Source organism: Lycium barbarum, chromosome 10 (assembly GCF_019175385.1).
Source record: "Lycium barbarum isolate Lr01 chromosome 10, ASM1917538v2, whole genome shotgun sequence".
NCBI classification, from domain to species: Eukaryota; Viridiplantae; Streptophyta; class Magnoliopsida; order Solanales; family Solanaceae; genus Lycium; species Lycium barbarum.
In genome coordinates, this window is record NC_083346.1 from 39,183,621 (window position 1) to 39,255,709 (window position 72,089).

A 72,089-nucleotide genomic window follows, 5' to 3' on the forward strand; every position below is an offset into this window, starting at 1 on the left:
CCTATCATACAATAATGTTATAACTGCCACGATATTCTAAACTATATTTTGAACCATAAATATTACTTTGGAAATATCTTTGTGAAAAGAACTCCGTACTAACTAATCGCTCGACTATTTTGACTAATAAATTGACTTATGATTTTGACAAGTTTCAAAGAATATTTTGACATACAAATTGCATTGTTTGCTCACGACTCCGCTCGTGCCCTTATTATGATTTCGTTCGCCGGTTCCCGGGCCAGTTATGATTCGTGCGTACTATGATGAATTCGGCCGTATGCTGTGTTACGGTTCCCGAGATCTCGCCATAGGGCCGGGTTCCATTTGGAGTTATGCTGTGATATGGCTGGTGATATGTATGATGATATGTGTGTTCGGGGATGTACGGAGATTTGAATCTTCTGGTGTTATGCTGTGTGTGGCACCAGCGTCGGTGTGGTGACCACGTTCTTGAGCGTTGCATGATTTTGTTTGCATTACGTATATATGATTTTGACCCAAGATTTTGACATATCGTTTAGTACTTCTCATTTATATCTTGTTTGCTTTCAGTTGTGGTCTATATTTCTGTACTCTATGCTTTACATACTCAGTACATCTTTCGTACTGACCCCCTTTCTTCGGGGGATGCGTTTCATGCCCGCAGGTACAGACACTGGTGATCCACCACTGTAGGCTCCACTTTCTGCTATTTCGGAGTACTCTCTTTTGATCCGGAGTCCACTTTTGGTACATACATCTTTTGCTATGTATATATTTTTGTATATCTGACTATTTGGGTACGGCGGGGCCCTGTCCCGTCATATGATTCTGTCGGTCTGTTTAGAGGTCTGTGGACATGTCTGTGGGTTAGGATCTTTCTGTATGGATATGTGTATATGTTGTTTGGGCGATCCCATACGCCGAGGCGGCCGGTCCGCATATGTTTATACGTTGCTTTGTTAGCCCTGTGTGGCCTTTGTTGGTGTTTGCTGTGTACGGGGTTATTCTGGATAGTCCGAAAAACAAAGGAAACTCTGCCGAAATTTTTCTGAAAATTATCTAAATTTAGAATTTAGCCTTGTCGGCTTCTGCTACATACTTGAATGCATTTGATAGCTGGGTTTGGGTGCCCACATCGGGCGCTAGTCACGGCCTACGGGGTTGGGTCGTGACACTTGCTTTAAACCATTTACTACTAGTTTTGGGTTAACTTAACAAGCACAAATCAACAATATAATTCACAATCATCGAGTCCAAATGTTCATCATTGCCTATGTATAGCATCTAAACCCAAATAAGATAAGTTTGAGTATATCCGACCCAATCCAATCACCACAATAGATTCATTATAATCCAATCATCACAACAACTCAATCAAGTCATAATGCAATGCGGTGCAATAATGGTATGAATGCAATGCCATACAATGCAAATGAGGTGTACACATGTACTCCAGACGGAAATATCGACGTCTCGGTAGCACAACCCAGCGTGACTCGCGAAGTCCAAGTGCCACCCATCCCGGATCTTTGGCCAACAGACAGATGGGACCCTGACTAATTGCTCACAGGGGGAGTCTCACCGGCACCACCCTGGGGGACCCGCAGAGTCCATGCACTAACAACGATTCCGGGATAACATCGGAATCGGCCATGCAACAACGATGCCCGAATATAACCATCGGACATCGGCCTCCTCACGGTCACTCAAATAAAAGAGTCTGTCAAATATTAGTTTAATAAATCAGCGATTCCGGAATTGAACCTCGGACATCGGCCTCCTCACAATCACTCAAGTAAAAGGGTTCATCAAATACAAGTTTCATAAAATCGACGATTCCGGGATAGGTCTTCGGACATCGGCCTTTTCATAATCATTCAAGTAAAAGAGTTTATCCAATATCAGTTTCGCTCAATCAACGATAACGGATCCTCACCGGGTATCGGCCACGCATAATAAATATGAGAAAATGAGTACAGTGCATATGTCAATTATCAACAATCAAGTTCAATATCACAAGTACCTCAACGGGGTACGCCAACAACGTATCACATCACATTACCAACAGTGGGTATGCCAACATATATCAATAAGTCATGTACCAACAGTGGGTACGCCAACATATATCTATAACTCAAGTACCAACGGTGGGTATGCCAACAATATATCCAAGTACAAATACCAATAGTGGTATGTCAATTCTATCCAAATCAAGGCAACAAAATCGAATTCGATATCTACCAACTACACATGGCATCAAGCCAACACAATTGCACAATCAAGCACACATAACGGGTGGCTAGTCCCAACACACATCAAGTCAATCATTTGACATATGGTATTACCGTTTTCCCTAAATCAGCATATTTGTTTAGGATAAGAATCTCACCCTGCACTCGAGTCATTCGTCACCATTTAACTAAGACATCGTTCACTACCATGGTACATTTTATCTTCCCACCCAGTGTTTAGATTCAATACAATAATTTCATCGATAAGTATAATTAGATTCCGTCCACTACTCCCAAGTTACATAAATCCACCGATAATCAACAAGCCATATCAATACCTAAGGAGTCTACAGGCCACAAGCCCGAACAAACAAGTCCCACATAACAATACCATCCTAAAGTTCCATCCCAGATCTCCAATTTCCTACACATGCATTCTCCGTTTCTTCTACACAACAATACGGAAAACTAACCGGAGTCTACCAAAAGGAAACTGTAACCTACCTCATGGCCGAGCGAGTGCCACGAACATCCATTGATTCCTTCAAATCGATCGCTACATCATAATTCGCGTGAAATAGTTTGGAAACAACCATGTTTCCGAAGATTAATGCTTTCCACTTGAATCCTCCATAAGGGATTTGGATTAATAGGGAGGTTTGGGGGTCTTAACCCACCTCTAGTTTTCTTCTATATCAATTCCCATTTTCAAGCTTATAGTTGGGAAGAACCCATTTTCAAGATCCATATAAGAATCTATTTCCAAAGGGCAAGGAGTGTAGAGATCTAGGTTATCAACTCATTTCTTTGGTGAAGAACATGGGAGGTGGCTTAGAAGGAATTTTAGGGAGAAAATGTTGCTACCTCATCACTCTTCCAATTCTAGATAACTTGAAACCCACTTGATGATTCTCTAGGTGAGTATGTTTAGGAGTAATTTCTTAGGTAGAAGGAGGGTTGGATGGTGTTAGAAGGACTTATTTGGACTAAAAATCTCATTTTTGAGCTTTCTCACCGAGCAGGGCGGCTGGAACTTAGGGTTATGAAAAATGGAACAATTCCCAAAATGATCCCTTAAATATGGAAATTCACCGTGCGAAACCGCCCTAGCGGTAAGGGTACCGCTATAGCGGTACCGCCAGGGTGGCCAATATGTCGCTATGGCGGCTACACAGTCATAGGCGGTTACCACTACGACGGTTAGTATACCGCCACAGCGTCACCGCTGTAGCGTTAATGCGACCGCCACTCTATCTGTTTGCCCACACTTCTATTGCTTACGCGATGCGCACGACGATCTTGGTTTGGCTTGAAAGGTTTTCTGGACGCGAATAGGTGGAGGCACTGTTAAGGGTCATAGTTGTCATCTTCCCTCGAAATTCACATTAACGACGAAACGGGTCGTTAATTAAATTCATATTAATTCGACTTAAATAATTAATCAAATTATATCAGTCCAAAATATTTTTATTTTGACTAATATATCTTGAGTTTAATATAATTCGAATTTCTTGCGAATTTAATTTTTTATAAGATTTCATCGTCCAGACAACAACTTCATATTCAAATGTTTATTCACATTTAGAAATATGTTCAATAAATACTTATCTTAATTAAGGTGTTACTCCCTCCGTCTCAAATTATTTGCCGTGTTTATTAAAAATAATTGTGTCAAATTATTTGTCGTTTTAGGGATTCAAGGCACATTTAATTAATTTTTCCCCCTATTTTACCCATAATAGAATTTTATCATTAATGGAGATGACACATAAATAGAGTAAACATTTAATGGAGAGAGATTATAACTTAAATATAAATAAGGGTAAAGTTAATCAAATACCCTTCGTAATTAATACTCCATCCGTCCTAAAATAAGTGTCATCTTACCAAAAATCCATTATTTTTGCGCGAATTACCCTTCATTTGGGGTGGTCTTTAATTTTTTCCCTTCGCCTAATACCCCGAGGTTATGGGTTCGAACTCCAGCTCGGTAAAAAAAATAAAATTGCAAGGCAGATGTTTGGATTAAATTTTGCCTTAAGGCAAAAATTCTTCCTGATTTTTTTAAAATTTTTTAGAGCGGCGGTTCGAACCCGAAACCAAGGAATTTTTAGCGAAGGGCAAAAGTTAAAGACCACCAATTTCAGGGGCAAAACGTAAAGACCATTCCCAGCGAAGGGCAATCCTGCAAATTGCCCCCAAAAATCACGCCCATTAAGAAATCAATAAATATCATGTGAAGTTTACTAAACTACCCCTATTTATTAGATATTTCTTTAGAATTAAACAATATTAAAGAGGACTACTTCTTTAATTCTAAGAGCATAGTTTCAAATACATGTTAATTTTTGTCTTGAATTCCTAAGGTGACACTTATATTAGGACAAATTCTGTTTACTAAAATGACACTTCTTTTAGGACAGAAGGAATATTTCTTAAGGAGCGTGTAAATCAAAAAAACGACCAATAATATGAGACTGAGGGAATACTTAAGTAGGCGTTTGGCCATGACAATCAAATATTTTTCACTTTATTTGGGATTTTGAAGTTGTAGTTGAAGATGGAGTTGCGTTTGGTTATTGTTTATGCAAAGAATATTTGATTGTTTGATATAATTCGAATTTCTTGCGAATTTAAATTTTTATAAGATTTCATCGTCCAGACAACATATTCAAATGTTTATTCACATTCAGAAATATGTTCAATAAATACTTATCTTAATTAAGGTGTTACTCCCTCCGTCTCAAATTATTTGCCGTGTTTATTAAAAATAATTGTGTCAAATTATTTGTCGTTTTAGGGATTCAAGGCACATTTAATTAATTTTCCCCCCTATTTTACCCATAATAGAATTTTATCATTAATGGAGATGACACATAAATAGAGTAAACATTTAATGGAGAGAGATTATAACTTAAATATAAATAAGGGTAAAGTTAATCAAATACCCTTCGTAATTAATACTCCATCCGTCCTAAAATAAGTGTCATCTTACCAAAAATCTATTTCTTTGCGCGAAGTACCCTTCATTTGGGGTGGTCTTTAATTTTTGCCTTCGCCTAATACCCCGAGGTTATGTGTTCGAACACCAGCTCGGTAAAAAAATAATAATTTGCAAGGCAGATGTTTGGATTAAATTTTGCCTTAAGGCAAAAATTCTTCCTTGTGATTTTTTTAAAATTTTTTTAGAGCGACGGTTCGAACCCGAAACCAAGGAATTTTTAGCGAAGGGCAAAAGTTAAAGACCACCAATTTCAGGGGCAAAAAGTAAAGACCATTCCCAGCGAAGGGCAATCCTGCAAATTGCCCTAAAAAATCACGCCCATTAAGAAATCAATAAATACCATGTGAAGTTTACTAAACTACCCCTATTTATTAGATATTTCTTTAGAATTAAACAATATTAAAGAGGACTACTTCTTTAATTCTAAGAGCGTAGTTTCAAATACATGCTAATTTTTGTCTTGAATTCCTAAGGTGACACTTATATTATGACAAATTCTGTTTGCTAAAATGACACTTCTTTTAGGACAGAAGGAATATTTCTTAAGGAGCGTGTAAATAAAAAAAGCGACCAATAATATGAGACTGAGGGAATACTTAAGTAGGCGTTTGGTCATGAAAATCAAATATTTTTCACTTTATTTGGGATTTTAAAGTTGTAGTTGAAGATGGAGTTGCGTTTGATTATTGTTTATGCAAAGAATATTTGATTGTTTGAAAAAGTGAAAATAGATTTTTAGGCGCTTTTCAAATTCCATTTAAAATTTCCATAGCCAAGAAAACGTTTTCCCTAAAAAAGTGAAAAATTCTTATGGCCAAACAGGTACTAATAATTTAGGCCAAATTTAATGAGTATTTGACCTTAAACTATTGGACAAGCGGACAATTAATGTAAATGGAACTAGAGTGGTAGAAAGAACCTCCAAGACATCTAGGAAAACGGCGTCGTGCAGGTCCCAATTAAAAGCCCCTTTGTTTTCTCAGTTGTTTACACTGCTTTTAAGGTTCCCCAAAATCCCAGTATCCAACAACTGTACTGTCCTTTCCCTTTGAATTTGAAAATCAAGAAAAGAGATGGAAGATGAAGAGGAAAAAATACCCATTGAAATGGAACAAGAACATGTAGAAAAGACTTCTTCTGATGATTGTTTCATTAATGATGATGATGATGATGATGATGATGATCAACATTCTCTTCCTGAGGTTAAACATTACCCCACCTATTTCCCGTCTCATTTTTTGTTGGACGAGTGATACTTTTTGGTTATTTATGTGCTGATTTGGATTGTAGGAACCATTAACTGAGAAGGAAATTGAGGAGCTCGTTTCTGAGCTAATAGAAGTTGAGAGTAAGGTTTGTAATTTCATTCCTTTTTTTTTTTGGGTTAAAAATTGAATTTTGTGGGTTCGAGAAGGAGCCTTGGCGTAACTGGTAAAGTTGCTACCATGTGATCGAGAGGTCAAGAGTTTGAGCCGTTGAAACAGTCTCTTGCAGAAATGTAGGATATGATTGCGTACAATAAACCTGTGGGGTCCGGCCCTCTTTCGGACCACGCTCGTAGCGGGAGCTTAGTGCTCCGGGCTGTCCCTTTTTGTGGGTCGAAAGGGAGCCTTGGAGCAACGGTAAAGTTATCTCTGTGTGACCTATAGGTCAGGGGTTCGAGCCGCAGAAATAGCCATTAATGCTTGCATTAGGTTAAGCTGTGTACATCGCACCCCTTGTGGTGCGGCCCGTCCCCGTACCCTGTTATCGCGTGATACTTTGTACACCAGGCTGCTGCTTTTTTTAATTTGAATTTTTTGGGTCAAAGGGAAGCCTTGAGCATCGGTAAAGTTGTCTCCTCTCCGTGTGGCTTATTGGTCACGAGTTCGATATGTGGAAGAAGCCATTAATGCTCACATAAGGATAGGCTGCGGCCCTTCCCTGCATTTTGCTAATGCGGGATGCTTTGTGCATCGGGCTGCCCCTTTTTTTGAATTTTGTGGGTGCGGTTGTCTTTTAGCTTTTGAGTTATGACTGTTACAGGCTGCAGAGGCTCAAGAGGCTTTAGAAGAAGAGTCATTATCTAAAGTGGAGGCTGATGTTAGGGAAGAGTTGGCACAATCTCTTACAGGAGATGAGGTACATTTTGGGTTTCCCTCGTTTTTTGGACCCCTTTGGCCATAAAAATTATTCACTTTTTTTTTTTTTCTGGAATAATTTTTCACTTTATTTGAAAATCAGTGTTTGGCCATGAAATTCCAAATCCAACTGAAGTTGTATTCCATATTTGGAAAACAGCTTATAACCTCTTTTCCGACTCACTTTTCACTTTTCAAGTTGTATTTAAGTACATTTAAGCATGAACATTATTCCAAATATTTGTTGCAAAAAGTATAACAAACCACAACTCCATTTTCAACTCCAACTCCAACTCCATAAATTTCAAATAAAGTAAAAAATATTTATAATCTATGGCCAAACACCTACATTTTTTTTTTGATATTTTTTTTGATTTTTCTCAAGTGTATAAAACTATTAACCCCCATATTGTTTCCTTTGGAATTTGGTCATTTCAGTTGGAAAATGCCGTAGCTGATGAAATGGCAACCTTCAAAGAAAATTGGGAAGGTGCTCTCGATGACCTGGAGACTGAGAGTGCTCATTTGTGGGTATGCTTTATTCTTTATCTGTCAAATGGGTTTGTTGATTTTATCATTACAAATTAAATCAGCCCTGAGAGACGACTGGAAACACAAAAGGAGGAGCTTTACCTGCTTTGTTATGTGGAAGCTCTGAATGAACAAAAAAGGGATATCTTTTTGTTGCTAGTTTTTGATAAAAGGATGCTTGAGGATGTTTAGTTTACACTAGTTATGTATTGGGCAATGTACTTAGGGTCAAAGTACATGAAAACAAGGAGGATAGCATTTGCTTTTAGTTAAATTGATAGGGAGACGTTGCAACAGTTTTCTTGTAATAACAATAATAATAGTAGTAGCAGTAGTAGTAGAGTTAGGGGTAGAGAGGTCGAGGGGTAGGGGTAGGGGTGGAGAGGTGAGGTACCTCGTACCTCCCACTAGCATAGCACAAGTTACTTTGCCCACAATGCTTAGGCAATTAGGAAGAATTCACCTAGTACCTCTTCTATTAAATTTGAATCTGCCTGCATAGGTGTCGACTAACTTTGCCCACAATGCTTAGGTAAATAGGAAGAATTCACCTAATGCTATTTACTAAATTCACCTTCCAAGAGACCCGGGATTAGTCGGGGCTCAAAGAGACCCGGACACCCGGTGCTTAATCAAAAAAAAATAAAAATTCACCTTCCAAGGTGGGGGTAAGGTCTGCGTACACTTTACCCTCCCCAGACCTCACGTTGTGGGATCCAACTGGGTATGTTGTTGTTGTTGTTGTTGTTGTTGTTGTTGCTATTTACTAAATTCAAATCTCTGTCCGTCCGTTAGACCACCCCTTTTGGAGGCAGTCGATTAATTTCTCAACCAACCGGAAATGGCACTTGGTATATTATTTATGAATTTCATGCTGAAATTAAACATGGTTAATGCTGGGAGGTTTAGGAGATGCAACTGGTTTGGGTAGATTTACTGTAGGCTGTAGCCCCAGGTTTTGGTTTTGCACATTGATTTGGAAGGTTTCCAAAATTAGATAACAGTAGCTTGAAACATATTTATGTAAAAGGCAAAAGAGACTAATTCTTACAGGAATAACTCTTGACGAAACTGCTTCATAAGGCATATGAAATTTTTTGAGAAGCACAAGGCATATAAAACTGGTTAAGTTATTTCAAATTTTTTCCACATATAAAAGAACTGGTGAAGACAGTAGATGAGAACATATGAACCTACCAGAAGAGAGCGTTTTTTTTTGGAAACTGGTAACTGTCCCACCGGAAGAGAGTATTTCCAATCATTGTTTATGTGTTGAATATTTGCATTAGTTTGATTGTCAATCTCCACAATTAATTGGTCAGTAAAAGGTCCTTTATCAATTGCAGTTTTCTTGCTATTTATGTGACACGATAACACCCAACTGACCTTACATTTAATTTTCCACGCATCTTTTGCTTAGCTATAAGCTGAAAAAGCACAGAAGCTAGAGTTAATTACTTAATGATGTTTGATGGGCCTTTTTAGAATTTCAGATTACCGAGTAGACACTATTTAGCTCATCATTCACTGATCGGAAGGGCCAAAGCTAAGATATGAAATGTACGGACTTTGTTGTACCCTGTGTTGGAATCTCAAGCTACCCAGTACACTGGTTTTGCTCATCACACATGGATTCACTTCCATGCTACCTATATTACTCTAACTTTTCATGTCCGCTGTCCCATATGCTGTTGACTATTAAGCTGTGGTGCACCTTCATTTGGCTTTATCATATTGGAAAAGAAATAACCATTAAGGATGAAGTTATGCATAGTAATGACAAATAGTGTCGCACAAAGTGATCCCAAAGAAAAGCAATTGTTCTCTGAATCTCAATTTTGAGGAATTTTATTAGTATTGACATTATTGTATGTTGGATGCTCACATTAGTTTTTTAATTGCACTTCTATTATAATAGTACTAAATTCATATATGTAATTGTGCGCTTCACTTCTTGCTTTCCGCTTCAAGCTCTATGGACCTTGTCGCTTTTTTGTACTTTTCGCTTGTAAAACCACTGGTTTTGGTCGAGATACAGGCCCTTCGAAAGGAAAATAAAAGAGAAGAGACTGAATTGTTGATAAATTTTACCTTATCAAAAAAAAAAAAAAAAAAGGACTGATTTATTGATAGAGAAAAAACATGCAATTTTATGCTGGCCCATCGTGGGATTGCTTTTGCATTGGGTGTCCAGGTTACTCCTTTTGACTGTTTCTGTTTTCTTTGTCCATGTTAATAGACTGTGTAGCTCCTCTCTGCTATCTTTTTCCTATTGCGGAGGATTTTTAAATTTAATTGCTCTTGCTTATAGTATCTTCAAGCAACTTGCTTAACCAAAAATGTCATTCAACATTCACTTGGTAGGTATGTTCTCCATAAATTAACTGGAGCCTCTTTGAACTGTTATGTTGATCATAACTCCACTTTGTTTTTCTTTTTTACTATGTGATTTAATTTCTTACTGTTATGTTGTGTTCTTGTTAGTATGCTTGATGTTTGTAGCTCTAATTTCTTACTTAATTATTTTACATGCTGATATGATTAGGAACAACTGGATGGTGCTGGAATTGAACTCCCAAATCTCTTTAAGTGGATAGAGAGTCAGGCTCCTCATGGTTGCTGCACTGAAGCATGGAAAAACAGGACTCAGTGGGTTGGCTCTGAGTTGACAAATGACGTCACTGGAGCAATTGCTGATGCTGAGAAGTATCTTCAAATCCACAGACCTGTAAGAAGGCAAGTGACTCCACCTATCTCTCTCCAGTTACTAACTCAGTGGTAATCAAGTTGTGTTCTCTGACTTTGGCCACTGGCTTTATTATGGGGCAGGCGACATGGAAAAGTCTTGGAGGAGGGTGCCAGTGGTTTCTTGGCAAAAAAACTTGCTGGAGATGAAGGCTGTGAGGCTCAGGGAGGGAGCAACGATGTAGATTGGGGCTCTTTCAGCAAATTATGCTCTGATAACCCATCTTCATCTATGGGTACTATTTCATTTGGCAGCAAAGATTGGGCCTCTGTTTACCTCGCTAGTACACCACAGCAAGCTGCTGAACTGGGACTAAAATTTCCTGGAGTTGACGAGGTGAATCAATTTTATGTATTTTTTTTATGATCTTGGGAGACATACCCTTATTGCATGTTTTTTCATTTTAATTCACCGATAACATTCTTTCATTTAATTTAGCCTTGCACGCCTCAGTTGCAACTGCTATATCTCAGTGAGGTTGCATCTGAAACTTGACCTTCACTCTTCCTTACCCTCTCGCAGTGATTATTTTAATACCACTCTATCTCACGTAAGCCATCTCAGAAACACGACTTACATTCTTCCATTCCCTCGCTGCCTAATATCTTACAAGCTCCATTACAGACAGTGGCCCTGTCCACTTAATACCACATGGCCGAAGGAACATTGACCACATTCCCTTGCCAATGAGCAATGTAAGAAAATTGTGTCTCCTGAGCACAGAGGAATTTGAGCGTGAATAGATGGGACTCATTGATCTCCTGCAGCCAAAAGAAGCGAGGGAGAAAGGAAAATAAATGTTTGGAATAATTTGGGCAGTTAGAGTGAGAAATTTAAAGTTCTCCAAAATCGTTGGTGTAGGGAGGATTTGACGCAGATTTCCCATCTAGGGGTGTATACAAGCTGAGCCGAGTAAGAAAAAACCAAGAAAAAGATTTAGCTGGCTTGAGCTTGACTGTGCCAATTCTTGTAAGGTTTGAGCTTGACTTGGTGCTATATTTGAGCAACTCATGCTCAAGACACAAAAAACAGAACACCATCATTGTTACCAAGGTATATCAATTTCTTCAATCAACCATGGTATAACAAAGACCTAAACTAAATATCCTCCGATCAGCTACTCAAAAAAGAAAAGTCTCAATATAGATAGCGACACTTCTCTAATTCAAAGAGCTACCTTCTAAGAGGTTTCAGAGATGGAGAAGAAAGTGAGATAATGCTAGGAGGGGACTTAGCATCAACAAAGAAAGCATTTAGTGAGTGGAGCCATGAGAAGCTAGTGCGTGGAGTTGTCATGACGTGCAAAGGGAGGAGGAGATAATGGTACTCTGAGAAAAAAATGTTAACGTGATTTTTTTTTTCGTTTTGCCTAATCCTAAGTGGGCAGAGTTATTATATATCTATACTGGTGCCAAGCTAGCCTAGATACTATCTTTATTAAAAGAAAAGGATGCAATGAAGCAGTGAGTGAGACTAGGAAGTTGAGTAGAAATGGGGTGACTATTATTGTAAGAGGTGAGGAGTTTTAAGATGAACCGATGAAACAGATGATGCCTGAAGTTTGGAGTGTGTTGAGTGTATAGAACTAACCAAGTGCTTTATATTTTCTTATTTATGGAATTCCTTATATTTTATGTATTGGGATAGTGATCGAGGGGTTCTTGATTGTGATATAGAAGAAAGATTGTAATTGAACAAAAATTTAAAGTCAAATTGGCCTATATGTCATTCAACTTCAAGCTGGGTATTTTGAGGCTCGAGATTGTTGTATCCATATTCTAGCAGTTCAAGCTTGAAACCTTATGTGTCGAGCAAGCTTGAGCAGCCCGCGATCCGACTTTCGCGATTTACACCCCTAAATTATGAAGTATGAACAGATTCCTTGAAGGGATAGTGGAGAGTTTGTTAATATTAAAATGATTTAAGACATGATATGTAAAAGAACAATAAAGGAAGGAAATGACTTGAACGTTATTTTTAAAAGAGCACAAATTGGAAAAAACCTTGTTGAGCGATCTTTACCTCACCAACTTATTGAGCGATCTCTAGTAATGAAAAATATAACAAAGTAATTGTAGGCTTGTCATTAAATTAACAAAAAGTTACTGAAAGTTAAAAGTTAGCTAGACCCGCCTTTTTCTAAGAGTTCAATTAAGTTCAGAAATTTTCAAAATGAATATACTTTCTTGGAAGGAATTTGTAATAGATATATAAATGGCAAAAAAGATATGTATGAAGGAACCATCTCTAGTGTAGAGAACGGTGGTAGAAGGTATCAGTGAGTTCCCATAACAGTGGTTTTACACTAGGGATCATCCTGTTCTTTTTTGTACTAGTTATGGTTGAGCTAACTAAAACTATATATTATGACATTTCATGGTATATGGTCCTTGCTGATAATATTGTGCTAATTGACGAAGCTAGCAAGGCTGCTGGCATTTAGCTCCTATTTGTTTACCCTAGTTATGGATGAGTTAACTAATAATATACAAGATGAGGTTCCATTGTATGCTATTTTCAAACAATATTCTGCTAATAAGCACCTAAGGGTGTGACTAGTGGTCAATGAAGTGGGTTGAGAACCATGAGGTCCTAGGTTCAAATCCAATAGAGACAAAAACACTAGGTGATTAATGTTAACATTGTCAAAAAAAAAAAAAAACACTAGGTGATTTCTTTTCATCTGTCTTAGCCTTGGTGGATAGAGTTACATGGTACCTGTTGTTGGCGGGAGGTGGCAGGTATACTGTGGAATTAGTTGAGGTGCGTGCAAGCTGGCATGGACACCATGGTTATTAAAAAAATGAAAAAAATATTGTGCTAATTAGCAAAAATAGCAAGATTGTTAACCAACAACTTGAACTATGGAGATGTACTCCAGAGAGTAAAGGTTTTAGAATAGGTAGAAGTAAGACTAATTATCTTGATAAGGAAAGTGATTTGAGGTGAGACTAGGTTGGAATTGGGGTGCCTAATGCAAACAATTCAGATCTCTAGGCTTGATGTTCTAAGAGAATGTGATAAATGAAGATGTTACAGAAGCAAAATAAGATGGTCGCAAAGTGGCCTTTGAAGGTGATTTGGAAGAGTATAGTCCCAACAAAAGAGGCATGTTTTGGTTGGCTAGTGTCCCATGAAGCATGTCTAACTCATGAAAACCTGGTGAGAAGAGGCTGGATCATGTATAAGAGATGCTATTTATGTGAGAAACTCTGTGAATCTGTGGATCACAGTTTTGTTCATTGTTAGTTTACTTGGCAGGTGTTGGTCCATGCTTACTGCTACCTTTGACATTTTCTGGACAAGTCCGATGAAGTTCAAGAAATGTTAATGTTGGGAAACTGCATCTCCAGAAGCGTACCAAAAAAGGATCTGGAGAGCTATTCCTCTTACCATAGCCTGGACTATATGGAAAGAAAGAAATAAGGGGTGTTTTGAAGGCAAAAAAGGAGCACATTCAGTTGGTGAAATATAGCTGTTTGCATTATTTATATTATCGGGCAGATGGAAATGTTATATTGAATATACGGACCATGCCGGACATGCTTGAGTGCTTAGATTTGTAATGTTGTTTAGCCAGCGTTATCTTTGTACTTCCACTGATACTGTTTTTTCCTAATAAAAGTTTAACTCATAAAAAAATGGAGAAATGCTACCCGAGTGCTATGTGATAACGGATAAGACCAACAAAAGCTAATACGTGGATGATCCTACTGAGCAGATGCGTCATCCTGTAACTCTGTACTTGCATCGTGAAATGCAGGGCCCCGGGCAATAAAAAGGGGACGTCAGCACATTGAATGTACTGGTATGTAAAACAACTGAATGAAATAAACATGGTACATGAAATATCAGGATGAGAGCTGAAACTGAAATTGAAACCTGATCATGAACATGAATACATATCAATATATATATATATATATATATATATATATATATAACATAAGTAAAAACATTTTAAGTGGGGAGCACATAAATATAACTGACAACATGAATCACCACGTGGTACGTGGAGTCTGGTACCTGACCCGACCAGCAGAGCTCTCATACCTTGCCAGGGGTATAAGATATAAACATGGCATGAAAGGATCCAATTAATAAAGCATGAAGGAATCGTCCTAAACATGGGCAGAGCGATCCTTATCCTACGGTGGCTAGTGTAGTTTCAGGCATAAAGCCTTCTCGGTAATCTATGCAACTCCCAAAAACATGAACATAATATAGGTGGCATTTGAGCCCATGGTTTTTCATAAAACGTGACTTGCATTATACATGGTTGTAGTTACATAATATACTGCATGAAAAACGTGTAAACATGTAGAGTGTTTATGAAATAAACATAGTAATTAATAACTTGCATGTAAGAACCCATGGAATACAAAGGATGGGTTTCTCATGGATTACGGACAGATTCTCAATAATCAAAATGGAATATCAAGAACGCAATAACGAACTACGTATAGAAACATGGTACATCATGATATATAGACTTAGGGCTATCATGAACATGTCTAAAACCCTAGTTTTGGTGAACTCTTGTATAATCATGGAGGAACGTGGCGTGGGGAAGAACAAAGATGTTTCCACACGTCGATAGAAGCCCTACATACCTTGTTTGCTCCCAAGACTTGAGAAAGTTTGAATCTTTGAAGAAGAATTCCCAAAATCTTGAGTCTTGAACCTTGAGGTGGGTTTTCTTGAAAACCCTAGGTTAAGAACATTGAATTCATGCTTAATAATCGATAACGTATGTTAGAATTCACTTGAGATGATTAGAACGGACTTACCTTAGTGTTCTTGGTGATGGAGGAGAAGAACAGGTCGTTCTAGGGTTTAGGGACTTGTAAAAATAAAAATTAGAACTGAAATCAGGTATTTATAGGTTCTGGTGCGGATTGAGTTTTACGGACCAAACTACGGTCCGTAAAAATCGGACCGTAATTAACAATGTCAATCTCCAGAATGTCCAGTAAAACACCTCCTTAATTACGGTCACCGGTGCGGGCCGTAATTCATTTTACGGTCCGCAATTGTGGTCGTAATTTTCCATGTCAAATTTCCAGAATCCAAAGTGGATTTGATGCCTTTTTACGAACCGGGATACGGTCCGTAATCTGTTTTACAGTCTGTAACTTTGGACGTAAAACTTGGTCTCCTGAACTGCAGCAAAATTTCAACTCCAACATTCTCCATCTGATTTTCTAAGTCTAGGATCATGGTCATAGCTTAAATTAAAGGCACGAGGTGTTACAATTATAACAGTTCTGTGTTTCCTGCATGCCATTGTTTACTTCAGAGGTCTTTATTTAGTTCGTTTTTATTTAATTCATCTGGGAAACTACTTAAAAAGTTTCATTGGGCTGATATGCAATCCAATCGCAGGTTGAGGAGATTGATGATATTGAAGACAGTTCTGTTGATCCATTTGTTGCAGATGCCATTGCAAATGAAAGAGAGCTAAAACTTTCTGAAGAGCAGAAGAGGAAGTTTAAGAAGGTCTGTGGATGGTATATTCTAGTTCTTTTATTTGACATTGATACTGCATTTCTTGAAAATATGGAGCCGGGTGAGATGTTCATTGCACTTTTTTTTTCCCCTCAACACATTCTTTTCTTTTTCTTTTAAAGAGCACAATGTTTGTTTGTGTCTTATTTCAATTTTTCTGCTGATGAAAGGTAACTTCTGGTGTTGTTTCTGCGCTGTTGATTCAAAGTTTGACAGTTTTTCTTCTTCTATGTCTTCCAGGTTAAAGAGGAAGATGATCTAAAAACTGATCTGAAGCTTCAGAGACGTTTAAAACAGAGAAGACACAGGAACAGACAGACGTTGGTAATTAGCATGCGTTAAAGTATCTTTTTAAGAGTAATAAGTTCCGAAAAGTGGGGGGACCATTGCATTTGAGGGTGAACTATTATGAGCTAAAAATATGACCTCTGGAAAAACACTACTTCTATGGAGGAATCAGAGGGACTTTACATTGCGGCCCAATTTGGGGCTGTGATCGGCCTAGCTTGGTTCACCTAGACAGCCTACCCATGTTCACAACAAAAATCCGATAGTCTCCTTTGTACCCAGAGTTCCAATCATGTTATCAGCGAATCAATCACCACGACACAAATGATATGTACCAATATCACCAACCACAAATCAATGGCACTAACAATTAATTTTCAATAGTCAACCTACACGAGACTCATAAAATCAGTTCTACAATCTTCAAGACTGACTAGCGGAGTATAACTCCAGGAATATGTTCAAAACATCATAATGAAAAGGTCTAACCAAACAATAAAAAGATACTGCCCATGCGTAGCAAGTGCGGGGCTTACTCTGATGAACTCTCTACTAGCGGTCACACGTTTGGGGTAGTAGCACCCATGTCAGCTAGCGAATCTGTAAATAATGAGAAGAGGTTAGTCACGCCGGCTGATGAGTGGATAACTCAACCATAGCCGTTTTATCAGGGACTAGTATATGCATACACATACAACATGAAATCAAAGTAACATGGGTTAAAAAGTCAACATTACATATTAATTAACACAAGTAATACTTGCTGTTTCATTAAAATAGTTTTACATCTCAAGTTACAAGCCAAGACTAGAATCGATATCAAACCGTCACTATAGTCGTCAATGTGGCTGTCTAGTTAAGTCTTAGGGCTCATTTGGTACGAGGGATAAGGATAAAAAAATCCCGGGATTATAAAAAAATCGCGGTATAACTAATCCCGGGATTGTAGTGTTATTTTATCCCTGTGGGGGAGTGGAATAACTAATCCCAGGATAAGTTATCCTGGGATAACTTGTTTCCAACCAAACGACCCCTTAGTGACTTATCCTGGGATAACTTGTTTCCAACCAAACGACCCCTTAGTGTATATGACACTTGTTGGTACTTGCTAGTTCTTTTCCTCTTAAAGTTAAAACTGGACACACAACATTGTATCATCACTATCGAGGTGCACTAGGCCTAACATTCCCTTTGTTACATAATGGTATTTGGGTAATGTTGCTACCATTATATCTATCTCAATATACGCACATGATACAAACACATACATCAATCACTTGGTCATAGCATAATAACGTCGAATAACCATAAATCATTTTCATGTGAATATTCAACAGTTCTACATTATAACTGAACTCATGTTATTATTATTTTTTTTTGTTAATTAACATATCATTAGTATTACTAGTTACAATGCAATAATTGACTTTAATGCAGGAAAACAATCTCCAAAGCATGTAAGTTTTCAAAAAAAGCAAGCTAAAGAAGAGCCACCTCTCACATTACTAGCTTCCTTGCCCATGGGCTAACCATTTGCTTGTTCAACAATTTTGAATCAATCAATATCAATTTTAAGTGTTATTTATTTGAAAATTATCGGAACTATCAGTTTCAAAAAGTAAAATAAAATATCGTAACTATTTTCTTGGGACAAGCTATAGTCAAATTCCCAATTGTTTCACCTTATATTCAATTAGGGCTAACTACCCAAGGTTATTACAATTGGCATTAATCCACCAATTGCTATTCACACATCCTTACCTCCTTCAAGAATTTCCATGAATTCTCCTAATTTCATCAACTCCAATTGTCAATGATTCAAATTCTAACTCATTATCATTGACTCAATCCATAATTTAGTTTACTCATATCAATTGAATAATGAAACCACTAGTTTTGGATTAGGATTTACCTCTTTTTTTTTTTTTTTTTTTTTTTGAAGTTGGTAATGACTTGTATTCACAGTAAAATTCAGCTCCAATTGAAGCTGAATTGAAATCTTTACAGCAAAAGTATAAGGAGCACCCAACAAAAACTTACACTTACACTTGTCCTATTAAATCTACTAGGTCTCCTATCTCCCCCCACAAATTTTGTTTACACCAAAATAGAAGAGATTTAGACAATTCATCCTAACTTTCTGGATAGAGCTACTAGAGCCCTAAAAAATTCTAGCTTTCCTTTCCTTACATATTGTCCACCAAACACAAGCTGGGATGATCTGCCTCCAGTCTTCTTCTCCACCTCTCTTCCCTACACTCTTCCAGCATTTGAGATGCTCCACAGTAGTATTAGGCATAGTCCAATTGATACCAAGGATACAAAAGAACGTGTTCCACAGATTTGTAGTTGTCTTGCAGTGTAAGAAAAGGTGTTTATTGGTTTAACCATCTTGACCGCATAAGGAACATCTTGAACAAATCTGAAAAACTCTTCTTTGTAATTTCTCCTTGCAACCAACCAAACAAAACAAGAGACCTTGAAAGGGATTTTTACTTTCCAAATGAGCTTCCACGGCCAAATCTCCATCAAGGTTGTTCTATAGTTCAGGTTCCAGTAAACAGACTTAACAGAGAAAAGTCTTGCTATTGAGCTTCTTCCCAAAGGTTGAAATTTGAAGAAGAGAGAATTTCCAATGGTGGAATCCCCTTTCCAAATCCTAAAGGTTCCCATTGTCGATGTGATGGTTCGGATTATAAAAGGCATGCATGGGGATAACTCTTAGTTCTCTCTCTCTATCTCTTTCTTTTGATAACCGAGAAATCACCGAGGGCCAGTGACGCAGGGTCCGAAACTCGGGGGAAATTGGGCATCTACCTGTATCCACATAAACACTAGGCTTTTGTTTGCGGTGAGATGTGAGCCCTTGACTTGCGCCTAATCTATACATCACGAGCTGTGCTCTTACCAATAAACCAAAGGCTTGGGGGCTAGCGTTTTCTCTCTTAAAAGTAAGGCTGAAGAATGAGAAGGTAAGAGTTCTGAAGAGTAGCTAGCGTTATACGCCCTTCAAAATTGGAAAAGAAAAAAGGTTGAAAGTTAACCTGAACTTTGTGTTACTCATTTTAGTTTGTACAGAAATGTACCTAAGTGGGTGTGCTATCCTAAATTGCATTGTTGTGATTACATATGACTACGGTACAAAAGAACTATTGAGGTTCACTCGTTCACTCTGTACCTTAAGCCTTCTCCTTCAGGCAGTGATATTGATGAAGGTAACAAACTGCTATGCAAAATCTTCAATCAAATTGGAAAAATAGTTGATTACATAAGCTTGGCTGTTTGATTTTCTTTGATCCATTCATAGTTTTTTGCTTTTCCTCTTTTATATTCTACTTCATTTGGTACACTTCTTATGTTCAACCAGGAGGAGATACAGAAAGAAACAACAGATGACATCAATGGTTCCTTGTCTCAAGATGATGAGGATGCACCAAAAAGCAATGAAGTCAAATTGGTTATCGATGCCACTTCGAAATGGCTACATGAAATTGATGATGAGGCCAAAGGGTTGAAACGTTTTCACAACTCTGAAGAAATGGAGCCGCAGAGTAAAAAGTCTCGGATCACTACACTAGATAGTGATGAGGAGGATCATCGGATCACTACACTAGATAGTGATGAGGAGGATCATCCTGGGGAAAGGTTGTCTCCTGCATGCAGTTTGAGTGAGACAGGAGATCAGTCAAATCCACAAAAGGATGGAGATAATGTGCTTCCGGTTAGTTCCCTTCTTGTGTGCAATGAGAAGCAAAATTTTCGCTGCACTGCTTGTGATAAAGTGGCAGTTGAAGTACGCGCACATCCTCTTTTGAAAGTTATAGTTTGCCTGGACTGCAAAACTTCAATGAAAGCAAAGATGCAGGTAAAATTTAACCATTCTTGCTAAGTTATATTGAAGATAGTTTCAAAGTTATGTTTAAATGTGTTAAGAGATTGCTGTAGTGTTGGCTGTTTGTAATCATGGCTATGCACGCCTTTTCTTATTATTTTAAACTAATGTTCTTTGACTTTAAATTCTGTCCAATAACAAGATGTAATGATTCACAGTGGTCTGTTTTCTCTCACTCTATTTCTTGTTAACATTGTACAGGATGTTGATTGCTCAGAATGCTACTGCAGATGGTGTGGGCGTTGCAGTGATCTGTTAAGTTGTAAATCATGCAAAAGGTTATTTTGTAGTGTGTGTATAAGGAGGAACCTTGGTGAAGAAATTTTGTTGGGAATTAAAACATCTGGTTGGCAATGCTGCTGTTGCTCCCCAAGTATCCTGCATCCATTGGTTTCAGTGTTGGAGAAGATCATGGAATCTCAAGGTTTGGTAGATTCTAGTACAGACACGGATTCAGATAACTCAGATGCTTCAGATGCTGATGTCAATGGGCATAAAAGGTACATCATATGGTTGATAATCATGTAAACTGTGTATCCGACATCCGTTAAGTTGCATATCTTTAGGATTTGATCCTTTATTTTTTCTATATCATGATAAGGCAATCAATCAATCAATTAAGCTCATGCAAAATTTGTGCCTGAGCAAGCTACTCTAGTTTCGTGATTTCATCAACTCTATCATGTAGCATATTGGTCTTACAAAAGAAGTTTGCATACTCTAGATCAATAGATTTTATTTTTAGCAGTTTCACAGAGGTCTTGGAAAATGCTGTGTCTCTTGCTAAGTGATTAGTGTTGTGAGAGGGAGTATTAATGCTTGATGTGTTTCCTGTTCTCCTACTCACTTTTTCTCGCGGGTTTTTGATGGCGCAAATGAGAGTTTTTCTGAAGCATGTTGTAGCAGGGTTAGTTTGAAAAAGAACGGTATTTCCTGCCTCACGTATGAAGGTCTAAATCTGTTGCACCCATATGGACTTAAAAGTTTTATGTTTGTGTCTATGCTCTGTAATGTTTGGTGAACCTCCTTATTTTCCAGTGTGTTCACGATTTTCATCTCTGTATTACAAAAAAATAGACTGAGAATAATGGAATGACTATGTTCTTATAAAAATAAAATAAAATAATGGAAGGACTATGTTTTCTTGAAGCAGCACCAAGAGAAGACGTAAAAAGAAAATTAGAAGAATCCTTGATGATACTGAGTTAGGGGAGGAGACAAAAAGGAAAATTGCCATTGAAAAGGTAAAAGTCCAAGCGATCATATGTTCCTGTCATTGCTTGCTTCTCAAGGCATCTATTAATGCCCGCATACTTGCAGGAACGCCAAGAACGCCTCAAATCTCTGGGGGCAAAATTTTCGAGCAAGACTATGTTCATGGATTCTGCGGATTGTTGCAAAAGCTCGTATGAAAGTGGTAGCCTAGAAATGCTTGGTGATGTTGAAACTGGTTACATAGTTAATGTGGTGAGGGAGGAGGGAGAAGAGGCTGTCAGGATTCCGCCCAGCATCTCATCAAAACTGAAATCTCACCAGGTCTAATATTAGTTGTTGGTCTTGTGTGTGTTAACATCTCGCCCTCTCAAGTAGTATACTGATTTCGCAGTATGACATATGATATTTTGAAGTTTTTTAAGTCATTGAATAGTACTTTGGTATGTTGGAACTTGCAAGAATGAGAAAGTTTACTCTCTTTTTCCCTTTTCCTTCATGACTATGATCTTTTGTCTCATGTCTACTTTCTGTCATTTCCTTACATAAAGAAGATGACATTCAACTTTTGGCATCGTACCTAGCTTATACATCTAAAAGGTGACATGGCTTTTCGACATGTCACCCTAAGGGCACTTAAGTATTCTGAGCATCTCTTATAGTCAGTCATCTTCCTCTTTTATGATTCTAGGCCGTGAAAAGAATATGCTTCTTAGGATGTTGCACTCGAGTAACAAGGGTTGTTTGTTTTGTTAAACTGAATTAACTGGATTTCACTGTTATTTATTGAACAAACTTCTGTTTAGCTAACCTTCTGTTCATAATTACCGAGCGGCGCTGTGAGCCTCCGGTTCCTTTGTCTTCACCAATAAACCCACAACAGTTACTTTTGAAGCAACACAGTATCATATTTCACTTATCGACAACAAATTGCCCTCCTAGTAATGCCAGAAATAGCATTCCAATTGGAAATCCCCGGCCACCACTGTGTTGCACAAACTCTTCATTTGTCTTGAAGCACTCGTGCTTAGCAAGCGTATCATTTCAAAATATGCTAAAAAACTTGTTATATATTCAAGGTACGTGGTGGGTACCTTTTTTTTTTTTTTTAACCGTACTTGATAGTTGCTTACACGTAGCTGCAAGTAGACCTGTGCTGAAGTTCATGTAACGTAGGACACCCAATTTATATTGAATAGCAAACAAATGACGAAAGTCCTTTTTTGTCCTCTGTTCTTTACCAGCTAAATGCTTCATTATCTAGACCCTTCACTTTGATGAGGAGCACTCGTGACATGATCCTAGTGCCAGTATGGGATCGTTATCAGATCCTAGTACTGGTATGGATTTTGTGTTTGATTCAGTCAAGGTCTCGGAGAGTTTGATCCTTTAATTGTTGGTCACGCCTAGAATAGATGGTAAGAAAGTATTATACCTATTTTCCTATCTTGTCTACAACTAGTTAATCTCTGGCAAATCATTCATACTTTTGGCATAGAAGACCTTTACTTTACATTATAGCCAAGATTGAAAAGATCCATGGCAAAGATTAGCAACTAAATCATCTTATGGTGGTAGGGGGAGTTGGGAGAGATAGAGAGACTACTTTGAATGTGAAATCCCTAAACCAAAGAAACTGAAAGATTTTGCTATTTTGGAGTGGAATGTTGGGGTATACTGCATTGTGACCAGACATCTTTCAATATTACAACCCCATTTTCATTTAACTGGTTTGAAGTTCAATTTTAACTAGGAAAAGAGTTTTTTTTTTTTGTTTTCCCACTTAATTAGAAAAAGCGGTGTCTCCATTAGTTATACTAACTAGTTTCAGTGTATGTGCTTTGCTCGTGATCAAAGCGCCTACGTCATTTGACAAGAAACACTACAGAAAAAAGTCGACAAGTGATAATATAAAGTCTAAATTGACTAATGTTGAATTAATATTTATTACAAAAATTACTTAATATATAAAATATAAGAAAAATAACTTAAGATATAAAAAATACCGGAAGTTATCATCTGTGGGAGCAAAGACATAGGAATAATGAGTCGACAAGTGATAATATGAAGTCTAAATTGACTAATGTTGAATTAATTTATTACAAAATTACTTAATATATAAAAAATATAAGAAAAATAACTTAAGATATAAAAAATACAGGAAGTTATCATTTGTAGGAGCAATACATTTTTTCTTCTATTACTTCATTCTTACGTTAATGTTAGCATTTTATTATATTTTGTTTGTTATGAATTATTCTGTTTATATGGAATTTTTTCTTATTTGAAGTATCTAACACGTAATTAAATTCTGAATATCAAATCTTTTTTTATTTAAACTATGAAAGAAATTTTAATATTTAGAACTTCAAAATTAAGTATAATTTTATTTTATAGAATCTTTCTTATTTGAACAATTTAACATAATTATAATTCCTTCAAAATTATTTTTGCTCAATCCTAATATTTAGGAGTACTTTTTTCATGTTTCTTTTTCCGTATTTGTTTGTTTTAAAACAATGAACTTAGATACTATACTCATTAAGGGAACCAAAATATGATTTAATTGAAAGTTAGAGCATCTTCTAAACAAGGAAAGATGAAGTAAAGGGAACACGGCTAAATTAATTACTATAGTACGTAATATTACTTCATATAGGTTTTAGAGTCCAAGATTGATATCCTAACTTGTAATTATTATTAGTTCACAGTAGGAAGAATTTAATAAGTAAAATTTTATTTGATTTCAAAAACCTATATATTAGGAAAAATAATTAAATGACAATTTTGTCCAGTGTGAAATCTATTTTTAAATGGTAGATTTTAGTTTCCGAGATTGATATCCTAACTTGTAATTATTATTAATTCACAGAAGGAAGAATTTACTGCATTGACTATGTTTCTTTTGAGCCGAGGGTCTATCGGAAACAACCTCTCTACCCCATCAAGGTAGAGGTAAGGTCTGCCTACATCTTACCCTCCCCAGACCCCACTTGTGGGATTACACTAGGTATGTTGTTGTTGTTGTAGAAGGAGGAATTTAATAAGTAAAATTTTAATTGATTTCAAAGCCCTATATATTGAAAAAATAAATAAATGACAATTTATCCAGTGTTTTTAAAGGGTAAATAGATTTTAAATATGTAAAGAAGTCAATTTTAAATTGATAATCATATATAAGACATTGTAAATAAAGATCACCGCGACAATTTTTCAATTTGCAATTGTTATCAAGAAAAAACCAAGTATTTATATAATTTTTTACATTTTAATTTTGAGGAAAAAATCTGTAAGTTATGGGAGGAAAAAAAAAGAGTCTTATGCCTAAAAGGAATTAAGTGATCGAACTCTATAGGAAAAAAAAGGAAGAGTACTATGCAATTTTAGGAAAAAAGATGCATGGAAAGTTGTTATTTAGTAAGCGCCGATTTTAAAGGATTTAATACAACTTATACATTTATATTGAGACTTTTAGTCAAATAAGGAAATATTTAATAAATAAATTTAGTTGATTTTAAAGTCCTAAATATTATTAAATGACAATTTTGTCTATTGTAGAGTCTTTTAATGCAGGGCAAAAAGTCCAATCAACATTTCTAAGGCCCTTCGTGTTTTTAATATAATATAGATTATACCCAAGTAAACTCAACTAAATTCATATCATTTGCATAGGCAAATATTTTGTACCCTTATCCGGTACTTGCTATATACCCTGAATTTTTGTAACCAAATCTGACATCTCAACTAGGATCATAATTTGACATTTTTCATTTAAAAAAGAGAAAATCATAATTTGACATTACCAGCCAAGTCCGTAGGATAAAAGTAAAGATATGTAAAAAGTGGATAAAAAGTTACAGTTTTTCTGAGCCATTCCTTTTCTTGTTTTTTTGCTTCTTCGGTATGGTAATCCAACAGAAATCAATCAATCAACTAGCTGCAGGTTTCTGCATGGAACCAGAAGAGTTTTCCAATACATTGTTTCAGTTTTCTTCTTTGAGTTCAGTTCCCACTCTGTCACTTCAATATTTACTCAACATCTGCCAACGTGGTATATATGTTGTTTTAAACCTATGTTACTTGGACTCTTCAAAAATGGACACGGGTGCGTGCCGGATTCTCCAAAAGCAATGCATTTTTGAAGGATCCGACACGGGTGCGGCATCATTTTTGGAGAGTCCGAGCAGCATAGTTTTAAACATAGAACTAGGACAGCCTGTTTACTTTGTGTTAAGTGCTCACTGCTAGATTATACATTGATGCCTATGGATAGACAGCATGGTGGATGTTGACTTGAGTTAAATCTTACATATACAGGTAATAGATTTTTCCCTAATTCATATTATGAATCAATGGAAAGATTCAATGGAAATACAAACTAAGATCTATTCTTGCTTTACTAATTTGATGTGAGTAGAATCTTGTTGATTGCATTATATAGCTTACGCGAAATTCAGTAGATAGTGTTACGTGTACTGTAGAAATTTCTGATAATGTAAGTATTGGCTCCTCACTTTTGTCATTGTAGGTTGCTGGGATTCGATTTATGTGGGAAAATATTATTCAATCTATCAGGAAAGTCAAGTCTGGGGATAAAGGTCTTGGTTGCCTCCTAGCTCATACTATGGGTCTTGGTAAAACGTTTCAGGTATTATTTGGCTGAAGTACGTTATCACATTTCTGTGACCTATTTCCACTTTTTGGTCTGATTGTGACTAAATTATCATTTTGTTTCCTAACAGTACTAAACATTTAGAAGTTCTCATCTTCTGTGTGATTGTATATGACTCTTAACACTGCCTGGTTCCACATGTTTTTACTCAGTAAAAAAGGGGGAGAGACACTGACAAAACACTGTTTCTGTGAACTATGTGTTGCATTCATTTTACTTGTTTTATGCTGGCAGTTAAGTTTGACGGATTGGGGACAGTTAAGGTTTTCAAACAGTAGTCAGCCACCTAAAAATTCGACATATCAGATTAACTTTCACTTGAAATATGGATAAATTAGGGGCTGTATTCTCTTCAGATTTTTGATTTTTTAAACTGATGCTTTTTGAAGAAACTGGAAGAGTTTATCATTCTGTTAACCTTGGGTGGTTAATCTTTCATTTGAATTGTTTCTACAGGTGATTTCTCTCTTGTATGCTGCTATGAGAAGTGTGGATTTAGGATTGAAAACTGCTCTCATAGTCACACCTGTAAGTGTTCTGCATAACTGGCGGCAGGAATTTGTAAAATGGAGACCATCAGAAATGAAGCCTCTTCGTGTCTTTATGCTTGAAGATGTTCCAAGGTTTCTCATCATCTTAACTGTTATTAGGCTCGTATAGAGTTGTTTTGTCCTTAATTCAAATCATATGATTGTTCAGGCTTGTTAAATCCTCAGTGCTAATATCTTCGAATTACACTTAGCAGCAGATTACTGTAAGTAGCTCATGGATGGTGTGTGTATTGTTGGTCAATTTGTCTGATCATTGCTATTTGTTGCTCTCTTCTTTTTGGGCCACTTCTTCCTGTAGCTGTCTATAGGTGGTCAATATGCTAGTTCGTTACTCTCTGAAGGCTGAAGATGGACTAATGGAATTTTTGATGTTTGAAAGATGGAGTGAGTTCTCTGGTTGCGTCAACCCTATGTTTGTTTGCGATATAGTCTTAAGCACACCTGGTTGGATAATTGGGCACAGGCATCTTCTGGAGATATGTACGGGGTTTTTGGAGATGCTATATAATGTATAGTGTAAAAATATAGAAGGTTGCGGCCTTTTTAGATGAGAAAGTATTTTTTTTTTTTGAACTGGTTACTTTAAGAAAGTGTTTTTTAAGTAGAACGAGAAAAGCCATTAATTATATAATACCATGTAACTAAAATCTCAATAGATAAAGTCAAAGGCCAAAATATTCAATAATGAACGAATTCAATAAACACAGTAAAACATTAAAATATAGAAATCTAAATAATTAAAATTTAAACTCATCATTCTATATTTTAAAATAAAAGAGAAGAAAAATCAATTGCCTATGGCGCATAGTACAAAAAATAATTATTATTAAAATGTCAGTAGATTTTATGATAAAATAATAAAATAACTTTCTATATTTATATTTTGGTTGAATCAAAGTCATGTTTTAGTTTTAAATATGATAACATTTTGCTTATCGGTAAAACTAATTAAAATACAGTAGCAAATTGTACAGAGAGGGGGTGGGGGATGGGGTAGACATACGTTAGGATATTTATATTTTGAACTTGTTTTAAGAATATAGTGAAGTAGTTAAATAATACACAAATTATAGTTCATAAATTTTAAAAAATTGAAGATATGTGAACAATAGAATAAACATTCAAAACTTAAAAAAGTTCATGAGTAAGCAAAATATATATATATAGTTATCTATCTTATATTAATAAGAGGAGCACTCGATAAGTATATTAACCCAAATAATAAGCTAGCAACAATCCATGTTAACAATTTAATAATTTTAAACAGAGAACAATGTAATAAAGAAAATATGGAACATAAAAGTTACTGCTAATTATATGATTCGATATCTTTACTTCATATAGATTTGGTTATCGTTTGGGTTGGGTTTTGGGGGGGGGGGGGGGGGATTAGATTTTATTGAGAAACAATATGAGAGTTGAACTTTTTAAGGCAATATAATCTAACATGCTTGGACAAAATATATTGCAAACTAAAATGATTAGGAATAATATTCTTCAATATTTTCGCGCATCGCGCAGGTACTAATACTAGTTCCATAAAAAGAAATACAACAGTTGTTATGAACAAAAGAACATCCACTGCACCAAGTATCTTCATATGGAACTCGTGTTTCCCTTTATAGTGGTAAATTTATATCAACAATTTATATCAACAATTTCCCGATGCCTAAAACAGGGCAAATTTGACTTCATTTTTTTTGATAACCATGGTGTCCACACCAACTTTGCGAGCCCTCGACTAATTCCATTGGTTACCTACTAGGTAACTCTATCTACCAAGGCTTGCCAGATGGGAAGTGTTGAAAATATAATTAAGTAAATAAAAATGTGCTCTCTGTAACAACTTAAGCTTTTTAGATTAGGTGGCCACACACTTCAACATGGTAACACAGCAGACAGTGGTCCTGAGTTTGAGCTTCACCGCTACGCTTTATCAAAAAAAATCTTCACGTGCTTGGCTCATAAAATATATTCAAGCCCCGCACGTGAGGGGACGTGTTGAGAATATAATTAAGTAAATAAAAGTGTGCTCTCTCCAACAATTTAAGCTTTTTAGACGTTGCCCCGTGGCATCTAGTATGTGGCGGGAAGTACTCAATTGATTTGGTCTTCAATATGCGATGCCAGACACGGTCAAAGAAGTATTGTTTAGCTGGACCTTTAGAGATCGGAAGAGAAGTTGTAGGTCATGGATGTTGCTCCAGTGCTCCACTAGTAATTATGTAGATTATTTGGAGAGAGAAATAGTAGAGCTTTTGATAGTACATAGGACTACATACATCTCAGGAACTGATTTCCTTTTGGTGCACCCATGTGATCCCTGTAGGCATAGAGGATTGGGTGTCTTTCATAGAAAATCATACTCCCTCCATTTCAATTTGTTTGTCTTACTTTCCTTTTTAGCCCGTTTAAAAAAGAATGCCTCTTTCCTTTTTCAGAAACTCTTAAATTCCAACTTTCCACATGACATGTTTAAGACCACAAGATTAAAGGACATTTGGTACATTTAATATATCTTTAGTTTATGACCACAAGATTCAAAAGTCTACTTTCTTAAACTTCATGCCAAATCAAAACCAGACAAACAAATTGAAACGGAGGGAGTAACTTCTTATAAGATTTTTTACTCTTTGGTATACTCCCTGTATGCGGGAGTTTTAAGCCCTCTGTTTAAAATTTTTTGTTACTTGATAAAACAAACAACCTAAGCTTTTAGATGAGATGGTCGCAAACTTCAATGGAAGGAATCACCTAGTGTTTTTGCCTCCATTGGACTTGAACCCGAGAGACATTTGACTTCATTAAATCAAGGAGACTACTTCGCATACCTGTTCTTCTCTAAAATCATGTTGTTGACTGTTCCAATAAAATATCTTCTTGAACAAAATATTCATTTTTTTGATTGCCATGCATTTCAGTTCTGCTCTAAAATCAAGTTTGTTGTATAATCTCTTCCTGAGAAAGCAAAAGATTCCCGGCATATGTGGATTACCTTTTGATCATGACTTGAGGGTAAGATGGATATTCAGTGCTCTGGCAGAAATGTGCTGTTTATGATTGATGGGTTTTGGTGTAGATTCTCTTCTTTTGTTATACGGCTTGTATACAGGGATTTCCCCATTTGTTAATAAAATTATTTACCTTATCAAAAAAATGATTGATGGTTAGCAGTCAGTGATTCTGCTGCAAAATATGTCTTCCTTGAGTGTTTTTAGCGAATTTAACTAGGACAAAAAGAAAAGAAGAAGAATAGGACAGGCAATCTTTCCCCTTTGTCTCATTTTTATGTCACCTGCTATATTTTGGTTTATCCTTGAACACTGTGGCTATATATTCTAGGGAACCTTTTTTTACTCTCTTTTGCACTTGTAAGTCTGCAGTCTGCTCATCATAGTGATTCTCTGTCATATTTTCTAAATTTTGCCACCAAATGTGATGTACAGAGCCATTACCTAGGGGTAGTTTTTTACAATCTGTTCTACTAAATGATGCTCTGTTTAGTCACCGGAATGAGGTTAGTGGAGCCATTAGATTTTCTTGTTTCCATGAGCATCAGATTGAGTTGAAGATTCCTGTCTTGTTTTCTTGGCAGTGGTGCTTCCACTTCATCTAGTGTTATATATATTACTAGAAAATTTCGGGCGCAGAACTATTTTTATAATATCAGGCTATTGTTTTTATCATGTCACTTTAGGGTTTTTTAGGCATATAGGTAAACGTGTTTATGTCAAAGAGGCCCCACCTTTTTATTTTTTTATGTCTTTTCTTTGCATGTACTGTTTTTCAGCCGGTAGGCTGTCAGGATTTTTCTTATTGGAGTACAACTTTACTTTACCTCTTTTTTTTCAGGGAGAGAAGGGCCGAGTATCTCCAAAAATGGAGATTAAAAGGTGGTATTTTCTTAATTGGCTATACAGCTTTCAGAAATTTGTCATTTGGGAAGCATATAAAGGATCGTCACGTGGCCAGAGAAATTTGTCAGGTCCTTCAGGTAGTGTTTGTTTACCTTTAGGATTGATAATTGTGAATTTGTGATGGAGATGAGAGGGAAAAATTCTCCTCCAGTTACTTCATTTTTCATGTCCTTTCGGTTTAATGTTTATGGTCTCTTTTCGGCTAGTCGTGGGTTGAGGTAGGGATCACTTTTGGGGCATGAATTTGTGTTTAGAAGTCGTGGTGATTATTGTAATATATCCTGTTGCCCTACAATGGCTAAGGCCTGTGTGTCACTTAACGGGGGTTGCTAGCCTGACTTAATCTCTCTTTCATGCCAAGCTTTGTTTGAATTCCCCCTGTTAGGGCATAGGAACTGCTTTGATGGGGAGTGGGGTGCGGTTGGGGGGGGGGGGGGTTTCCTTGTACTAGGAAGCTCTATCAGGTATAGCAAGTTTGTATGCATGTGCTTTGCCAATGATGGTGATGACAAATGAAAATTGTGTTATTATTGCTCTATAATGAGAAAAGAAACCTTGTGATTTTACATATCCAGTATTGAAAAATTGCTAGTGATATTTTTTTTCCTGTAACTTTTAGGGTTAATACATAAAAATCCTCCTGAACCCACTTTTTGCAACTTCCAAAGTTAATGTTAAAGTGTTGCTGTTACCTCCCTGAACTACTATATTTCTTTGTTAAAATTCACTTTGGATGATACTTAGTTATTGCGGGCATTTCGCTCATTGATCTTCAAGCTGGTATGTTTTTAACCCAAGTGGCATGACACCTGGTACTATTGGGTGTTTCTATTACCCCTTGATCTTCAAGATTTCCTATTTATTACCCTGGAAGAAGATTCTAAAAATTAAACCAAACAAAGAAACCATGATAAACCAGCTTCTAGGGCTAGATTGGTTGAAGGGATGGATTTATTTAAAAAAATTGATTGCTGAAAAAATAAAGTGTACATTTTCTGAAAAATAAATTAAAATATGCTGCTTTTGATAAACTATGGATTATTAAAAATTGGTATTTTTAAAGAATAAGGTTTTCTTGAATTATTGCTTGGTTCTATGTTGTAATATTCCGATTTTTGTTTATATCAAGTTACTTTTTTGGTGTTTCTGTTATTTTAGGGTTATGGATTTTCAACGTGGTGTATTGTTATTGCTTATATTGTTTTTGTAATTTGCAACTGGGTTTGCTGTCATTGAGTGGGCGTATGAGCTTTCAATTGTATTTACTGTAATCAACAAAAACTGTTAGGTTGAAGAAGAAAAAGAAATCAAGAAAGTTGGAAAGGGAAAAATAAAGAACAAATAAGAAATTACATTCGACGTTTTAATATTCATTTTTTTTAAAATGTTAATTATTATGTGTTACTATTAATTGAGGGTTACTAGGTTTACTCTTATTTATTAAATTTTGTCGTAATTTGCAATTTCTTTTTTAATAGTTATAGATTAATTGCTTTTTGGTGCTACTGTTATTTTAGGGTAATTGTATTTCAGCTGAGTTTACTGTTATCTATTAAATTCTGTCTTAATTAACTTATTATATTATTATTAATTAATATCTTTTTAGTGTTACTGTTAATTTTGGGTTTTGGGTTTTCAACATCAACAAAGCTGTTGAGTTTGAAGAAGAAAAAGGAAATCAAGAGAATTTGATAAGAAAGAAGAAAGAAATTAGCAAAAAGAACAAGGAATAGTAATAAATCAATAAGAAAATATGAAGAAGAAATGCCACGTGGATACAATTTTTTTTACCCTTTTTAAGCTACCACGTGCCCCTTCGAAAGTGAGCCCAATCTCTCTGGCACTTGGCATTCTAGGGGGTTTCAAATACAGAATATTGTGGTTCGGGGGTAATTGCAACACTCATAGTTCAAGTATAGAAGTTGCAAAGCATGTAGTTCAGGGGGATTTTATGTATTTTTACCCATTTTTCATGTAATGATTGTGTATGTAGTATTTCTTATCTTTCTTATATATGTAATTTTGGAATTTAGATGTTTAACTTATTTATATTAGACATAATTAGAGAACTGGTGATGCTGTAGTATTTTTATCCAAATGGCAGCTTCCCATAAATGGTCCCAAAAGTCCTGAAACAAGAGTCTGGTCTTGTTCTTTCTCGTCTGTTCTGACTAGTCCCTGTCTTTTTTAAAACCCCATGGCTTCTGGAGCACTCTAATCTGGTATGAAACAATTAAGCATTTGTGCTTTCTGGAACAATTTGAGTTTGGGGATGTAAAGGATCATGTCTGGTCCATTCAGATTATCTGCCTGCTGCATTTTTTGAGCACGGATCTCTAATGACTGGTAGGTGTTTTAGCGTGGGACAATGGGACCATTAGTGGACTGTCCCCTTTACCGTTGATGCTTTGTTCTAATTTTTTCCTTGTGGTCCTCTGTTTTAATATTTTTTATCCATGTTATTATTCTGCCATGGTCCTGACTCAACTCCTTTATTTGAGTAGCTTCTCTTCCTCTTTATCTTTGTGCAAATCTGACCTTAAGTTCAACTCATTTGATTGAATTTAAGGCTGGCTTCTGGATGGCAAACTGACGTGAGGATATCACACCATCTCCCTTCCACCCCTTGGGCATAATAACCAATACCTCAGCCCTTTCGATCGATTTCAACCCCAATTTTCCATGTCAGTCATTGTTACTGTGGTCGGTATAGTTATAGTTAATGTCACCATGACCATCAGCATCACCACCTTGATAAGAATTTTACGTCTTTTAACTGTTACCGTTCTCAATATTTTTTTACGTCTTTACTCCCCTGCATCTATTTTTTTGTGACAAGTAAAATTAAAGGTAAAACCAGTGTATGGATGTTTCCAGTTGAAGTCGAACAGAAATATATTTCATTCTCAATGAACCCACTTGAATTTGAAATGTTGGTAATGCGTATAAACTACTACTCGTCCCACTGGATTCTTCTTTTTTCTGTTTGAAATGAATGTAGACATGTCGTTGATTTAACATTACCATTCTCAAAAAATAAAAATAAAATGAATGTAGTTGATTCTTAAGATTTATTATCTTAGATTTGTGAATGCTTCTCCATGTCTTTGGGGTTACAGTTTTATAGTCCTCTCCATTCCCTTTCTTTTGGTTGATTTTTTTTTTTTTTGGGTTGAACTAGCTAAATTTTTCTCATCTCATTCAAATATGATCCATTTGCTAGGACGGGCCCGACATACTTGTTTGCGATGAGGCTCATATTATCAAGAATACCAGAGCTGATGTAACTCAAGCCTTGAAACAAGTCAAGAGCCAGAGAAGGATTGCATTAACTGGATCTCCTCTTCAAAACAATTTGATGGAGTACTATTGTGTAAGGCTATGATGAAGTTGTTTATTTTGCACAGAATTTTATGTGGAATCTAGTCTTATTATTTTGATTTAATCGCAGATGGTTGATTTTGTAAGAGAAGGATTTCTTGGCAGCAGCCATGAATTTAGAAACCGGCAAGTCATCTTTACTGCATTTTTCTCTTTACTCTCTATGTATTTTGACGATATTATCTCCCTATGCAGCTTTCAGAATCCGATAGAAAATGGTCAACACACCAATTCTACAGCTGATGATGTTAAGATTATGAATCAGCGATCTCATATTCTCTATGAACAATTAAAAGGATTTGTTCAAAGAATGGACATGAATGTCGTAAAGATGGATTTGCCGCCAAAAACTGTCTATGTGATGTCTGTAAAACTCTCTCCTTTACAGAGAAAATTGTATAAAAGATTTTTAGATGTTCATGGCTTCACGAAGGACAAGGTTTCTGGTGAAAAGATAATGAAGAGATCCTTTTTTGCCGGGTACCAAGCCTTGGCTCAGGTACTTTCTTGTGGCATGTTTCTTAGTTTACTGTTTTTCTCGGATGAATATAATGTATGATGAGAGCCCCAAAGTTTATTAGTGTACTTGTAAAAAGTAGCAAATGATATAAAAAAGAAGAAAAAACTGCAACTGACAGAGCCAGCTTTTCTCCTTGGGAAGAGCTTATTAACACACAGGACACAGCCACTACCACAAATTCATCCACCACCGAGACACAATGGGGGGGAAAAAAAAAGAAAAAGAAAAACAAAAGCAGGAAGCTACCTGCGGGATGTATTAAGTTGCCATTGTTTAATGCATTTGTTGACCTAGGGAAAGGGCCACTGTCTGAGTACCTGTTACCCAGTGAAAAGGCCACTGTTTGAGTACCTGGTTGAGGTGGGATTGGAGGGGGGTGGGGGACGTGGTTTACCGTATCAAAGAGATGCAAAACAAAATCTCTTCAAGCAATATGAATATATGCCTAGTGCACATGTTAGTGTTGTTATATTTACTATTTTTACAGATTCTAAATTTATCGAATACTCATAAAGCGAGATGTTAAGGTCAATTCAGATAATTTTCTATGGCGATGACAACTTGTCGGGTCCACCGCTCAGGCGCTCACGTGCTCACGCGCTCACGCAAGTGTACGTGATCAACAAGTAATATATGATAAGTAAAGTACCGTCCCAACGAGGACTTGTGATTAAAAATCGTTTAGATCAAACTAATATCTATTGTTTACTTGAAAATGGTTATCCAAAAGTGAAAGTTATTACGAACTACTACGAATTTTAAGGCTTTATGGAGAATTCAGTGAGATGAGATTCCAGAGTTACGGGTGAATGTCAATCCTGTCAAGTATCTATTTAAAGTAATGTTTGAGAATCTAGTTTGTTAATCACAAGGTTGATATTTGCCAGTGCAATCATCCCTAATACCCCTTTGCCTATTCCTCTGCAATGCCTATATTCCTACGGTCATCACAAATTATAAGAACACATTTGTATTTCCTGTATTTGAGTAAGCAACACGAGTAGGTATATTCCTATCCTAGCTGCTAATCCATAGCCGGAGCACCCTGGAGTTTAGCACAAGCTCTACCCAATCCCCTCTGCAATTCAAGTCCTCTCTCCCGAGTTAGACCCAAATCCATAGATAGTTCCTCTATGTTAGTTACTCACAGAGATAATCAGAGCAAGATTGAGTAAGCAAACTAATTAAACCTACAGAGGATGACAATCAAAACATTAAATAGAACCTCAACTACAACATTCATGAATTCCCGCAACCTTAGAAACAAGGAAATTAGCCACTCATGCTCGTGGTATACAAATCTCTAATTGTTGATAACATACTATAGAAAAGAGATAAAGTGAAGAGAAACTCAATGAATCTCCTCTTCGAACGCTCTCTAGCCGTTTCTGGATCCTTCTCTAATTGATTCCCCCTCAAAAACGTGTTCAAGTCATAATTATACTGTGTAGGAAAGTCCTTGGCGGAAACGCCTTTAATGATCCAAGTGAAAATTGGACTGCCCAAAATTTGTGCATGTGCGCCGCACTCCCTAGGAGGGTGCACGACGTACCAAGCCGTTTTTGGTAACTCACAGAAATTTGCCTTGCTGTGGCGCAAGAGTTACTAGGGGGCACGGGGCACGGGGCACCAAGTCAACTTCAGAGAGCTGAAAATCCGCATGACAGAGCGTGGTGCGGGCACGCCCTGCTGGGGTACACGGCGCACCAATCCATCTTTTCGGTTACTTTTGCTCTTCTCATTCCGGATCATTTTTCCGTTGACGCTCCAGCCCTTATGGTACTTTGGACAGCGTGCCAACCCATTGTTTCATCCTATTTTGTCACTTCTCATTTTCTTCATCGGAGCTCGATGTTCAGGTTCTAACTTGATCGCTTAATGCCTCAAACTGCTGGTCAGACTTCAAAGCCTGTTTTCATCATTTTAAGCACCGAATCTTCAGCTTTTCACCAATTCATTTCCTACATAACAAAATAAGAACATTAAGGATAAAGAATGTACTTATACACAAGAAAAGCGATTTAACTATGTGGTGAAAGTTAGCTAAAAACGTGTACTTCTAGCCGCCGATCAATGGCAATGGAGGATTGTCATTTCGTTTGCCATGGAGCCTGGACGGCAGTCTAAATGATAACTTCACTAGGTAATTATCATAAGTAACAAGTCTTTATTGAATAAGTCAAGAGATTTCAAAATTTTGATCACTTTCCATCTCAGAAGCTTGTCATGTAACACTATTTGGATGGTTGTTACATATTGTTTCATAATATATTGTATGATATTGTATTGTTTTGTATTGTATTGTACTGTATTGTTTTGATAGATACAACGTTTGGATAGATTGGATCGTTTTCCGTCCTTACATAATGTCACACAACATCAATTTGAAGGATAAACCTATAAGAAAAGTAGGGTACGGGGTAGAGCTACTATAAAAAGTAGGGGAAAGAATAAAATAAGACTATTAGACAACAAGTAAAAAGAAATGAGAAGAAAAAGAAGGCAACGAGCACCAGGTATGGCCTAGTGGTCAATGAAGTGGGTAGAGTACCATGGGGTCTCAGGTTCAATTCCCAGCAGAGACAAAACACTAGGGGATTCTTCCCATCGGTTCTAGCCCTGGTGGATAGAGTTACCTGGTACCTGTTGCTAGTGGAAGGTGGCAGACCTGTGGAATTAGTCGAGGTGTGTGCAAGCTGTCCCGGGCCTGGATAAAGCAGAGGAATACCTAGGATTAATATAGTCAACCTCAACTTTTTTGGGGTTGAGCTGTACTTGATTGATCGTTGGTTTGTAGCTGCTGCTGTCCTGTTTTTTGATTCATTTTCTTTATAAACAGATCTTTTTATTAAAAAAAAAAAGCAAATATAGAAATTCCATTTTCTTCTCTTTGTTTCTTGTAGTGGGAAGCCTTGATGATATCATTTTGTTAATGAATAACACAGAGTTTGTTGGAAAATTAAAGTCTTTGGTGTTTTTATTTACTTAGCATGGTTGCAATGGCTCTTCTATATATGTATATATAACCATAAGTTTAGTTATGTGTGCGTGCACGCACAGAGATAGAAAGATAGATAAATGTATGTGTGTGTTTCGGGGGTGCATTTGTTAGGAGTTTGGATATGTTCCTAACGCCTATAATGGCTCTCTCATTGATTCTGTCTGCTAATAAGAAGTGTTATTGATTATAGATATGGAACCATCCCGGGATTTTGCAACTGATTCGAGAAAACAGAGCCTGTAGTCGGCCTGAAGATCCTGTTGAGATCCTTCTTGCTGATGATTGCTCAAGTGATGAGAACACATATTATACTATGGTTCCTGGAGGTACCTTTTGTTTTCCCTCTCTCTGGGTATAAAGTACCAACTAACGATTTGTTTTCTTTTGGTAGTTACAGATTCAGTATAAGTTTTATTTTTGGGCCGCAACAATAGCATTGACATATATATATGTATATATATATGTGTGTGTGTGTGTGTGTGTCTCTTGAGGCATCCAGAGGAATCTTTGAGTTGAGCTACCGTGCAGTTGGATAATAATATCTCTATGATACTGTAGCAGTGTTAATTAAGTATATGTATTGGCTGTTCTGCATGATGTGTTGAATTCACGAAAGGTGTCTGCAATTGTTGATTAACTATATATTATATATATATATATATGTGTGTGTGTCTCTTGAGGCATCCAGAGGAATCTTTGAGTTGAGCTAATAATATCTCTATGATACTGTAGCAGTGTTAATTAAGTACATGTATTGGCTGTTCTGCATGATGTGTTGAATTCACATATGGTGTCTGCAATTGTTGATTAACAGTTTTGGAAATATTTCCCCAGCTCCTGTTCTGATACCGGGAGCCATGTCTGGCTTCTGTATCCATTTTCTGTAGCCTGAATTCAGTGAGTTGAGGATAATAAATGACCTGAGGGTGTAATAAGCACTTCCATTAATATGTTATCAAAATGAAACATCACATATAAATATCTGTTTGTCAATCCTTGCAGAGAAGCCAAGTAGCAACAATGAAGCTCTCAGAAAAAATCATAATGGCTTCCTCCATGGGGTATACTTCTTGCTTCCTATTTGCTAACTTCCGTAATTTTGTTAGTATGGTTAATCAATGGATGTGCAGGAAACTTTTGCCATAGTCTAATTTTCGTTTTGTTTTGGATCTTCAATTCATGTTATAATGTGGCGGGTGTTCCATTTTGTTTCCATAGTTCCATTTGTTTTTTGAAATGTCATTATTAACTTCCCAGCTCATTGTTTCTGTTTTAAAGGATTGGTGGAATGATCTTCTAGAAAAAAATTGCAAAGAAGTTGATTACAGCGGCAAAATGGTTCTGCTACTCGACATCCTGACTATGAGCTCTAATGCTGGTGACAAAGCACTTGTGTTTAGTCAGAGCTTGTTTACCCTAGATCTCATTGAACTATATCTTTCAAAACTACTGCGCCCAGGGAAAAAGGGGAAGTATTGGAAGCGGCGGAAAGACTGGTACAGGTGTGTATACCTTGTTTTAACTATTTGCGACGATGATGAAAATTACCTCATTATTGTTACTTGATTTTACTGATTCTCTTTGACGTTTGTTGAACTGTGATTATCTCATCTAAAGGTTTAGGCTGTTACAAATACTTTTTTTTACTGAATGATAGTATCAACATGTTCCCTTACATGTGAGCCTGGTTCTTTTTTTTATGGGGCAAACTTGTGAAATATCTTTTAACATAGGGTGACAGTGAGATTCTTACCCAAGACCTCGGCCTGCTCTAGTATCATGTTGAAGTGTGTGACCATCTCATTTAAACACTTGAGCTGTTAGAGGGAGCACATTCTTATTTACTTAATTATGTTTTCAACACACCCCTTCACGTATGGGCTTGATTTTTTATTGGTCATTGAAAATTCGTTTTTGATAATGGGTGGAGATGAAAGTCAAACTCTTGGTCTCTGCCAGTTTAGATATTATACCAAGAAAATGAATCTTAGGCTTAACCAACTCAAAAGCTGGTTCATGAGGTGAGGATTGCCCAAAACCATATAAAGATACAACAGTCCACTCTCCAATCAATGTGGGACAATTAACATCATATCGAATACTCAGGCCTGTCAATTGGAGTGTGGCTAGCATAATACAAGGCCCAACATTGGGAAATACAATAACATGTATGGTTCGGCCTTTGATACCATGTAAAGAAAATGGACTTTGATCCTACCTCAACTCAAAAGTTAGCTCATGAGGTGAGGATTGCCCAATACCGATGTAGGATCTCAAGATGCTTTAGTACCATGTTAAAGTGTGTGATCATCTTATCTAAAATCTTGACATGTTAGAGAGAGCATACTTTTATTTACTAAAAAACATCTAACAGCATTGATGTGGAAGCCATCTTTGTTGTTGCATTTCTTGCGAATATGTTACAATATGTCATTTGAAAGAAGATACAATTCTTGCAGAATTTGATCGTCTTCAAAAGAACATTTGATCTAGTTTTTAGAGTGATAAGGGTTCCAATCATCTAGTCAAAGCAAAAAGGAACCTTTGCCCAGTTGACAAGAAAAAGAAAACAAGCCATTGATGCACATATTATTTGGCACACACCTCTACATCTTTTCAGGGGACTGTCCTCATAATTACTAGCTATCCTAGCGAAGGCTCAAAGAAGTAGATATGGTCGTCTTGCTAGTTTTACTTATTAGTTTAGCTTTTCTTTTTCATGACAGGAGCTATTTAGGGGCCGGATCTCTTCCTTTTGATTATGGTAAAATGGAACATAAGATAATGGGGGTACACTGAACACCAATTAAATAAAGTAGATTTGTTCTAAAGGAAGTTGTCTTGTTGAATTTATCCTCAAATTCCATTTCAAACCAGAATTGCCAACATTTCCTCTTTCCTTGCACGTTTCCTTTAGAAAAAAGGTAAACCTCTGATTTAGAAATGAGTAAAGTGAAGTGTTTCACATCGGTGGAGGAGATGGGTTGTGGTCTCCTTGTATGGTTTTGGGCAATCCGCATCTCACGAGGTAGCTTTTGGGGTTGAGTTAGCTGAAGGTCCATTTCTTATAATGATATTAGAACAAACTCATATTCTGCTCTACACTCCACATGTCCAATCTTTGATGTGTCGGGGATGTTATGCGCCCACATTGGTAGAGGAAATTGATCGTTTCCTTATATAGTATTGGTCAATCCTCACTTCAAAACTTAATTATTACGGTTGAGTTAGACCTAAGGTCGATTTTTATCAAATAGTCTTATTAAATATAGATTTTTATAATGTGGAATATTGTTCTCAACATTTTTCTCAGAGTTTGTCCAGTTTTGATGGTCAGGAAGCCCAATATCACTATCGTTTTTTTGAATAGATGAAGGAGGTTATGATTATGGGATCTAGTGGTGAATGTTAGTTTGCTCCATTGTTTCCGAGGATTTGGTTTGTTGTCTTTGTTTTCTTGCTTTCACTATTCGTGGCATTGAAAAATTTTCATCTCCAATTTTTGGACAATAGGATTGATGGGAAAACAGAGTCATCTGAAAGGCAGAGACTTGTTGACTGTTTTAACGACCCATTGAATAGAAGGGTTAAATGCGTTTTGATATCTACTAGAGCTGGATCTCTGGGTATCAACCTTTATGCTGCCAACCGTGTAATTATAGTTGATGGCTCTTGGAATCCAACTCATGATCTTCAAGCTATATATCGAGCTTGGAGGTATGTCTTTCAAATTTGTTCATTATAGAACACCCGGGTACCATTAGGATATATATTCAGCCTGAATGCTTGTATGATTTTAGGTATGGTCAAACAAAACCTGTTTTTGCTTACCGTTTACTGGCACATGGAACGATGGAGGAAAAGATATACAAGCGTCAGGTAAAAGAAGAATCCATGAACAGATCATGTCAGAATAGCTTTTATTTCTTGAATGATTTAAGTGGGTGATTTAAGCAGGTAACGAAGGAAGGCCTTGCGGCACGGGTGGTTGATCGGCAACAAGTGCATAGAACTATATCCAAAGAGGAAATGTTGCATCTTTTTGAATTTGGAGATGATGAAGATATACCTCTGGATTTGAAGCAAGTAAGAGAGCATGCCGGTGAAGCAAACGCAACTGTAGACGTTGGAAGTGTTCCGAAACAAAAATCAACTCTTCCAAATGGAAGTTCTTCTGACAAGCTAATGCAAAGTTTGATTGACAGGCATCATCCGCGGTACGACGTTCTTATCTTGCTTCGTCTTTTTAACAAATTTCTTCAGAACATAAATTCTGTCGTTTTCGATGTGCTTTGGGAGTCTTGTGCAATGAGTTTGTGTGCTGAGATTTTTGAAATTTACGTTTTCACGTATGTGTGTTTTAAAATAAATTTCCCTTATCTTTTACCTTTCTGATTAATAGTGTAATGGTTTGTGTTCTTTATACTTCGTAGGAGATAATATCCAGAACCTGTGGGGTTGAGTGATTCGTTTTAATTAGAAAAAAGCCCAATTGTTGTTATTTGTCTAGCTCTGTTTAAGTATACTTCATTCCTGTTTCTTTTTTCCTTTTTATACATGATTCTTCCCATATCAACAGACTATTCGCATAGATAAACTGGGTTTCTGGAAGTTCTTCGTAGTTTCCTTTTCTTCCTCTCTCTCTCGTTTTTTTTTTTATTTTTTTTATTTTTTTAATAGGTAACCATTTGTATATATAAAAGAACACTCAGCACCAAAAGGTGTTGGTCAGTGCTGTAATTACAATCTCAGATTCATGAGAGCAAAAGTAGGGGGAGACTATGAACAAACAAAGTGTTGCCTATCAGATTTATCAGATCACCTATATTCCCCATAAAAGTTAGTTTACACCAAAACTAGAAAAGACTAAGGCAGTTCATCTTGATCTTCTGTAGGGGGCTGCTCTTGTCTTCAAATTGTCTAGAGTTTCTCTCCTTCCAGACTACCCACCATATGCAAGCTGGGATGGCTCGCCACCAGTCTTCATCTCCATTTCTATTGCCACTCTTTCCAGTCAGTGAGCAAATCAAAAGTAGTTCTTGGCATGACCCAACTGGTTCCTAAATACAAAAGCAACATGTGTCACAGATTTGCTGTGTCTTGCAATGGATGAACAGATGATCCGTACTCTCTCCATCCATACCATAGAGAAGGCATCTTGAGCAAATCTGGAGACCTCTTCTTTGTAGATTATCCTGTGTTTGGCATGCTTTCTTGGGTACCAGCCAGACAAACAGGACACCTTAGGGGGGATTTTAGTCTTCTAAATGAGTTTCCAGGAACAGACCACAGTTAGAGGTTCTGTGGTTGAGATTCCTTTTCTTCATCGTTCTTAAAATCAACTTCTTGATATATCAACGTTGAATGAGACCATCGGTTTCTGTAATCAAGTCGGGTGTTGTTGTCTGATGTCAGCCTTGCACCAGCTGAATGAGGAACTAAGGAAAACGATCCATCAGGTGGAGTAAGTGGATAGGACTGTCATCACTTTTAAAAGCTCAATTACCTTGAACTTTTAAAACTGACTCTATTTGTCATCCCATAATAATATTTCTATCTTCTGCTCTTGTTTAGTTTTAGATTTTTAAGTATTGGATATAATTATAGAAATTTAATTTGTCTTTTCATTATTTTTTGTCGAAATGTTTTTTTTATTTAATAAGCTTTGTTTAAGTGTTTAAGTTAACTACTTAATTAGGATTGGAAACAAAATTGTCCTTTTCCCAGTTAGATTGATTTTATGCAAAAATGGTACTCCCTCCGGATAAAAAAAAGTGTCCACTTAGCTTTTTTTTCTTGGTCAGAAAAAGTGTCCACTTATCAAATCAAGAAACAATTAACCTTGTTTTTCCAGATTTGCCCCTATTAAGTGTTATATGATCAAATTCCAATGCCTATGTAATTAGGGGTATTTTAGTCAAATTACTTATTTTTATGTAGGAGTTAGTATTTTCTTAAGGGGTGTGCAAATGGCTAAGTGGACACTTTTTTTTTATCTGGAGGGAGTAATATAAGTGTTACCGGCTCATCTTTACTTGTGTTTTCGAATTTTTATGACATGTAATGACCTATTGTGATACGTCAAATATCCACTTGTCAACTCGTGGCTCTTTTATTTTTTCAAATTCGTAAATAGTTAAGTTTTTTAGTGTCATGAGACTCATGATTCAAGCCCGAGCTGTGAGCAGTACCTAGTGCTGTGCGAACTTACTCTACTCATCTTAAAAAACACCAAAAACATCATTAAGCTAAGCTTCAATATAAACATTGGTCTTTATACACAAATTGACACTTTTGGTCGTATGATTTTGTAGAGTTGTCCACTAACTTTGTGATTTCCCAATGAAGAACCTGTAATTGGCCAAAACACACCTTTAGAGTGCTTTTGGATGTTAACCGTGATTATATAGCCTAAAAGGGATGGGTGAAAAATATCTCTCGTCCTAATTTGAGTGGAAGGGAGAATGCTCAGCTGGAAAGGAGGCCAAGAGTTTTACCAGAGAATATGTAATGGCTGCTAACGTATTTCAGCGAACAACATCCGTCATTCAGAGGAGGCAATCCACCCGAATTTTAGACAGCGGAGATGGTTTTGAGTTACTTAAAGAATATAACATCAGTATCTTATACCACCCGGGAAAAAGCAAATGTGGTGGCAGATGCTTTGAATAGGAAAGAAGTTGAATGAGGGGTTAAGAGGAGTGTGTTTTATTGTAAAAGATGTTTCCAGCGTGGACTCTGGCAGTGGTTCTCGGAAATAAAAGGTGAGAGTGAGAGGGTTTTCCTTATGGCTGCCGTGTAAGAAACCCACATTTGGTTGCATCTTGAGATTTTTATGGAGGAAAAAATCAGGGTTTCTTCTAAGAAAAAAAAAAAAGAATCAGGGTTTCTTCTAACCGATGGATGAAAGGATTAGGGGTGAGGGGACTAGATGAGTGTACTTTGTTTAGGTCTTCCACTGACGGAGTAATTTGGGATTAGCCATGGAAGACCGTTTTCAGACTACGTTCCGCAGAAGTCTCTTTTCTCGGATTCGGGTGAACTATCCTCTCGTAAATCTGTTCTTAGAGTTTTTCAGTAGAAGAGTTTTGGAGATGAAAAGGCATTGAGGAAAGGGTGAAGGCGTCGTCATCCTCTTATCAGATTTCACCTACCTTGTTACAATGTCCATCTTTCCGAAGTGAAAAAACCATGAACAACTAATTTCCTGGCTCATCTAGGTCACTTTATTCCTAATTTAGTGTCTGATAGGCCCCCCTAGACATAATGCCCCTGCTTAACCTATGGAAAAAAAAAATTAAGAGTTTTAGGCGGCACCTACTTCTCATATTTTGAGCTCATAATGCTCTAGAAGTTTTTGAGCAAGTGCCTTTTGTTTTCAGCGATTCTCCATATTTTACTTCTATCTTTTACACACTAATTTTTGCAGTTCTTCCTTCATCACTGATGCTGACAAGTTGACTCTATATATTGTTGAAGTGTGTGACCATCTCATCTACAAATTTAAGCAGTAGAGAGAGCAGACGTTTATTTTCTTAATTATATTCTCAATATGTCCCCTCACGTGTGGGCCTGATTTTTTTTTTCATGGGCCAAGCACGTGGAATTGTTTTGATGCGGTAAGATTCGATCCCACTACCTCTGCCTGCTCTGTTACCATGTTGAAGTGTGTGACCATCTCATCTAAAAGCTTAAGCGTTAGAGAGAGCACACGTTTATTTCTTATTTATAGTCTCAATATATATATTTCCTCTGGTACCAAGTATACCACCTTTTAGAGAGAGCACCATATTTTTGACTTGTGTTTGTATGATGTGCTGCTGCTTCTCCTTTTTTCCGTTTTTACTTTCTTTAGGTGTTCTCTTTTTATTAATGTAGTGGTTGTTAGTTAAAATCATAACCTGCAACGTCATCAAGACATCCCTACTTGTATATTTGTCTGGATGGTCTTTTGCAACGAAGAATTCAAACTTTAGATCTTTTTCTGGGTGTACTTATTTTGGGGCAACTCATTTTTAGATGATAAATCATCAGTTCCTTCATCAATAGAAGAACAATGTTTTTAATATGTTAATCATTTCTTCAGGTGGATTGCGAATTATCATGAACATGAGAGTCTCTTGCAAGAGAACGAGGACGAAAAACTATCAAAAGAAGAGCAGGAAATGGCGTGGGAAGTGTACCGGAGATCTATTGAATGGGAAGAGAGGCGAGTTTCGCCTAATGAACCTGTAGTTGAGCGTCAGCATGTCTCTATCACTGAATCGTTGCCAAAGCAAAAGCCAGTAGTTTCCAGTGCCACCATTTGGCCGCCAGAGGACAGTAATCTTGTGTTTTCAATGGGTAGTTCAAGATGCCGTTTTGTGCCAAGGAAGTGCACGAACCTATCACATTTGCTTACACTTAGAAGTCAAGGCACAAAATGGGGTTGCAGCACTGTTTGTGGGGAGTGTGCTCAAGAGATAAGTTGGGAGGGACTTAACAGCAAATTAGCAAAGTGATGCTGTCCTTGTATTTATATCAGTTCAGTTCTTTTTTGGTTCTTACTCTTGTGGCGATTCAATATACCGTGAGGGGCTTAGTAAACATTCAGTTTTAGGTTTCAGCCATGACTTGAGAAAAACATATTCTTTTTGGGGGTAGGGTAGAGATGGGAATTGCCTTTCTGAGACTTGGCTCTTTGTAAAGTGAAACTGTCGTCATCAATTGTATTTTGAATTACAGAGGAGAAATGTCTCTTTTGTCTGAACTGCTATATATATATATATATATATATATACTGCTTAGAAGAAAGAAAATCCCTCTTTTTCTGCTAGCACTTGTAGCCCTTCAGGATGTGATGCATATCACATTTTGTCCAAGATTACTATTGTGTTATTGTTGGCTTCTTTATGTTCTCTTAAGTATATCCAGAACTGATTAGTTGTGCATATTTTATAGAAAGGGAGACTTCTTATTCTAATTTCAGCCTTCAGGGTTGCTGGTTTATGTTTAAATAAATCTTGAGAGGTAACTCGAGAGATTGGCTACTAGTTTGTTGATCATGAAATTGACTAATCATGTTGATCCAATTGACTACTAGAATTGGATAATCAATCAATCCAAACAATACTTTTAGAGGCTTGAGGGGGCTACCAAAGAAGGTTTTTTCATTTGAACCCTATTGCAGTATGGCTACTAGCAGTTTTCTCAAATCAAATATATTTGGAACATGAGCAACTATGCTAGGAGTACCAAAACACATTGCCAAACCACCTACCATCTTTCATCCCCCAACCAATTATCCTTTTCTTTTGGTCCTGTTGGCCCTGCTTCACCATAAAGTTCTGTTGGAAATAACTCAATGAGACTCTCCACTGAAAATCTCATGAAAAAAGGAAGATGTTTGATAATTTTTTCCATTTCTGATCGCCCGTCGTATATGATGGTTGGACCCCATTCCCTCATATACTGCAACCATGGTGGTTCTGCAACAACTCCCTCTCCAAGGTACTCAACAGCTACAATTTGATATTGGCTGCTAGAGTCCACGTAGTATTTGCTACGGGCACAATCGTTTCTCAGTCCTACCCCGAGTTTACTAGACCCTTGAACATAGCAGCCAGGATGTGGGAAACTCGCGTGGCCATTTCTTGATGCATATACAACTGACTTGTTACCCTCGATGAACTCCAAGTTGCAAGCGTCTACCCATTCACCACCACTATGCTCCGAGAAATACACACTCCAAAGCTCACCAGAAAAGTTGCTGACACGGAGTGTATAATGCTCCCAATCACCAACATGCTCTCCAACTTTATTCAAAGCAATACTCAACAACCCAATCTTGACGGTAGCCGGTCCATTGAAAGGACAGAATATCCACATTGCAATATCTGTGAAGGTTCCACCTAAAGCTGGTTTAACATGAACATAGAGCTCTGCACTCTCGATATTCCCACATTTGACATTGGTTCTATTTGCATCATCCTTTTTTGGCAAATCGAGCCAATATTCACCATCGTTTATTCCTCCTGCAGGCAAGTTTGAGCCTTTTGAGTTGATGGCTGTACCACTGTTCTTTCCATCTTTGTAAAGGAGAGCTCCATTATTGAAGAACCATGGAACCGAGGAAGGCAAATAATTCTCATCTGGATGGAGATAAACAGTCGGTCCATAGTGCTTGATGAGGGCATGGATCTGCTCGAGATTGGGCATTGCATGTAGAGAAGAGTCGAGGTTTTTCAAGCATGCAATATCGAGTTTATCTCCAGAACTAAAGGTTGTTGTACTACAGAAGAACGTCCCCGCAGGAACCCCTTTACATAGCATGCCCCTTTTGCAAGGTCTAGTTGTCCAAACTTGAAATTGGTTCTTCAGGGAAACGGAATCCGAACTAAACATCATCTCAGAGGCCTCACAATTTTCCGTCAAGTCAGCTCGAACACATCTAACTTCATCAGGATCAGGTTCATTAGGCTCAACGGAAGCCAAAAATCCCATAGACTTATAACCAACTGGTGCATTTGGCATCCAAATATAAGCACTTCCATTGTATATTGAGTCTGAACTCCAAATTAAAGTGTAGTTCAGAGGCTTTTGAAGAGCAGGAAGCTTAGAAACTGAATCGCGGACAGTGTCTTTCTGGTTTTGGTTAGCGGATAGGTCTTTGGCAGCAAGAACATAGCCAGTTAAGTGTTTCTCACCATCTGGCTGACAGTAGTGACCAAGAATATAATATCCTTTTGAAATTTCATCTGGCTTATAAAAGGAAACACAGTTTGATTTGCCAAATGATGGGCTGCAACCCCAAATTGTATTAAATTTGGTGATTTGAACAACTTCAATTTCCCCTAAACATATTCTTCCTGTAGCAAAACCTTTGCCTACAAAAACAACATATGCCCATTAGCAAACTGAGCTTCTATTGCAGCACTTCTAATATTTTTATTAATATTTATTGGGAAAGTTACGGATATGTACAGTTCGGCCAACTAGTTTGCCAACCTGGCCGAATATACACAACGTATGCACTGCAACATATACACTATGTATATTTTAATATAAGTATACACAACCTATACATGTTGTACACATTTTGCAAACTAGATCACCCAAAGATATTGGACTGTAATTTTGATCTTCTTCCACAAAAATAAAGAACCAGCTGTCGATTTAAAAAAAAAAAATAAGAAAAAAGAAATCGACCCCGTCCCTATAAACAGGCTGAATCAAAAAGGAACAAAGATCAAACAAGGAGGATGAATCAAATAGATGTTCATTCTCAACTATAAATTTCAATTAAAAGCAGCAAAATTTAGTTAAACTTGAAAGCTCTCAGCTACTGCAATCCATTACTATTTTGCTTTATTATCTGCAATAGCTCTATCCTTTTTTTATTTGTAACAAATAATCAGAAAGTATTTTTTGTCTTAAAGCATTTAGAAGGGACAAATTGCTTCTGTTTACTCCAAAGTTTAAACATCTAATTCTAGAGCGTGCAAATTTGAACATTGAAACAGTCACAGCTCCCATAGTTGACCAAGTTCATTAATTTCCTATAGTAAAATATCATATTTTCCCCACGGTTTTGACCAAGTCTTATCAGAGAATTATCAAGAAATGAACTAAACTTCCTTTATCCAAACTGAATCTTCTTCCCAATTAGGATTTTAAGAGGGGAAAAAAGAAAAAGAAAAAAGAAAAATAGAGTTCCATGAAGCAGAAATATTGTTAGTTAGAAGTCATAATTTCATTTTCTTGATCCAGTTGATCATAAATGAGCATAACATAAAGAATTGAGGAGTTCATTCTCTGGTCACCCAAATTTAAAAAATTTCCTTCAAAAACCATTTTGGTTTCTTTTAGTACAATAAAGTCAGTCAATTGAGATACTAAACGCTTCAAAAGCCTTCTTCTCTCTCTGTTTGCATGCCGTGTCATTAAAGCACTCATTTTTTACAAATAATAAACTTATTTAACCGCATGTCTTATACCCAATCAAACATGATCCGGTTAAAAAGCGGCAATCTTCAAATAAATGATCAATCATCACATCCAATATTTTCTTGAAATTTCTCAGCAGAGAGTTTTTTCCTAGTATGTTCCATTAGGGAGAGGAGAGAGAAAGGTCAATATAGCTTCTAAGAAAGAGAAAAAATAAGATGACAAAAATACAAAAAACAAAATTTTCATCACAAAAACAAGAAATTCTAAGAAGACATACCTTGAGGCCATTTAGGAAGAGGTGAAGGTAAAGAAAATTTCTTTGGTTCAACTTCAGGGTAATAATCAGAGATATTTTCCCAGTCCCAGTCCCAACACCAACACTCCTTTCCTAACATATTTATTTTTACTCCCTCTTCCCAATTACACCACAAAAAAAATGGAAAATTTTCAGAACCCCCACAAAAATATTTATCAAGAATTTGCTCTCAGCTGATCAAGAACACAAAAATAAGAAGAAAAAACAAATCATTTTTTTTCTGGGGTGGTATGGAAAATATAAAAAAATTTGGCAAGAAAAACAAGAAGAGTGATTTTTTTTTTGGGTGAAGTGGTTGAGTAAGAAGAGAGCAAAGAGTAAGTAAAAAGTTAGGGGCTACTGCTTTGTTATTGTTTTAATAATAATTATTACTTTACTTTACTACTATATAAAAACGTCAGTTTCAATACATGGATCGTCGTCTGTTAAAAAAAGAAAAGGGCGGACCCCACATTATGCATCAAGCAATTAAAAAAATTTTCATTCATATTAACAAAATAAAGCAATATAAAAAAAAAAAAAGTGAACCCTATATTAAAAAAAAAATAATGTAAAAAAAAAAGTACACCCCATATTAAAAAATCAAACAATATTCGTGTAATTTTTAAAGTATCCATTAAGTCAATAATGATAGATTCATTGCCACATGCGTATCAATCCATTAATGAGAGCAAATGAAATTATTGTACAACAAAAAATATGGACCCCACATTATTGCTTTTCTTCAAAACGTTAAGTAGCCAAACCATACAATTTTTTTTTTTTTATATTAGCCTGAGATCTAATCTAGATATTGAATTGTTGTATTTGCTATTCAGCCATGTCATTTATTTGTTACGTTTACTAAAATAAATATACTTAAAATATTTATATTTTAAAATAAGATAGAATTTAATTACTTTTTCATTTTTATTCTTACTCTAATAAATGTGAAAAGAGATTAATGTCGTAAAAGAAAAAATAATATCAAATGAATTAATTTACGTTTCCTTAAAAACCATGCAAAAGACAACATGACAAGTAAAATGAGCTAAATCGAGAATATTTACCAGAACCAAAAAATAGTATTTCTTTGGTTACATTGAAAATCAAATTTCTACTTTATTTCGTTTTAAACATATAAAATTAATTTAATAATTTGAATTAGAATTATCCAAATCAAAATTTGATAAAAAAATAATAAGTATTTTACACCTTTAAATTAACCGAATTAAAATTTAAAGTATCAACCGATGCTTAAATATTGTTATTATTTTATTTCAAAAAGAGGAAAATAGTTGCTTTTTAAATAAGTCTTCTCTTTTAAAAAGTATTAATAAATTTTTGCTGACTTGGTATTCATAGCAAACACTAATATAATAAAGTTTTAGATACGGAGCACAAACTAAAATGTTATATTAATCGTGTTTTGAGCATAGTCTATATCCCCAATTATCAGTTCGAGCTTCACATAATTTAAAGTGACTTATGGTTTCTTCTATTGTTAATTCTCCTAACTTACATCCTTTACATCTAAAAAGTATATTTTTGTAATCTTTATGGAGTCTTTTTGCTTCTTCTATAGCTATGTCTACTTCAAATTCTTCTTGTATTAATTCTATGTCCATAAGGGTTGACTCAGTAGTTTCATTTTCATCTAGAGTACTTTCTTCTTCTATGCCTCTTTGTGATGTATAATTATAATTGGTAAACCTTATAGAAGTCTCTCCTCTAGAATTAGTGTACATTAGGTGTGACTCTGGCTGTTGAATCTTCTTTCTACTAAAGTCTTCTAATTCCCATTCTAACCCTGCGTATTCTGTAGGATTTATTTTTATCGGTTTAATTAAATTTATTCCTCTATTTCCCATTAATTCTACGACATCTTCTACTTTAATTTTAAACTTAGTATTACTATTATTCGTCATTTTTCCTAAAAATCCTATGCACATTAATAAATTATTACCATTACACATTTCTTCGTATCCTTTAGTCTGTATTCCTATTTTTATATGTTTTCCAAATTTTGCTAAATTCATTATAAAGTCTGGACTAATATAAAAAATTCCTCCATTATTTGTCATATCTACCTCTGTTATTCCGATTATTGACTTCTTCATGTCTGATCATCTATCATCGTAAATTACTATTAAGACTTTAGTTCCTAATTTTTTTCTAGTTAATCCTTTTAATCCTAATACTATTAATCCCATATGCATTAGCGTCCTTCCAGTATTTTTTATTTGTCTTAAAGCTTCTGGATTTATTAGATTTATAGTAGTAACTTTAGCTCCTATGACTGACAACTGCTCATCTCTATAATGTCTATATAATTGTGTTGTTCTTGAAAACTGTCCTATGTTGTATAAAGTCTTTGGATTTAATAGTTTTAATTGATTTTGTTGGAAAATTTGTATGTCTCGGTCTACATCTATTACCTCACTTAACTGTTGGTTATTTTCCTCTGGTGTTCTTCTACTTAAAATTCTTGATAAGAAATTATTACCTATTCTATTACCTATCCTATTTTTATATGTTTTCCAAATTTTGCTAAATTCATTATAAAGTCTGGACTAATATAAAAAATTCCTCCATTATTTGTCATATCTACCTCTGTTATTCCGATTATTGACTTCTTCATTACTGATCATCTATCATCGTAAATTACTATTAAGACTTTAGTTCCTAATTTTTTTCTAGTTAATCCTTTTAATCCTAATACTATTAATCACATATGCATTAGCGTCCTTCCAGTATTTTTTATTTGTCTTAAAGCTTCTGGATTTATTAGATTTATAGTAGTAACTTTAGTTCCTATGGCTGACAACTGCTCTTCTCTATAATGTCTATATAATTGTGTTGTTCTTGAAAACTGTCCTATGTTGTATAAAGTCTTTGGATTTAATAGTTTTAATTGATTTTGTTGAAAAATTTGTATGTCTTGGTCTACATCTATTACCTCACTTAACTGTTGGTTGTTTTCCTCTGGTGTTCTTCTACTTAAAATTCTTGATAAGAAATTATTACCTATTCTATTATCTGAAAAGCTTACTCTTAGTCTTTCTTGCCTTTCTGATCCTCCTTCGTTTCTTGATCTAATTGGAAGAAGGTCCATTTTTGTGCTTTTCTAGTTATTTTGACTTTTTTTTTTTGTGGTGTTATTTCTACCTTTTTTATTTGGTCTATTAATTCTTCAACTTCTTTATTTTTCTCTTTTTGTTGTTCACTTAACAACCGAACGCGCTCACTTATTAATTCTAACCCTGGTACTATTATTTCTATTTTCTTTATTATTTCTAATATTAATGAGATTATAGTAATATTTTGTTGTAGTGTTATTTGATCCGATTTAGCGTTAGGTATATAATCTTTATAGTCTGTTGGTAAAGGTATAAACTTTTCTATTAATTTTGAGGCTTCTTCTTGAGCTAAGGTTGGTCTACTCATGAAAGAGTGATTTCTTTTAGTTCTTTACTGTCTTTTTTAATTCTTTAATATCACTAGTTAAAACTTCTATAAAGAATTAAAAAAGACAGTAGAAGAACTAAAAGAAATCACTCTTTCATGAGTTGACCAACCTTAGCTCAAGAAAAAGCCTCAAAATTAATAGAAAAGTCTATACCTTTACCAACAGACTATAAAGATTATATACCTAACGCTAAATCGGATCAAATAACACTACAACAAATTATTACTATAATTTCATTAATATTAGAAATAATAAAGGAAATAGAAATAATAGTACCAAGGTTAGAATTAATAAGTGAGCGCGTTCGGTTGTTAAGTGAACAACAAAAAGAGAAAAATAAAGAAGTTGAAGAATTAATAGATCAATTAAAAAAGGTAGAAATAACACCTCAAAAAGAAAAAGTCAAAATAACTAGAAAAGCACAAAAATGGACCTTCTTCCAATTAGATCAAGAAACGAAGGAGGATCAGAAAGGCAAGAAAGACCAAGAGTAAGCTTTTCAGATAATAGAATAGGTAATAATTTCTTATCAAGAATTTTAAGTAGAAGAACACCAGAGGAAAACAACCAACAGTTAAGTGAGGTAATAGATGTAGACCAAGACATACAAATTTTTCAACAAAATCAATTAAAACTATTAAATCCAAAGACTTTATACAACATAGGACAATTTTCAAGAACAACACAATTATATAGACATTATAGAGAAGAGCAGTTGTCAGCCATAGGAACTAAAGTTACTACTATAAATCCAATAAATCCAGAAGCTTTAAGACAAATAAAAAATACTGGAAGGACGCTAATGCATATGTGATTAATAGTATTAGGATTAAAAGGATTAACTAGAAAAAAATTAGGAACTAAAGTCTTAATAGTAATTTACGATGATAGATGATCAGACATGAAGAAGTCAATAATCGGAATAACAGAGGTAGATATGACAAATAATGGAGGAATTTTTTATATTAGTCCAGACTTTATAATGAATTTAGCATAATTTGGAAAACATATAAAAATAGGAATACAAACTAAAGGATACGAAGAAATGTGTAATGGTAATAATTTATTAATGTGCATAGGATTTTTAGGAAAAATGACGAATAATAGTAATACTAAGTTTAAAATTAAAGTAGAAGATGCCGTAGAATTAATGGGAAATAGAGGAATAAATTTAATTAAACCGATAAAAATAAATCCTGAAGAATACGCAGGGTTAGAATGGGAATTAGAAGACTTTAGTAGAAAGAAGATTCTACAGCCAGAGTCACACCTAATGTACACTAATTCTAGAAGAGAGACTTCTATAAGATTTACCAATTATAATTATACATCACAAAGAGACATAGAAGAAGAAAGTACTCTAGATGAAAATGAAACCACTGAGTCAACCCTTATGGACATAGAATTAATACAAGAAGAATTTGAAGTAGACGCTATAGAAGAAGCAAAAAGACTCCATAAAGATAATAAAAATATACATTTTAGATGTAAAGGATGTAAATTAGGAGAATTAACAATAGAAGAAACCATAAGTTACTTTAAATTATGTGAAGCTCGAACTGATAGTTGGGGATATAGAGTAGAACATATATACCAAAAGAAATCAGACGAATTCGATAAAATATTAGAAGATATGCAATATAGTGATGACGAAATAGAAATAGACTCGATAATAAGTCAAATAGAATTAATGGAATCTAGTGCGTCTAGTTCTAGTCCATTTCAAAGAACAACAGGAAAACAATACATAGTAGACACGAGCACAGGAAATGTACCTAGAAGAAGAGTTTTCAAAACATCAGGAGAACCTATAGACAATATAAAACCATCAGGGTAAAGAATGCCTATAGAAGAACCTATTATTCTCCAAGAAGGATGTAATAAAGGAAAAATATTAAATATAGCAGCTCATGATCCCCAAAGATGGAATTCAGTAATAGATCTTTGGAAACGAATAGTAGTAGCAGACTATATAAAAACTTATAATGATACAGATGCTGAAACTATGTATAAATACTTAGAGACATTTTTAGGAGAATCAGCTAAAGCTCTATGGAAAGCATATAAGGAAGATTTTCCGATGGAATTTCAATACTTAGTATCCATGGGAGCAAATCTATACAATTTTACTAATAAAATACATACTTTAATTACAGGAGAAGATCCAAATAGTGGATTAGTAATACTACAAAGAAATGCTTTAATTAAATTAGAGCAGTTAAGTATAAGTAGTTGGTTTCATATTAAATTTTTTTAAAATGATTATTTTTATTATTGTACAATTAGTGGAAACGCTTTTGACCAAGAACTAGGAAAGAAATTATTTAATAAATTACCAGGAGCTCTAGGAAGAGAAATAGAAGACAGATGGAATAAAAGAGACGGAGTAGTACAAAATTCTAATTTAAAATGGTCAATAGGACATAGAATACAACATATAATGGATATACTACAAGAAAAATGCACACATATACAAATACAAAAACAATTAAAACAAAATGAGATGAATTTTTGTAAAAGCGTGGTATACATTACTCAGAGTTACGATAAAGACAATTATAAAAAAGAAAAAGTATAAGAAATACAGAACCCAATATAATAGAAACTACCCTCAATACATTAGAAAGAAATACTATCTTAGAAAATCATCAGCCAGAAAACCCTATTTAGACAGAAATAGACATATAAGAAAATACATAACAGATAGAAATTATAAAAATAAACAGGAATGTTTTACTTGTGGAAGTGTAGAACACTTAGCAAATACATGTCCAAAAAGAATAAATAATAAGACACGAAATTCACAGCTAATTGAAGACTTTCAAGAAACCTTAATAAATGTAGATGAATATATGTCAGACACGGAAAGTATATACTCTATAGTAAGTGTAGATACTGAAGAAAAGATTAAAACAGACTCATCAGACTCAGAAGCAGAAGAATTAATTAATGAGATAGGATTAGAAAAACTAGACCTAGAACCAATTCAAATGGATAATTTAGCAAATATATCAGAAGACTGTAGTCACGACTTCGAAAGAAATAAAGGTTTAGATAGTAATGCGTGTTTCTCTTGTAAATGGTTTCTTAGTAGAGATAAAAGAGCAAAATGTAAAAATTGTTTTATAGAAGGATGTATCATGTGTATAGAAAAAGAATTTAAGACAAATATACACAAAGAAGAAAGACATAAAAAAAATAGAAGACCCTACTATTAGTGTAAGAATAATGACATTAGAAACTAGAATGAACGAATTAGAAACCAGGTTATATAAATTAGAAAAAGGAAAACAAAAAGAAGCAGATAGCGAAGATGAAGAAATACGTTTATCTAATAGACAACCACTACGAACAATACCAGAAGATTCAACAGCTGAGCTAATGAGTATAGAAGACTGTGGAGCCCTAGTATGTAATGAAGATAAAAAATTAGGAACAATAAAAATACTTGCAAGAATTAAAATAGATGACTATGAAATAGAGATATTAGCATTAGTAGATTTGGGATGTGCTAAATGTATAATAAATAAATGAATAGTTTCACCAAATTTAATAAAAGTTCTAGACAAACCAGTTGCAGCCATGCAAATGGATGGAACTCATAATATATATAAACATTATGTTCATAAGGCATACATTAGCTTTATCAACACTTGTTCAGAATTTTATAAACCTAGTTATAAAATGGATAAAATATGGGTAAGAGACTTGAATATAAATATAGACTTTGTCATTGGATTAGACTTTATGTTACATAACAATGGAAGTTGCATGATTACAAGAGATGGAGTAATTTTTCTAAAAAATATTACTCATACACCAGTACAAGCTCATAAAACTGAAACTAGAATCAGACATAAGAAGATCTCTACTCCAGACCAAATAAACCTGCAAAAGAAAAAGAGAGTTGTTGTAAGGATTGTCAAGACAACAATACATGCTGTAAAAGCAAAAGAGAAATAAAGAATTTAATCCTAGAAGAAGAAGAAATACTAGACGACGATAATCTAATAGAAAAAAATTATACTTTAATAGACATAGAAATAGAATTATATAATTTTAAAACAGGGATAGAAAGGATAGGAGTAATAAAAAACCAAAAATATTTAGATTATATAATAAGAATACTAGATGAGATAGAAATTATAAGAGAAAAACCTTTAAAACATTGGAAAAATAACAAAATTGTATGTAAATTAGACATAATAAATCCAGAATATATAATTAAAACAACCTCAATAGAAGCAACTAACCAAGATGTGGAATACTTTAAAGTACAAATAAAAGAATTATTAAATTTAGGAGTAATAAGAAGATCTACTTCTAAACATAAATCTGCAGCATTTATAGTAAGAAATCATAGCGAAATAGTAAGAGGAAAAGCGAGAATGGTAATAAACTATAAAAGACTTAATGATAATACTAGGACAGATGGATATAAGTTACCAGGCAAAACAGAACTAATAAATAGAATACAAGGAAAGAAAATATTTAGTAAATTTGATTGTAAATCATGATATTGGCAGGTACGAATGGATGAAGAAAGTATAGAATGGACTGCATTTACCTGTCCTGAAGGACATTTCGAATGGTTAGTAATGCCATTTGGATTAAAGACAGCTCCACCAATTTTTCAAAGAAAAATGGATAGTATATTTGGAGACTATAAAAGGTTTGTCCTAGTATATGTAGATGATATATTAGTATTTAGTAAAGACATGAAAGAACATTTAGGACACCTACAGACAATATTTAGATTATTCGTAGAAAATAGAATTATAATTAGTAAGAAAAAGATGAAATTATGTAAAAACCATATAAACTTTTTAGGAGTAGTGCTAGGAGATGGCAAAATAAAATTGCAACCTCATATAGCTAAAAAGGCCTTAGAAATGCCAGATAAACTAGATAATGTTAAAGAATTATAAAAATTCTTAGGAATAGTAAATTATGCTAGAAGTTTTATAAAAGACTTAGGAAAAATAGTAGGGCCATTATATTCAAAAAACGGGATCAAATGGTCAAAAACACTTTAATACAGAAGATATTAGATTAGTACAAAAAATTAAAGAAAAAATAAAAAATATTCCAGACTTAAATATGCCCCTAGAAACAGATTATTTAATTATAGAAACAGATGGAAGCTTCGAAGGATGGGGAGCAGTATTAAAGGCAAAACCAAATAAATATAGCAATAAAAGTGAAGAAAAGATATGTGCTTATCAAAGTGGTAAGTACCGAGAAAAAGGAAATATGAGTAGTATAGACGCCGAAATTTTAGCTGTAATATATGGCTTAAATAGTTTTAGACTATATATACTAAATAAACCAGAGATATTGGTAAGAACAGACTGTGAAGCTATAGTCAAATTCTATCAAAAACTTAATGATAAAAATAGCAGTAGACGAAGATAGTTAAACTTTATGGATACTATTTAAATTTATAATTTAACATTCGAACATATAAAAGGAAAAGATAATAACCTAGTAGACCAATTAAGTAGATTAAAAATCACATATAATTGATTTTTTATTTGAACAGCATGAGACCATCAAGTTCTCAGATAGCAGACAAGGGAAAAGGCATAGCCTCAACCCAAGACATTTACAGACAAAAGGTACTAGGTAATCTTCATTTTAGACCTACATCTGCATTAGACAAAAACGCCTTTGAAAGAATACATTTTGGAACCAATAATTTAGTATTTTTTCCGCCATCTAATTTAACTTTTAAGGTATTACCAGAATATGTAATAGACAAACAACAGACATGTTTAGTAGACAATTTGTGGATATCACATAACAAAAAAGACTAGTCATTTTGTAGCCACTCTAAATGCACTTTGTCAGTATTTTACAGACAAAAATCTAGATAAGAAATTTAAATTTTATGTTGTAATCCATGGTAGAACTAATGGTATTTTCCAGACCTGGATAGAAGTTTTGGATTCTGTTAAAGATATAAGAAACCCTCTTTTTAAAGGCTTTATTGATTTCACTGAGGCATTAGACTATCCTAGAGGAGTGTTGGGTCCAAACTACTATATTTCTCCAGCTCTCAGACAAAATCCAGATAGAACCCCTCAGTACAATATACAAAAAGACACAGACAAGGTGATTTTTTGCGATCACTGCTCTTCTATGACTGAGACCGTCAGAAGACTTAACCAGCAGAAAGAGACACTCATCCAAGAAAAAATGAAACTCTTGGAACAAGCAAGACTATTAGAACAAAGATTACAAACAGTTAAGTTCGAATTAGTACAATCCCAGATTTCTCCATCTCAGACAAAAATGGATGAGACAGGTATGCATTCCCCAATGAATGCAAATAGATCCACTGTATCGGATAAAGATACAACTAGTCCGGTTCAAACGGTAGCCGGTAAAGACTCATCAAATCCGTTGATGGCTGTCACTTTGCTAAAAAGTGAAGATGAGGGATGTTCATCTCTCTAGACAAGACGAAGACTACCAAAGACACTGACGCAAGGAGCTACTTCTACCAAGAAAAGCATACTTGCAAAAAAGAAAAAAAATGACAACATAGAAAGTATAGTTAAAGAGACTTTGGAAAGATTTTTCCAAACAAAAGTAGAACAAGACAAGCATATAATCAAGAACCCTAGTCCAGAATTATCTCCAAGTCCAAGGATGTCACCAATCCATAGTTCAGAAGAAGGAGATATGGTAAATTTTTAGAATAGTGCATTTCAAGATTCACAAGACCTAAACGACGACGATTCGGGAATGAGTTTTGATTCTATTGCACTACATAATTTAGACACATAAATATATATATATATATATATATATATATATATAAACGAAATAATCAGACAGAGGTAGTGGAGGAAATAGTTATGATAAGATAGAAGGCTGAAAGATTCGTTGAACAAAAGCAACGGCTATAAGACATTTGTAGAAAAAGAGAGCTTTATTAAAAGTAGCTTTAATAAAGCAGCCACAGTAAATGGACAGATCAACTAGCAGAAAAGTAAATAAAGTTTTCTTTTGAAAAAGTTCACGTGAAGATGGGGCCCAAAGAGCACCCAGCTGAACTCAATAGATTCTTCAACATTTTGAAATTCGGAGTTAAAGTCCGCCAGACGCCTATAAATAGCAGCATTTGCGGAGAAGCAAAGACATCACGAACAAGAGCACCAACCACCTCTCTCTAGAAAACTTCCATATTCCCCTTCTCTTTCATCAAATGCTCCAATCCTTTGCCCAGTCAAAAACCTTTGTAATATAAAATCCTATTGTAAAATAGTATTAAGTTTTTAATACCTACCCCCTAGTGTGAAATAGTTTTTGGAGTTCCCCGAAAGGGAAACCTCTCTCATTCTTCAAACCATGTAAGTTTATTTACTATGTTTTCTGTACTAATCTCCCTATTATGTAAATTATTTTGTGATTATATGAATATTATGTTTAAGTGATTTCCTTGTCATCATGAAGTTGTTATTCTTAGTATATGGTTATTCTCTTAACTTCTTAATAACCTCGATGGATTAACCTGTAAATTCCTAGGTTTTAAAGAGGCCGTTTTAATGTCCAAATGATAAAGGACAATGTTGGCCGTGGTTACCGGGGTGTGGTTAAAGAAGACTATTATTAAGAACAAAGGTTAAGAGAAAGAGATGAACAGTACAACAAGATTCGTGACTGGACAGAGTCCAGATTTAAAAAAAAAACCGTAAATTTTGGGAGATAGACAGAAAATTAATTAGAAATATAACTACATGATAAGAAGAAATATATGTGTGAGGAAGTACCGAGTAGGATTGTTAAAAATTTATTTGAAAACAACATTAATCTCCTGCTTTGTCCTTTGAACTTTTCTTATTGAAGGAACTTAATGAAAAATTTGATACCCCCCTCTAAGTTTGGTATCATATATATATATATATATATATATATATATATTATCACTATCCAAACACAACTACAAACACATAGATACACTATAATTCAAAGTGTTGGGTCCGTACGTAGCACGGGCATACGCCGTCTAGTATAAAGAGAAAAAATTGGTCTACTTGCCATTGTGTGACGTTGCTTTGTACCTGAAATGTGTTCCAAGGTAGGTGTGTGTGTACTTTTGTTAGATGTCCCAGTTCACTTTCTTTTGTAGATCTATAACCTCTTCGGCTTATCTTTTTGGATTTTTACACCCTATGTCAATGCCAGTATAATTATATCATCATTTAACCCATATTTTCTGTCCTTACTTGATATAGCAGTTTTTTCATTTTTCTTACTCGATTTAGCAGCCCCTTCCTCATGCATCTCGAGATCTAACCCCCCCCCCCCCCCCCCCCCCCCCCCGGAACCTAAATGACCCAAGAAAAAACGAAATGAACACAAATAAAAATTTCCGAAGTTCCCTTAAAGCAAGAATTTCCTGCGTTAAAGGACTTAACTGTAATGGCTCAATTAAGTACTTTAACGCAAGATCCTGTGCTAAAGGTCATTGTTTAACATAGGAATTTCCTGCGTTAAAGTAGCCACTAAAATTAGGGCAGAACCTCCATTTTCCACACTTCTCCATTCCTTCATCTCCTCCTCCATTTCACTCTATTTCCATACTTTAGCCCCCCATAAGTCATGTCTCGAAACTCCGGAAAGTCGTTTTATGCTATAGAACCTGATGTTTGTAAGTGCGGTTATTATTGTCAGCTCAAAACATCAAGGACCCCAGACAATCCGGGCCGTCGTTTTTGGAGTTGTAAAAGCAATCGAGTAAGTTTTTTTGCAACTTTTTATAAAGTTTAATCACATTGTCCACATATTATACTTTAAAAAACTTAATTTTTATTTGTTATTTTATTAGGCAAATGGTGGGTGCAAATATTTTCGGTGGGAAGATGAAGTTCCCATGAATAAAACGGTGGCAGTGAAGTTTAAAAAGCCACCGGTTGATAGAGATACCGCGACTTCACGAAGTAATGTAGATACCGTGAAGTTTGATTTTTAGTGTAAATTTAGGGAAGCTGAAGAAAGAAAAAATTGAACTTCTTGAGTTGTTGCTAAAAGAATCGGAAGAAAAAAGAAGAAGAGTTTTTTCAAGGATAATCTTAGAGACACTCAATGCGAGACAAATGCTTTGAAAGAGAAACTAAAATTTTGGAAGATGATTTGTGGTCTCTTGTTGTTGTCTGTAATTTTAATATGTTGCATTGTCGGTTAGGTTTATTATTTCCTATGTATTTTGTTTTTGTTTTTGTTTTTAGTAGTTTATGTATTATGTATTTTTTATGGCTTTTTAATGTATTATGTAACCAACACTTTTTATGTACTATTTTCTTTGCGTTTTCTATAAAAATTTGAATTGTTGCACTTTGTATGTAATTTTATGTATATAATGTGTGTCAATTCTAACACGCTTAAGTAAGTAAACAATAAAATATAAGAATAAATGCAAAACTAAAACAGACTAATTTTCTGCAAATTAATGACATCATCATAAATTAAAAATATAATTAAAATCGCAATATCCTTAATCATCAGAATTGAAGTTGTCAATATCGTCCTCAGATAAATCTTGGGTTTCTTAAGACAAATCTTCTTTTTGTAGATGTTTGTTCCCTACCGGTTGACGATGCTCGTTCTTCGGCCAACTTGAGCATGTAAAATCTATAACGTCGTGCTAGCATTTGGTTGTTCTCTTTCCTAATCCTCTGTACCACAACCTCACAAGAATCTTGACCAGTTCTAGGCATGCTCATTGATAATCTTGTTGGGATTGGAGTGCTGAGATTTTGCAAGTCACGAACAAGACGTTGTGATTCGGCGTACCGGTATGTCCATTCGCGACGTAAACCATAATAATATTCACGTGGATCTGAATATTCCATCTCTCGAAAATTGTCATATGCTCTATTAAAAGTTGGGGCTTCAAATCGTGTAATACGAATTCGCTGTTATCGGTTAAGGAATCACCAGCTGCTATGATTTGGATCCTTTGGAAAGAATACCGACCAATCTACATTTCTACTATTCGACATTGAATTTGTATTAATAAGATCATAGAGAATCATCGTCATTGGACATCTCATAGTCCGAGTCCCACTTGGATGTGACGTCCATTTAGATTATATTCAGCCCTAATGGAATGTATTTTCATCCGGTTGTTCTCTTCGCGAAAACGATTCAGAGCAAAATTCAGATCTTGTGTGTCACCAGGCATTGACGTAGCACAAATTTTTGGGCGTTAAGTTCAAATGCCTTCAAGTTTTGTTCCAGTGTTGTAGCCTCCCTAACACGCCAATTCCACTCATAGGTCATTTTATTGTTGTAACGTTGATTGTATCTCTCATTCGGGTTATTTGAGTATTCAAAATCTTCACCCAATTCCCATGTCCTACCCATTGCTTCGAATATGTCTCTTGGACAGAATGGTGTAACACGAGTAATATTTTCAAATTGGTTAAAAAATGACATAATAACTCAATTCTGTGTGGTTGCTAGTTATTCGTCAATTACTTATATAATACTCGCTAGCACTTTATTTGTATATAACGCTGATTTTACATGCGTTATGCTTGGTGAATTTATGACGTTTTTGAATTTCAACTCTGATTGACAACACAATGCACGCGTTTGACCACTATATGTGAAAAACTTATAACACTAATTTTATATTCGTTAGGCATGGTGAATTTATGACGTTTCTGAATGACAACTCTAATTTTCAAAACAAAATGCACGTGTTTGACCACTTTATACGACACACTTATATAACACTAATTTTATATGCGTTATGCATAGTGAATTTATGACGCTATAAACACAACGACAATTGTATTCATTGCGGTAAAAACCCGCATTTTCAAAATGCCTTGAAATATTACATTCAATAGTTGGTTCAGAAATTAGACAAAACGGCGAGGGTAGCTCAAGAAAGCCTTATGGTAGGACAGAAACACACACAATTGATTCTTATTTTGAAAAGATATATTAGGATGTTTCATAGATTTATCAAATGAAAAATGGTATGGTGTTGCTCGTCCCTTTGAAAATTGACCTATTTGTATCAATGTTGATTTAAAAGTTGATAGACACATTATTGAGGGTGATGCACCTCCTAAAAAACCCAGGGAGTTAAAATTTGGGGTGAAAATCTTCAATGGGTTGAATTATATTCGAAAAGGTGTGATTATGAGATATTATGTCATTGGCATAATTTAAACCTGCCACAAGCATTGTTGGCTACATTTCAAACCTCCGAATTCAAGGATGAACCACTAGTCATCCAACACTTGATGAAAGATATTTTAGAAATGCAAAAAGCACTATACGTGTATCATGCTTTGGATGATCTTAACTTTCGTGGAGCGGATGAAGAAGAGCATTGAAAACTGTTAGAAAATAAAAACCTTTATCGAGATTCTTCTCATCCAGTTTTTCCAATTATTCACGAATGGATAGGCCTTCCAAAATATTTACCACAAACATTAGATTGTGGAGTGCCATATTAGTGCGTAAACCAAGCAAGTGCTCCTAATGATGATAGTTGGGATCTAGACTACAATGACGATGATTAAGATGAAGCAGGGGAAGCCCATGACGAAGAGAAAGAAAGTAAAGAGGACGATGATGACGAGGTCGTCCCAGAAAGTGACGAAAGTTAATCATTGTATTTTACGAGACTTTATCATTGTTAAGTCTTTATCCTTTTTTTAAGATAAGTTATTTCTGAATTGAATCATTCATAACAATCTGAAAATACCTAAAATACATCATCATAACAAACTGAAAATACTTAAAATAAAGCATTTATAACAAAATGGAAATAATTAAAGTACATCATTCATAACAAACCGAAAGTACTTAAAATACATCGTCCAAGAAATACTTAAAATAGATTCATAAGTTCATGACCATGACTAGAGGTTCCGCCGCCACTAAATGTGCAACCACCACGAGATGTTCTGCCACCGCGAGAGGTTCTTCCACCACGAGAGGTACTTACACCACGACCCCGTAGAAGATTCTTACGCTTATCATGGAAAAATTCATTGTAAATTGATTATTTCTGAGAGTATCTCCCCTTTGGAACATCCATTTAATTGGGAATATGGGTGGTTGCTCGCTTACGTAATTTACGGATAAATTATTTGTTAGCAACCATAGAAAATGGCTTTGGTGGCCAATAAATTTCATCACCAAGTGGGTAGAACCGACCGGCATACACTTTTGCATAATTTTTCACTGTATATTCCGAAGCCACATATTGCGAGGCATTCTTTCAAATTGTCTGAAAACATTTGAGGGCATGAGAACATGGCATGTGGTATGATTTTGACTTGCCACATGTGCATGTTCTTGATATCTCACAAATATTGTGAGTGTTACCTCCACGACCTTGGTGCACACTTGTTGTGACTTCAAATATATGCTGTGCCGGGTTGTATTCAGTCATTGAGTGTTGCTCACACTTAAATATATGATACTCGAATAGTTGTGTTGGTTTTCGCATCCATTTCTTATCGTCTGCCAAAAATCCTTTTGCCTCCTTTGATCTACTTATGAACCGCTCTACAACTTGCATAAAAGTCATTCTCACCACTGCAGTAACTGGTAGTCCCCGTGCAAAATTTAACAAAACATTAAATGACTCAGAGCTATTTGTTAGCATCCCCCATCTTCTACCTTTATCCTTGTGTAATGTCCATTTTTTGACATCCAGTGCATTCAACCAGTGGTAGGCTTCCTTATCTGCTTCCCTAATCAACTCCATCCGCATAAGAAGCTTCTTCTCTTGATGCTCTATTGCAGCCGCCCACATCCAATTATTCAGTGGACAAATTTTATATGCCCTTTGAAAATTTGCCTTCAAATGCCTTAAACAATAACGATGGCGGGCAAAGGGCGGCTGCCACCCATGGAACCCAAACATATTGTTCAATATGCCAGCAATTCTGTCTGATATGATGCATATACCCATTCGATCCTTAATAATTTGTTGCCTCAAGTTAGTAAAAAACATACCCTATGTATCTGTGCTCTCATTAGCTGCAATGGAAAAAAACCAGAGGGAACATCGACCCATTAACATCCATTCCTACTACAATTAGTAGCTTGGTGTCATATACCCCGTATATATGCGTGCTGTCTATTGATATTACTAGGCGATAATGAGCAAAACCATCAATGCATGGTTTGAATATCCAAAACACAAAATTAAAATTATTATCGGCCACACCAGGTTTCGATTTGAGCTTCCATTCAACAACAGTACCAGTATGGTAGTGCTGTAGATATGCCATGTATCTCGGCAACCTCTTGAAGGATCCCTCCCAATTGTTATAGATAATCTTGAAAGTACGCCTACACCTAAGAAATGCCTTTCGCCTACTTATGGTTTTGAGATATACTTTCACAATGACTGTAATGCAGTCTTTAATGGAGAACATGGAGAAGTTTCAATATCAACATTAATGAGGAGCCTCATATTAACATCAAAATTAAATTTAACTTGGGCGAAGGGGTACCTAGGGATTTTTCCAATGTCATTAACTAGCACATCATCAATCATATTGATATCTAGATTAAAATGATCTGCTCGGCATTCACACATATCACAAGTGTGAATTGGGTGGTACTTTGAAATAGTCCATATATGATCATTATTCTCCTTAACATAAAGCATCCATCAACAACCTTGATATTTTCGCCTGCAGACCAGTAGCCAATATTTTCGAGTGGAATCATCAACTTTGAACTCCCTGATATTCTTGATGTAGAAAATCTTAATAGCCCTTTGCAATGAATATTTCGAGGTGAATATTATGTCGTTTTCAATATAAACTTCCTCTTTTACTAGATCGTTTGGCTCTTTCCACATTCTTTGACGGATAGGATCATTATGCCTAGTATTGACAAAGGCATCAGGGCGACCTTGAAGATAATCAAGATAGGAATCTCATTGGAATGCCACTGAATCGAGCCTTCTTCCAGCATTGGTTCTTACTGGTGAAATTGACTTTTCGGCATCGACTCTTGCTGGTGAACTAGGTGCTGCAACATCAGTTCTTGCTAGTGTAACTGTAACGACCCATTCAGTTGTTATACGTGTTTTGATCGTTTTACCCCCATCGACCCAGTTCCTGAGGTTATCGGGCGATTCTAGTGAAAATTGAAAGAATTAGAACTCTTTAGTGAAAGCATTTGACCAATAGTTGACCTATGGGTAAACAGGCCTTTTTTGAAATTTTGTTGATTCCATGAGGTCTGGAGGGTCGTTTATGACTTGATAGAGTATTTGGTTTGGTTCATGAGGCTCCCGGGGGCTTTCTGGGTACTTGGTTGGAAACTTGACTTTAGCCGTTTTTTCACGACCCAAAATCGCTTACCTACCATTTCCTACCTTGGTAGGAAAACCCTTCCCTTACCTAACATGCAATCTATCAATGCGGAAGAACAATGTAATAATATTAAATCTCAATATCAATTAAAAGAGGATAAGTGCGGAATAAATCTTCTACCCAAGGCATCTGGTCTAAGTCAGCACAAGAGCTACTAATAAACACATAGGTCAGAATATATAACAAGAACTATCTGAATGTTTCCATACAAAGTTCATAACATCAAAAAGAATACTGTCTAGAAATAGATGACAAGTATACGAAGAATGGAAACTCGAGCTGTAGATCTGGCAATAGCTCACCCTAAGTCTCCAATAACACCGTCTCGGGAAACACTCTCGAGGATTAGAAATAGAACATATAATAGACTTTACACTTAAAAGAAAAGTACAGAAAGCGTAGCATCAGTACAAACAACAGGTACTGAGTAAGCATCATAGGCCGACTAAGATTATTTCACGCGTATACGCATAAAATCAACAAGATAAGCAGATAGATGCATAATACCCAAACCAAGGTCACAGAATATCTCATAACCGAATCACAACCTAAGATGAAACTTCTAAACCATAATGTTTGTCGAGTCTCAATAATCTTAAGTGATAATCACAAAACCAAGTTCTGAACCTAGGAAGAGTCACTACTCCGAAATCTCACCTAGTCCATAATCCAATCTATGCCACCACAATGATACAAACAGACCATGCCAAATCGATACAAACAGACCATACCAAATTAGACGTGAAGAGCCATATGATGATTCAGAATAAAATGCAATGATGTGCAACGCAATGCACTGGCCAAATACCTCAAACCTGTACACACATGATAAAGGCATTGTTCGCTCAATAGTCATGACCCATGGGAGACCCGCGAAGTCTATGTACCTTTCGCTCCAAAATATACTTCGGATTTGGAGTCCACTCGCTATGGAACAGACCTCGGATTATAAGTTCACAAACAGGCCACATATTCATCCCTTGTTAAATGTCCCTTATATATATATCATCACAAGATAGGCCACATCCTCACCCCCTGTTAGATGTGCCTTATATACATATATTGTATGCAAGATGAGCATTTAAAGTATGGTTCAAGTCTAGAACCCTAATATGAAACACCAACTTAAAAGTAAGCATGATAAATCAATGAAATCAAATGCCAATGAAAGTACGAGTCACAATGTCATAAGCCATATCAGGACTTAGATAAATTGGCTCAACCATGGAATGAATCATACAAACCATCTCAATCAACGTAAAGAGTCTATGACACTCTTTACTTCCAAATATAACAAGTACACCTCACAACTAAGTCTTGTGTCACCAAAGGAATAGTTGATGAGGCCATGAAGAGAAGTTTAGGAAACATATAAACAGGAAAGATGACCTTTTATGGTAAGGTATGAGGAATTAGGACATTATTTTAGGATGCATGTGGAGAGTGTTCAGCTACTTGACGGAACATAGATGTAATGAAAGGAATTCGAATGGATCATTCTCAGTTATAAGATAAGCACAAGTGGTGGATGTCCTCGTCCGGTCTGAACGTTACTATGGGTGACTGAATCTTGTGGGAATAGTCAGGTATAGTCTTTTAGTAAGAGTCATGTTTGCAGGTTCGCTTGATATCTTGGGGTTAAGCTGATAGAAAGAGTTATTTGAACTATGAGCTTATGATTTTGGGAGAATACTATGTTTATGAAGTAAATTCTAGTTGAACACGAATTGATCGGTAAGTTTGAGTATGTCGTAGGCTTCTAGGGAAAACAATGACGAACTAATGGAAATGAATCTAGTGATGGGTGAGTTTGAAGATCTAATTACTTAGAGAGTTACCGATTGTTTCTCCGAACTTAGGGAAAATGTGGATTTTGTGATTGTGGCTTTAACTTAGCAAGTCCTACGATCAGTAGTGGGTGTTAAATAATTCAACTCGCTAGGTATATTTCAGAGGATAAATTGAGGATCAGTGGAAACAGTCTAGGCAAAGGGCAGTGAATTAACCAGAGGACTTGGGTATCTGTGCGGAGTTAGTAAAATCATGAACCAAGATGGAAGAATGATTCTCCTGTTAAGGGAGTTTTGCAAGGAAATCGATATGATCTATATGAAGACGTTGGTAGGGATTTATGTGTAGTGGATCACCTACAAATTATGGATCATTTAAATGGTAGTTGAGGTTTTGCATCAACCGTGATTAGTTGTTGGGATAACCAGGGTCTATCAAGTATCTTCTGGTAGGAAGGTATGAGAAAAATGGTATATGTGATGCGTTTGACTTATAGGAACATTCAGTTTTAAGGTTCGAGTGAGGCAAGGGGAACTTTTAGACGCTCTAGATTGGGGCTTACTGCTATCTCTCTGAGTAGTTTAGCTATTCTTTAAGATTTATGATATTTCGATCCAACCCTCGGTAAGTTTAAGTAATTTCCAGTTGATGATGATAAACGTGGTTCTGAATGGGATATAGAAACTGGAGATTCGAGATAAAAGGCATCTTACTATCGGCTTTGAAGGATTAGGGTTCATAAGACTTGGATTTGTATCAGCATGACTACTTAAATCATGTACGGGTTATGATGGAGTTATGTTATCCCATTCAAGTTGGGTATGGGAATGATAAGTTTGATTGAGGAAGTTCGCGGACGATTTGACTCAGTGTCTGGCAGGTGCCAGTGGGACCTTATGATTGAATATTGATGAGAAGGTAACTTGTGTATTACCAAGATGGGTATTTCCACGGCATACTTGAATGAACAAGTAATAATTGATTAATAAAGGGAAGTCTCTACGATGGAAAGTAGAGTCATATTTTCGAGGTAAGACGATGTCAGCGGTAGCATACTATGTTGAAGTGTTAAGATTAGGTAGTATGGTTGGGTATTTCAAATATGAATGACTAGAGGGTATTGTGTGTGGTAAGACACATGGATTGTACGATTGATACTTTTGGATTTGCTAAAGGCGTAATAAGTATTGAACTCAGATATTTTAAGGTTGTGAAGGATGAAGCATAGGGACATAGGACTTACTTTGGAGTATTTGCAGTGATGAATAAGTTAGTGGAAATACAAGGAGGAGAGATCGATGTAATTAGATTCTTTAAAGTTTATCATATTTGGGTGATTAGTGGGAGTTGACGGATATGAAGAATTAAAGTCTTAAGGTATAGCTCGTGGGTATTTGATTGACTACTTGAGCAAATTTCAGATTTTGAGGTTGGAAATGACAGCGTGAGGTTGAGGATTCAGGAACAACGAATTAGAATGGATCACCACAGACTTATGAAAGGCTTACTGTTCACTTATAAAGATTTGGAAACAGTTCGGCTGATTATTGGTGGCATTCAGGGTATGATGTGTTTTAACCGGGACAAGTCTGTTCATTTAATGTCAGGTGGCTTATGGATATGTTACCATAAGATCTATGGCTAATCGAGTAACCCATGTCTAACGATTGGATTGTTTTCAGTTCGAAATAAAGGTATTGCAGGTTTGCCAAGGGTTTCAGAGATTACAAGGGAATATGATAACATTTGGTGACGATAGCTTATGGGAAAATTTTATCGGTCTGCGCAGATACTTAGTGAGGTAGAGGAGGTACAAATGGATAGGGGAAATTTTAGAGTTATCGGTTGACTTTTACAGCATTGGCACGACAAGATAATCCCGAGGATGATGTGCACAATATATTACTTGAAGGATAAGAAGATTCAGATAGTGAGTGTTGATTCAGTGGTTTTAACTCATCAAAATGAAACTATTAGATTTCGAATTTGCACAATCGGCCTTGGATGAGGTTAGTTTTGGATAGAAATGCTTAGAATTTGCTCAGAACAAGCACGACTCCTTTTTCCAGACAGATAGAGTCTTGATTTGGACTTGTGCTGTGTGATAGCATGATTTCTACGGATTCATGGTACTCAAGATGATTTTGGAAGGTGTGGAAGAAAGATAAATGGAATTAGAGTACTTGGCAGGTACAAGTTGACAAAGGATGTAGGTTTCAGTTAGAAAATTGTGGCAACTATGAGATAATTATGGAACCCACCAAATTGCGTTAGAGTTATGGTTATAATCAAAATTAGTTATTTTAATTAAGACCGGATCAAATGAGTGAGGATCAGATTATTGGACTAAGTTAAAGGAAGGTTTGGCGGATCAAGCGGAGAAGCAAATTGCTATGGACTTATGATAGGATTACCTTGGTAGTTGGGGAAATTTGATTTCTATCTGGGTCTTTATAGAATGATGGACTAAGTTATTTCATTTTGTACCGATTCAGACAATTTGCAATTAGAGAAATTGGACTGGATTGACATTGGAAAGTTAGTTCGTTGCATAGGGTGCCTATTTCTACCATTACGGATCAAGGCACTCAATTTACATCTCAATTCTAGAAATCCATGCAAAAGGAGTTAGGTACTCGAGTGGGGCTTACTACAACATATCACCCTCAGACTGA

General features: G+C 35.6%; 2 protein-coding genes across 4 annotated transcripts; one reads left to right on the forward strand and one right to left on the reverse strand.

The window, feature by feature from the left end:
- The first annotated feature begins 6,132 nt into the window (after positions 1-6,132).
- LOC132616152 (protein CHROMATIN REMODELING 20) lies at positions 6,133-46,489 on the forward strand. 3 transcript variants are annotated; one of them, XM_060330760.1, is made up of 25 exons: positions 6,133-6,422; positions 6,511-6,573; positions 7,246-7,341; positions 7,779-7,871; positions 10,417-10,607; positions 10,701-10,953; positions 16,003-16,116; positions 16,366-16,449; positions 19,781-20,278; positions 20,507-20,805; positions 21,456-21,549; positions 21,626-21,841; positions 26,046-26,165; positions 26,646-26,812; positions 30,593-30,734; positions 33,881-34,030; positions 34,109-34,164; positions 34,234-34,537; positions 37,750-37,885; positions 38,562-38,620; positions 38,838-39,061; positions 41,073-41,276; positions 41,360-41,438; positions 41,517-41,776; positions 45,646-46,489. In XM_060330760.1, exons 1-25 carry the CDS (start codon positions 6,294-6,296, stop codon positions 46,058-46,060), a joined length of 4,446 nt encoding a protein of 1,481 aa, XP_060186743.1. In that variant the 5' UTR covers positions 6,133-6,293; the 3' UTR covers positions 46,061-46,489. The 3 variants fall into 3 exon arrangements, with proteins under 3 accessions (XP_060186743.1, XP_060186744.1, XP_060186745.1); XM_060330761.1 differs by having other exon boundaries at positions 6,134-6,422; positions 21,459-21,549; XM_060330762.1 differs by lacking the exons at positions 6,133-6,422; positions 6,511-6,573; positions 7,246-7,341; ... (3 more) ...; positions 16,003-16,116; positions 16,366-16,449 and adding an exon at positions 16,471-19,628.
- Positions 46,490-46,691: 202 nt separating this feature from the next.
- Positions 46,692-50,164, reverse strand: LOC132616153 (hypothetical protein At1g04090-like). The gene is made up of 2 exons (XM_060330763.1): positions 49,765-50,164; positions 46,692-48,424 (listed from the first exon to the last, which is right to left on the reverse strand). Exons 1-2 carry the CDS (start codon positions 49,880-49,882, stop codon positions 46,815-46,817), a joined length of 1,728 nt encoding a protein of 575 aa, XP_060186746.1. The 5' UTR covers positions 49,883-50,164; the 3' UTR covers positions 46,692-46,814.
- Between the last annotated feature and the right edge of the window lie 21,925 nt (positions 50,165-72,089).

Coding starts and splice junctions, on each gene's coding strand:
- LOC132616153 (XM_060330763.1), bottom strand. CDS start 49,882: ATGTTAGGAAAGGAGTGTTGGTGTTGGGACTGGGACTGGGAAAATATC. Junction 48,425..49,764: donor TCTTCCTAAATGGCCTCAAG/GTATGTCTTCTT, acceptor TTGTTTTTGTAG/GCAAAGGTTTTGCTACAGGA.
- LOC132616152 (XM_060330760.1), top strand. CDS start 6,294: ATGGAAGATGAAGAGGAAAAAATACCCATTGAAATGGAACAAGAACAT. Junction 6,423..6,510: donor ATCAACATTCTCTTCCTGAG/GTTAAACATTAC, acceptor TTTGGATTGTAG/GAACCATTAACTGAGAAGGA. Junction 7,342..7,778: donor AATCTCTTACAGGAGATGAG/GTACATTTTGGG, acceptor TGGTCATTTCAG/TTGGAAAATGCCGTAGCTGA.